The 71,080-nt window shown below is 45.5% G+C and overlaps 2 protein-coding genes across 6 annotated transcripts; one reads left to right on the top strand and one right to left on the bottom strand.

Annotated features, from left to right (window-relative positions):
* Positions 1–24,166: 24,166 nt before the first annotated feature.
* Positions 24,167–38,168, top strand: MTIF3 (mitochondrial translational initiation factor 3). 5 transcript variants are annotated; one of them, XM_055317242.1, is made up of 6 exons: positions 24,913–25,045; positions 28,511–28,592; positions 29,836–29,910; positions 33,936–34,402; positions 36,842–36,999; positions 37,917–38,168. In XM_055317242.1, exons 4-6 carry the CDS (start codon positions 33,937–33,939, stop codon positions 38,130–38,132), a joined length of 840 nt encoding a protein of 279 aa, XP_055173217.1. In that variant the 5' UTR covers positions 24,913–25,045; positions 28,511–28,592; positions 29,836–29,910; position 33,936; the 3' UTR covers positions 38,133–38,168. The 5 variants fall into 5 exon arrangements, with proteins under 5 accessions (XP_055173214.1, XP_055173218.1, XP_055173217.1 ...); XM_055317239.1 differs by lacking the exons at positions 24,913–25,045; positions 28,511–28,592 and adding an exon at positions 24,167–24,296; XM_055317241.1 differs by lacking the exon at positions 28,511–28,592 and having other exon boundaries at positions 24,933–25,045.
* Positions 38,115–52,035, bottom strand: GTF3A (general transcription factor IIIA). Its single transcript, XM_055317227.1, has 10 exons — positions 51,798–52,035; positions 51,077–51,288; positions 48,320–48,420; positions 44,080–44,176; positions 43,610–43,698; positions 42,560–42,633; positions 40,868–40,951; positions 39,894–40,123; positions 38,612–38,665; positions 38,115–38,377 (listed from the first exon to the last, which is right to left on the bottom strand). Exons 1-10 carry the CDS (start codon positions 52,033–52,035, stop codon positions 38,213–38,215), a joined length of 1,344 nt encoding a protein of 447 aa, XP_055173202.1. The 3' UTR covers positions 38,115–38,212.
* Between the last annotated feature and the right edge of the window lie 19,045 nt (positions 52,036–71,080).

Genomic DNA, 71,080 nt, shown 5'->3' with positions numbered 1-71,080 from the left:
CCTGGTGGCAGTCTCTAGGAACCGCAGGGTGGGCGCGCTGGGTCTCCAGTTTTGTTGGCTGGATCTCAGGAGTCCTTCCTTGTCTTAGGGTGAGGAAGGATCAAGTGTTCTTGCAGAACATGGGTGGGAGGTGGGCAGGCAGGGAATATGGAGAGGGATGCAACGGACTTTCTGCTTCAAGGACCTATGGTGCTCTAGCAATTAATTTTAAAAAGAATATGGAAGAGACATGACCATATTTCTATTCTGCAGAGAATAAGTCTTAAAATCTATATCTACATTTCTGAACAACCATTAGATGGACTGCTGTAAACCTATTACTGTAATGTTTTAAAATACTTAAAGAAAAAAAATAAAAAATTAAAAAATTAAAATAAAATAAAATACTTAAAGATTAAATATTTTTGATATGTTAACTTTAAAAAGAAGAATATAAAACTGTCATGATCCCGGGGCCTGGGATCGAGTCCCACATCGGACTCCCTGCATGGAGCCTGCTTCTCCCTCTGTCTATGTCTCTGCCTCTCTGTGTGTGTCTCTCATGAATAAATAAATAAATCTTTAAAAAAAAAAAAAAAAGAGCAGAAAATATTTACCTGGCATGGCTCACATGCATCTTGCTAATAGCTGGGGAAGTTGGGGGGGGGGCGGATGGCAGCACAGTCCTTCTGGTCCAAGGACAATGTGCTCACCCTGCTCCCCCACCAGGGTCCCTGGGGCTGAAACCACCTGCCTCTGGTTTGGCTACTTCCAGTGGGGTTGGCTCAGGAAGTACAGGTAGGAGACTAGGAAAAGAAAGACAGAAAGACAGAAGAGAAGACTCTCTTCCCTTGCCCTCCAGGCCCCTCCAGGGCTCTGGGCCTAGCAAAAAGGCCCAGATCCCCCAGGCCCCCCCGCCCCCCCCCCCCCCCCCCCCCCCCCCCCCCGCCCTTGCACTTCCTTTGTCCCTGCTGATGGCTTCCTGCTAGTGCTAATCACTCAGGGCCTTCACAGTCCCCAGTTGGTCCCTCGCTGGTGAAACCAATCTCTTATATTTATTTCCTTCTGTTTTCAAGACTAGGAGATGTTTCCATTTTCCTGTTTGGAACCTTGACTGATAAGAAAGTTAAATTGTCACCTTAAAGCCCAAGAGGGGAGGTATTCCAGGGGCCCAGAACTCTCTGATCTGCCTCAGGGTGTGGCAGACAGCTGTGGCTGACAGACCCAGAAAAACATCAGAAGCAAAGATGTGACATGTCCTCCCTGTCACCACTGCCTCTCCCCCAACCTCAGATACGGGTGTCATGTTCTGTTTCTCTGAGTCCTTGCTCTGAGCTGGCTGTTCTTTGATTGCTCTGAAAATGTTGCCTGATGATTACTTAAAAATTAGCCAGTTTCCAGGGACTTTTATAGAGGAATTAAATGGTTTTTTTCCTGATGAGTAACAGAGTCTCCTATAGACCTTTCAAAAGAATGTAAAAAGGAAACTAAAAACCAATTATAATTTCAACTCTTCAGAGGTAACTTCTTTTACTACTATGGTGATAGCATGCAACCGTTTTTTTAAACCGCATCTGCATACAAGTGTGCACATGTATTTGTAGCCGTGATTACAGCTTGTATATGGTTCTGCGCCCTCGCTTTTATGACTTGAGAAACAAAGGCTCTTCAAAGCCAGAGAATCCCTACTTCCCACCCCAATGCATGAAATGCACTCAATTTAACACTGATTAAGTGCTCTCCTACATCTCCCTACTAAGTGCTGGGACTGTGTGGGTACAACGAAAGAATGGGTTTGGAGCCTGGCTGACAGGCACCACATGGAGAATCCAAAGGAATGGTCCATGTGTGCATGCAAATCAAGTGACAAGCTGCAACCATGGCATTTGGGGAAGTAAGTGGGCAGCAGCAGAATAGGGCTATGAAGGTGCCCACCGCCCCATCTGCCTCATTCTTAGCTGGCAGAGAAGTGCAACATGCTCTCCCAGAAGAGAAGGCACTGGTGGAAACCATGCCTCCAGCCTCTCCTACACAGAATAAGTTCTCCATCTGGAGGAGACACGTCCTCGGTACTAAGTGTCTTTTGCAATGAGCACACTGTCTGCACAATTTAGTTGTGTGTTCTATCTAGCGTCTGGCCCATCTCCTGGCTAGCAAGCGCAGCTTTGTGTAGAGTGCTCTACAGATAGAATTCAGAACTCCTTTGGGAGTCTGAGGCTTCTTAATCCAGGAGAGTTAATCTCAGCTTTATCTTGTTTTTTTTTTTTAATTGAAAAAACAAAGCCTCTTACATGTGGATATTGCATATAGTGATGTACAGCAGCTGGAGGAGACACGAATAAAAATTCCACCTCCTTTACAAAGATGCAGGGATTCCCCTCCCCCGTTGAGAGCTTTTCTTGCCTGGGAAATGTTTCAGAGAGAGGCCAGGGTGATGACCTGGGAGATATTATGTTAATGAAAAGCAGGATAAATGCTCAAAATGATTTGCATAGGAGGAACTCGACCTGCTGATATTTGAAGAGGATGTCCCAGGGGAGATGCCCCACATTAATGCGCCTTCCTTTGTCAGCCCTGAATTGGGGGGAAAAGTGTCGAAATCTAGAAAAACAACTTCACAGTTTCTCCCAGCCAGCCAATGCTCACAAGGCTCCACAGCAGCATTTGCGGTGGGAGCAAGTGGGCTGCGATCGTCTGTGTGTTTGTGCAAATGTTTGCTCTAGCGATGCCAGGGAGCCCCTCCAGGGCCCTGCTCCCCGTGGGGCACAGCCGGCAGCGCAGGGCATAACTGAGAAGGGTGTCGCCAATGGCTGGCTGGCTGGCTAGTCTACAGTCACGTGGAGCCTTCCTCGTGGTGGGAGTAGTTCAAAGCCAAGTTACCAAACTCCAGGGAGGCCTTCCAGCCGCCCTCCCACCCTCTACTTGCGCACTGCCATCCCTGCTGCCATCCTGGCTAAGAAGAGTGTCCAGCCATGGAATTGCTGGTGGAGACCAGGCAGGGGGGTGGGGACTCAAAAAAAGAGGATCTCTGGACCACAGCAGGTGCCCAGAGCCTCAGAACCTTCCCACCACCCTCTCTTTGCGGGAAACCCCATGTTTCATGGGAACCAGTATAACTTGGGATGCTTAAGAAGCAAATGCGTCCTGACCCTCAGACTGGGTTCATGCGTGGTAAGAGAAAAGAAGGGCAGTGCCGCTGTTGAGCACCTGCTGTGTGCTGGGCAGGTTGCTGGCGCTCGGTTTCCTTCATTCTTGCAACATACCTGCAGGTATGGGAGCTAAAAGTCAGGAGAGCTCAAGGTCAGTCAAGCTGCAATCCAGGTCTGCGTCAGCCTGCTCCCCCGGTGCCCCTTCCCACCAGCATTCCTTTGCGATGTTAACATCTGTTGAGCACCTCCCACCTGTCAGGCTTTCCCCCAAGCGCTAGGAATACAGAGGCGAGCAAATCCCTACCTCAAAGTCAGACAGTGGAAACCAGTCTCACACACAGAGCCAGACGTATGGTGACAGGTGTGAACGGTGCCAGGAGGGAACCCGAAGCTGCCCAGAGACAGGAGAGCTGCCCTCCCAGTTTGGATGGGACCCCGAAGGCAGTGCTGAGGCAGGCACTGCGGGATAAATGACCCAGGCCATGAGCGTGGGAACAGCCCCCCAGGCTGAGAACCAGCCAGCACCTGGAGGGACATGAGCTCAGTAGTGCACCCCAGGGGTGGTGTCTCTGGACGCAGGGTAGCAAGACAGTTCTGGAAAGGGAGCACAGCCTTGCCAGCTTGTGAAAGAGTTGGGGGCTTATCCCACCTGCAGAAATATAAGCAGATTAGCATTTTTTTAAAAAACCATCCTAACACAACCCAAATGCCCACTGATGGATAAATGGATAAGCAAAATGTGGTCTATCCATCCAATGGAATGCTTTTCAGCCTGACAAAGGAAGGCAAATCTGCCACATGCCACGTGAGTGAATTTTGAGGATATGATGCTATAAACCCATTACAGACGGAGAAATAATGGTATGAGGTACCTAGAGAGGAACATCCAGAGACAGAAAGTAGAGTAGTGGCTGGCGGGGGGGGGGGGGGGGGGCACTGGGGAGAAAAGAGAGCCCTCATTTAATGCGGACAGGGTTTCAGATGAACAAACTCTGGAGATGGGTGGTGGCCTTGGTCACACAGCAGTGTGAATGCGTCTTTGCACTTAATGGGGTTAAAATGGTAGGTTTTAGTTATGTTTATTTTAACACACACACACACACACACACACACACACAGAAGAACATACCGGCTGCCCGGTGGAGAGCAGATCAGAAGGACAAGACAGGCAATAGAAGAGATATGAAGCTTTTCAGTAGTGCAGGCAGGAGGTGCTACGTCATTAATCTCCCTAGATGGAAACATCTCCACCTAAATAACTCACCAGGGGAGTATTCTTCGTTTTCTGGAATGTCTGGCTGGTGTTTGTCTTGATGAGGACAGTGGTGGGTTCCTATACAGATCCACCAGGGGGCTGCCTGTGGTGTGAAGCCCACAGACATGGAATTTGACTTGTAGACCGTTGAGGATGAATGCAGGACTGTGGCCACCATCCCCAGTGGATCACCTGGGCCAGGTCCTTTCTACAGTTTTCAAGCTTTGGCGAGGTAGATATAAAAATGGCCAAATGATGCTACTTGTGGGCAGGACCCAGCACAGAGTGGGCATGTGGGAGACTTGGCTCGCCACCCACCCCCTTCACCCAGTCTTCCTTGGTTTCCTTCCAGGATCAAGATGCCTCAGGGCAACATGTCTTTTCCTTCCCCCTGAGTTCAGTAGAGGAAGGCATGAGGTGTGTCTTGAAGCTTGCCTTCTCCCGCAACGTTTTCACTGAGGAGCGTCCAAGGCTGGCCCCCTGACAGTGAGGCAGTTATGTAAGGGGGATGAATACATCTAGGAGGTCTGTTCTTATAGAAGAATAATGTTCTGACTCACACAAGTGCGCTTCTGGGTCTTGCTAATTCCCTTCGGAACTGCGCCCCTTCCCATCCAAATAAAACCACAAGGCTCTCTTTGTTTCAGAGATGGATGAACCAGCAGAAAAGCTCAGATTGAGTCTGTGCCTGCCTCTCCATTTCAGAAACCAGAGCATTTGTATATCAAAGGCCAAGGTCATGAAGAATGCAGGGCTTAATCACCAGATTTTGCTGAAAAGTGAGCCATCAGAGGCAGTTTCCTGGGCTCCCATGGGGGTTAGTGATTGATGTTGCTGAGGAGAGACAGGAGTCTGAGGGCTTGAGTCCCTCACCAACTAGTTCTGTGACCATGGGTAAGTCAAGTCACATTGGGGGACTTGGTTTTTCATCTCTGTCCAGGGATCCTGTACCACCCATTCCAAGCCAGCCAGTTGTCCATAGACCCTGACATTGGAAAACCCTCAACTGAATCATTTCTCCCAGCAGTGACATCCTGAGTCCATCTCCAAAAGGACTTCACTTCCATGTGCCAGACGAATTTGTGTTTCCACATGGATGCTGACTTTGCCAGGAGAGTGTTGGGGTGGTGGGAAAGACCTGGCTGGGAATTGGACAGAGGTGGGCTTAGAATTCTGAGCCAGCCACTTTTAGCTTTGTGACATCTGAGCCCCAGTTCCTCACCTGGAAAATGGAGATAAAAGAATATGTCTTGGGCAGCCCCAGTGGCTCAGCGGTTTAGCGCCGCCTTTGGCCCAAGGTGTGATACTGGAGATCTGGGATAGTCCCACATTGGGCTCCCTTGCATGGAGCCTGCTTCTCCTTCGGCCTGTGTCTCTGTCTCTCTCTCTCTGTGCGTCTCTCATGAATAAATAAATAAATAAAATATCTAAAAAAAGGAATATGTCTCAGGCCCTCATAAGGATGAGAAAGAACATGGAAAGCACCCAGCGCAGTGCAGACATACACACACAGTAGCCTCAGAGCATAATGGCTAAGAACTCAACCCACAGGGTCAGTCAGACTTGGATTTAAATCCCCTTCCATCACTTCCGGCTGGAGATCATTAGCAAGCACTAAATAAGAATTATTATTATTATTGGCAATTGTTGGGGGAGGGATTTTAGCAATATGGTACATGTTAAGAAGGGCTTCTTGTTTTCAACTGGGTTTTGAGGACTATAGTCATAAATCACAATGCACTACAGAGCTCTGAGTTGCAAAAATAGGGTGCAGGAAACAATCTAAGGGAGCAAATATCACCAGTAGTAGCGATTTTACATAGATAATCCTTCTCTTGTAAGAAGATTGTTTCATTTCCTGGGTTCTATGCCCACAAAGCCAGGCTTCCCATGTAAGCCCAAGAGCGGCCACTTCAGAAGGAGTGTATTGTTTCCAATAAACAAGGCAGGGTCCATTCACATCTGGGGCCTCTCCACCCCATGGTGTGGCTGTTCCTAGGGACTGGAGTTCCTACAGGGACACCCATATGGTCATCCAGCCCCACAGAGACAGCCACTCTGGAAGGTCAGGTGACTACCATGGAAGGATGTTACTGCCACCTATACCCAAAGGGCTGTGCTTTGCTCCCCAGGAAATCAGGGGGCAGGCCTGGACCTTCCTCCCAGGACCTCCTAGGTGAGTCCTCAGCAGACTTTCTCACTTCGATGCAGATTCTGATTCTGCAGATCGGGGGCAGAGCCTGAGGCCTCCATTTCCAACAAGCTCCTGGGGCGTGTCAATGCTTCTGGACCCAGAGACCTCATGTGGGGAGACCAGCTCTTCCTCGAGAATCCCAGGCAAGTCTGGATAATCCAGACAGAGCAAAGGACCCTGGAGCTACCTCCACTGTCTTGCAGAGACCATGGCAAGAGGCAGCTGGTTTGTCCCCATACCTGTCCTTGCCAGTCATACCTGATATTATAATCACACAATCAAATTAGAGATCACATAAACCATTGAACTATGACTGCAAGAAAGGCAACAAAAAACCAAATTGAAATTCTCAGTAAGAGTGAGTCACTAAGGGATCCCTGGGTGGCGCAGCGGTTTGGCGCCTGCCTTTGGCCCAGGGCGCGATCCTGGAGACCCGGGATCGAATCCCACATCGGGCTCCCGGTGCATGGAGCCTGCTTCTCCCTCTGCCTGTGTCTCTGCCTCTCTCTCTCTCTCTGTGACTATCGTAAATAAATAAATAAAAAACCTTTAAAAAAAAAAAAAAGAGTGAGTCACTAAAAATAAAGACTCTTGAAATCAATATAGGGAGATTACTATAAAAACCTGGGGCGGAGGGGATCTAGATGATTCTGTATTCCTATTGCTCCCTCAGATGTCTTTAATTCCTGACAGCACAGTGTAGAATGGGTGTGATTTGCACAAGACTACACAGCATTCGAGGCAGTGGACTCACATTCAGAAGACTTAGCTCCACAGAAAAAGGTTGGAAAAGAAATGTAACTGTGTATTTTTAAGGTAAAAATAAATACTGTATTTGAAATATGTGCTTTTTCAAAATCACTGGTTCCAACTGAGTTGCACAGGAGGGATCCCCTTGTATCACTTCCAAAAGCAAGTTATATCATAATTTAGGACATCGTTGATTTTTGCTGTTATTAATGCTCCACTTTATTATTTGTAATTTTTCCAAATCATTCAACAATGAATACTTTTCAGGCATACCATTTTTTGCTTATGGAACAATTTTTTAATGATACTATTAGAAGAATAGGATTTCTGCTTCAAAATGCCTTTCCAGATTTTGGTTAAGTATTACCTTTCTGCTTTCCAAAGGAGGAATGTTTCCACTTCCTTGATATGACTCTAACCCCCATGACTTAGTGGCTTAAAATGACCAGCATTTCAATATTTCTTGTGCTTTTGAGGGTTGACCAGGGCTCAGTTGGACGGTTCTTCTGCTGCTCTCACTTGGGGTCTCTCCTTCAGTCACACAATCGGTGAGCCCCGGGCATGTCCTGATATTTTGGTGTGAAATCTCCAGGTTTCTGGCAAATCACCTGCTGAGCTAGGCATGGGGAGGAAGGCTGGGAATTAAGTGTGAGAAGGAAAGATTGCTTTTTTTTTTTTTTTGGAAAGATTGCTTTAAGATCAAACATTTCAACCTGCATCTTCTCCTTCACCCCCTACCCCAGTCATGTGTGAGGGATGAGGGATAAAGCATGACAGCGCAAGCCGGAGAGGGGACCCAAACCCCAAGATGTGGATGAACTTCAGGGGCACAGAAGTCCGTATTGAATCTATTCTAATAACCTTGCTTCAGCTAGAAACAAAGAGGATTCCAGCTTCGCCCTGAAGCAGTGGGAGTAGAAGACTATGTGAAAGCTTTTGTTCTGAAGTCATTCTGATCCCCACTTCTGGGTGTGCAGCTAATAATTACTACTTTCTTTTTTAAACACCACTTGGGCAGAGCTGGAGTGTCACCAATATAGGAGGCATGGAGACCAAAATGTATAAATAGTCCCTCTGAAAGCACCACAAAGGCTGGGCTGTGACTTCCAGGGAGGAATCAATATTTCGAATGAGTCTCGGTGCTTCTGGAACCAATTCTGTCTTATTGGCCAGGCCCCATCCCCACCCTCCACTGCTCTGGTCCCTCCACATTCCACACCTCCTCTTCACCAGCGTCCTCCCACTTCCCACCTCCAAACAAAGAAGCAGTACTAGGAAAAGCTCAAATATAATTGCAGAAGGTCTCCAGTGGCACGCCATGTCATGGCTCTCAGATGAGAACTTCTGGAAGGAATGTGGGACTTAGCAGAGGGCTCTGGCATTAGCCCTACATTTAGGAAGTCAGCAGTGGTTTAAGAATGCCATGGGAAGAGTTCCCATGATTAACCAATTAAAAAAATCATTTCACCCCCATGCTGACCTGAAATTCTCCCTACGGGGTAGAAGGGCAGAGAGAAGGTGGAAAAAAATTATGGGTGAGAAGACAGCAGTAAGATTGGGTGAGGATCCATGGTCCATGTGGCAAGGCCACGTCAGGGACTATCACACCACACGGGGCTGCGCCCCCGCCCCCAAACCTCAGCCTCAGTCACCTTGGCTGCCATCCTGCTGAAGGCTTTCTTCTTGGTGGGACCCAATGTGAATGGTTCTGTCATAGTGGTTCCAACATCACCAGCATGTGACACCCTGGACCTGCCCATCCTCCAGCACTTCATGTAGTATTCTATCATAAAACCGTAATATCAATAAAACTGTTGTATCAAATATATATGTGACATTCTAGCTACATATTAAAATTATTTATCCCCATTTGGCAGAGGAGTAAGCAAAGACACAGAAGTTCAACACTGCCAGATATAACAGCGCCCTATCTCCCAGGGTCTAAGCCCAGTTTAACCCACCAGCAACACCCAGGCTCTTTTTCACTTTGCCAAGTGGCCTCTGTTTGGGAAACGTGCCAATCCAGGAGAATGGCTTGGGGTTCCCCCTTCTAAGAAAGCCCTGATCGTATCCCACCATTTGAGTTTGTCCATGTTCCCAGGGGACAGTAGCAGACATTAGTAGTCAATGCAAAGTAAGTGTCACACAAGCCCACTGTCAAAACTGAACTCTCTCTCTCTCTCTTTTTTTTAAGATTTTATTTATTTATTAATGAGACACAGACAGTGGCAGAGACGTAGGCAGAGGGAGAAGCAGGCTCCCTGCAGGGATCCTGATGCGGGCCTCGATCCCAGGACCCCAGGATCACGACCTGAGCCAAAGGCAGATGCTCAGCCACTGAGCCACCCAGGTGCCCCAAAACTGAGCTCTCTTGGAGCAGTATTTTAGAAAGAATATTGTTTATCTCATTTTTTTTGACTCTGTGCCCTAGATTCTGGCAGCAATCACCAGAGTCAGATCATCAGTTTTAGGTCCAGACTCTTATCAGCATTCAATAAGGGTCCCTAGACCTTGCCCTTCCCAGGATCAGGAAGGGTTGGTGAGCATGATTCAGTCTGCACTACGGATTGAGATGTTCTACCCATTACCATGTGGTCTGCTCAAGCAGAACTGTATACAGGAAATGCCCATCGAGGGGCGCTTCGCCATTTACTTGTGTTTCTCTTCACAGGAGGGCTGGGTGGTAACAGCCCCTATTTGGCACCCCTATTGGGCCCCTGAAGAGGCATTGAATAGAATCTTGAAGAATGAAAAGGAGTTCATTGAGAAAAATATTCTTTAAAAATAGTAATTGTGTCTTATCCTCCCAACACAGTGACTGGCTCTTTCTAGAGATATTCCCTAAGTATTGAATGAACAAACGAATAAGCCAGTGAATGAATGGATGGATGAATGATAAAACTGTCTGTATTGGTGCTTCTCAAACTTTATTACACATCAAAATCACCTGGAGAACTTGTTTTGTCAAAACCAGGTTGTCAGTCCCCAGGCCCACGGTTTCTGAATCAGTAGATCTGAGAAAGGGCCCTGAAATCCCATTGCTCACAACCTTCCAGATACTGCTCTGCTGCTGGTCCATGGGTCATACCCAGACCAGTAGCACTGGTCTACATAGTAGACCTCTCCAGTTTATGCCCAGAAGTCAGAAAATACACAGAGATAGTATTTCAAAGGAACTTGGATCAGGAGATGAATAATATCATACATTTGTACATTGCTTGATGCTTTCAAAATATTTTAATGTGTCTTATTTGATCCTTGTAAGGCTGTGACACTGTTACCCCATTCTACAGAAGAAGAAGCAAGCGTCCCGAGAATCAAAATTAATTGCTCTAGGAACCACAGCAGGTAAAACAGTGAGTTAGGAAATATCTACAGGTCCCCTGATTCTTGCTATGAAGCTCTCTTCTCCACACTGAACACAGAGAATTTTTAGCATAAAGTAAATAGTAATATAAAGATTATCTCATGGTTTAAGTGATTTCCAGTGTAGCGTTCCTAGCTACACTGTTTTTGAAAAGGAAAGAAAGTTTTGAGATTATTATTCACTTTAAGAAAGACCTAGTCATATACTCAGTTTAATAATAATAATAATAATAATATTATTATTATTATTATTATTACTGGGGCACCTGGGTGGCTCAGTGGTTGAGCATCTATCTGCCTTCGGCTCAGATTGTGATCCTGGGGTCCGAGGATGGAGTCCCGCATCAGGCTCCCTGCCTATGTCTCTGCCTCTCTGTGTGTCTCTCATGAATAAATAAATAAAATCTTTTAAGAAATTACTATTAAATTATTATTACATAAATAACATATTGCAATATTATTATTTTAGCCATAATTTATGGAACAGTAGCTAAGAGTATGAATTCTGGAGACAGACCTCCTATGTTCTAATCTCAGCTCTACCATCCACTGCTGTGTGACCTTGGATAGGTTAGTTGACTTCTCTTGCCTCAGTTTCCCATATATGAAAGGTATATAAGAAGAACAATAGCAGTTCTTAACCATAGGACTTTTTATGAGAGCTAAATGAGTCAATATATGTCGAGTGCTTGGTGCACATGGTAAGTTATATATATGTGCACATGTGTGTGCATGTTATCACATGTCATTATCACTGACGTGCACTGAGGGCATTTAGCCTATGGGCCGGGGCCAAGTGGGGGCTGCGGAGTCATCATTCAGGTTAGGACTCCCAGTGACAAGGCTCAGTTTTCTGACTCAGAATTCTCTTTCTCCAAAACGAGATAGAATCCCTCCATCCACAAGACCAGAGACAGGCATTCCTGAAAAGCAATGTTAAGGAAGAATTTGTAGAGCACCTGGGACCCAGGCGTCTGTCTGGGAGGCAGGAAGAGCCCCAAGGCCCCAGCAATGGGGAGGAAGCAGTCCGGGACAGCCAGAGGAGCAGGATGGGAAATGCCCAGCAGTCTTGCTGGCTGAGCGCCCCATCTCCTCATCCTCACCCCCTGCCTCAATGTGTACCCTAGGCTGGGTCATCCGGGTTTGTGGCTCTTACGGGTCATTTCCAAGAAGTTAGCAAGGTGCAGTGCTGCCACTGTAGGCCTGCCGCTGGTCTACGGGACAGGTGGGAGACAGGTGGGAGCCAGGTGCTGGCTCAGAGACGTGCTTCCCAGGGTCCCTTCAAGCCCTCCTGGACTCACGTAGCCCCAGGGCCTTTCCCTCACTATTAGTGCTGCGCCTGCAAATTCTTCCTGGTCCTTGTCCACGCAGCTCCCGCATGCATTTCTCCTTTGCAGCTTTTCCAGCAGTTGTGTGTGCTGCCCCCCTCAGGAAACCCAGGGGCCATTGGTCGTGGAATTAAGGACAGAATTCACCGCACCATTGGGGTCCTTTCCTCAGGAGCCCGACTCCTGTATTTCTGCCCAGTATTTTCAGGGCAGAAAAATTATTCCATAGCAACATTATTTTGTAAACAAGGCAAGACTTTCTTGAGAGCGTCTGATGACAGGATTGAAATTCTGGAATCTCTAGGACTGTGTTCCAGATACAGCTTCTACGGAACACCTTAGACACTCAGGCACTTTGACTATAAAGAGTCAGCTCTAACCTGGCCTCCTCTCATGAGAATATTTTAGGCAGTTGGTAAAATAAAAAAAAAAGTAAGAAATCTCTATTCTTATTGGAATAATGGAATAATCACCTTTACTGGGATAATAAGCTTTACTGTTCGTATAAGTTAATTAATAAAAGAAATTCCATTTGTACACAGGCTGAATTTATATCATATCTGTCACTGAAAGTGATTTGTATACACTCTAATGCAAAATGTAGCTGTGTTTTGGTTTTCCTTTTACATAATATTCTATCAGCAGTAACCAAAATCATACTTTAAAGTTATGACAACTTTTAATCATAAGCTTCATAAAAATCCTGTTGTAATTGTATTTTTAAAAAATGTTTTAAGGATTTTATTTACTTATTCATGAGAGACACAGAGAGAGAGGCCGAGACATAGGCAGAGAGAAGCAGACTCCCCGCAGGGATCTCGATGGAGGACTTGATCCCAGGACCTCGGGATCACTCCCTGACCAAAGGCAGACATGAACCACTGAGCCACCCAGGTGCCCCTGTATTTTTTAATTACTAAGGCAAAGTATGAAATCTGAGTGCCCTCAATCTCATGAGATACTGACACACTGGGAAAAATACATTTCTACCTACTACCACATAATTGAGATAAATACAAATGGCATTTTGCACAATAATAATTTTAGAAAGTAGAAATGCTGTTCATATTTAATATCCCAATAACTATTCACTGAGACAAAATAAATGCAATACTGAGAATAGAAATTTGGTAAGGTGACAATCTTATTATATAAGATTTTCCTAAAAGTTTTTTATTACTTTATTATTAAAATAGTGTGTATATATATATATATATATTTTTTTTTTCATTTTAAGTAGCTCCACACCCAGTGTAGAGCCCAATGCAGGGCTTAAATTCCTGGCCCTGAAACCAAGACCTGAGCTGGGATCAAGAGTCAAACATTTAGGGATGCCTGGATGGCTTAGCGGTTTAGCGCCTGCCTTCAGCCCAGGGTGTGATCCTGGAGTCCCAAAATCGAGTCCTGTATCAGGCTCCCTGCATGGAGCCTGCTTCTCTCTCTGCCTCTCTTCTCTCTGTATGTCTCTCATGAATAAATAAATAAAATCTTAAAAAAAGAAAAGAGTCAGACATTTAATCAACTGAGCCACCCAGGCACCCTTCTTTGTTTTTATTTTTTTTTAAATAACCTTATTGATACATACTATTGATGCATGCCATAATACTTACATACCACAAAATCAGTCTATTTTAAGTGTATAATTCAATGAGTTTTAGTAAAAAGACAGAGTTGTGTGACCATCACCACAATTTAATTTTAGACCATTTCTATTACCCTAAAAAAAAAAAACAAAAAAAACTTTTCTATTGATAATTATTCTCCATTCTCATCCCCTGCCCTAAGCAACCATTAATTGACTTTTGGTCTCTATATTTGCTCTTTTAGGATAATTCATGTAAGTGGACAAATGTTAACAGTTCTGTGTCTGGCTTCTTGCACTGACTGTAATGTTTTTGAGGTTCACCCGTGTTGTAGTATGGATCAGTACTCTCTTCCTTTGAATGGTCCAATGGTATTCCACATATGGTATGCCACACTCTGTTTAACCATTCTGTAATTGATGGGTATTTGGATTGTTCCCACACTTGGGCTATTTTGAATAATGCTGCTATGAACATTCACGTACAAGTCTTTGTGTGGACATGTGTTTTAATTTGCTTAGATATCTAACTAATGAAATTTTGGGATGTAATGGTAAGTCTATGTTTAACTTTTTAAAAAACTCCTAAACTCTTTTCCAAAATAGTCGCACCACCAGCAATTTATAACGGTACCAATTTCTCCATATCCTTGTCGATACTTGGTATTATTTTCTTTTTAATTCTAGCCATTCCAGTGGGTGAGAAGTGGGATCTCCTTGTGGTTTTGATTTGTATTTCTCTTTTGATTTTTAAAATCTTTAAATTCATCCATTGTCAACAGTGAAAACTTTTTATTAATGCTTTTTTTGTGATCACACTTCCATTTTGAAGTCAATGACTCTGTCACCTTGAAATGGTGATAACTAAAAACTGTAAAAAGCCTGAGGCTACTTGTAATCAAGATTCAGTCAATCAGAGAAGGCTAGGAAAGCAAAGCCATGCTACAACAGGCTCAAGGTATTAAGAAAAATGGATTCAAATGAAAGAAAGTGAGGAAGATTACTTTTATAACCCAGTTTTTTTTAAATTTTTTTTTTAAATTTATTTATGATAGTCACAGAGAGAGAAAGAGAGAGAGGCAGAGAGAGAGAAGCAGGCTCCATGCACTGGGAGCCCGATGTGGGATTCTATCCCGGGTCTCCAGGATCGCGCCCTGGGCCAAAGGCAGGCGCCAAACCGCTGCGCCACCCAGAGATCCCTATAACCCAGTTTTAAATCATATTATAGGATTAAAAAAATAAAAAGGTGATAGAGAAAGATTGGTTTGTGGTGAAGGAAAAATTCAGCCAATGCAATCTAATCTACTGCTATTCCCAGAAGACTTGTCCGTGTCTTTTTTGTGAATGACACATTTATTTTTCATAGGTCTGTATCCTATAAGTTACTTTAATGGCTACTATTCATCAGGCACTTCTAAGTGCCAGGAATTGAACGTGTTTTCACACTTGTGTGTATTTTTAAAATGTTAATAAGCCCACATGGAAAATACTTTTTCTATCCCCACGTAACAGACGATAAAACAGCTTTATAAGGTAAATAACCTGAGCAGAGACACACAGTGGCCAAACCAGCGGGACCTACGTCACTGGCTCCAGTTTGCGCTCCTGCTGCTGAGCCTTATGGGCAACCAGCACTTGGCCAGTGGCTCTCCAGAAGTCCTTACACACATAGAATTAATTCTCTGTTGCTATTTCCTTCTCTGGCTTTGTTGCATGAACAGCATGAATGTATTTCTCAATCCGTTTTATCCTTTCATCCTTGTCATCACTTTTGCCCAAAGCTCGTGTACAAGCCCTCTGGCCACATTCAGGTGTCCAGGAAGCCTGGGGAGCCTGGCTTACCCAGGCTTGGGCTAAGATGAAGCTGCCACTATACCAACTATCACTCGGCAGCTCTTTCCCCCATTCAAGAAAGCAAATGAACTAGGGGCCAGTTATAAAAAGAATGATTTCAAATCTATTCTAATTGGTAAAAAATAATATTAAATGAGTGAAATCAGTGCCGACTTCTCTGACTTATGCTATTATTAATATAAACTTACGTATACTGGTGTGTCATGACATGATGGTTGAATGTGAAAGGGGTATTATGAACATCAAAGGCTATCAATTATAGTCTATAAGTGATGCATCATAAATGTGAGGCACAAATACCTTTTTCTTCATTATCCTACATTATTCTGTTGCATGTCTCACATTTATGATGCATCCTTCCAGACTATATAAAATTGCAGTTATAATTACCACGGATCCATTTTATGATGTCAGGTTTTTTTACTGTGAGTGTTAATACCAAAACCTTTGACCAAATCAGTCATAAAATCCAACAATTATGCATGGAAAATTAAAGAAATGTTTAGACTGGAGTTTTTTACTGTGCTGTGAACTTTCTGCCTTAGAGGTAGCAAGCTCAACCCAATGTTACACATGCATGATCATCTGATAATCTTTTTGAAAATGATGATGATGATGATAATATGGGATGTAGGTTACAATTGTAGAGTCCATAATGTAGTAACTAATACAAGGAAATCCAAAGACCACATTGTTACTCCTTTATGAGACAGACTTTCTCTGTGATAGTTTTCATAAATTGTTTAGACTTTCTGTGCTTCTAATTCAGAATGTAAATCTCTAGAGTAGTAAGCATACTACTGTCCTTAGCCAAGGACATTTATTTCAATAAAAGATGCTGACCTCAGCAGAGCCTCCCGTAGTAATTTAGAAATATTCCTCCTAAAACCATAATAAAATTCCTAATGGTCTCTTATTAAATGCTCTCAACTCAAAGCCAGGAAAAAAAAATGGGAAGGGAAGCCTCTACAAGACACAAAGTCCTACACCAAAGCTTATACACTTTATCCAAGAGAGTCTGCTTTCTCTTATATCAGAGACCATTAGAAAAGGTTTAGTTGTGTGTTTTACAGCCCACAACATTTCAGCAAATACTTAATATACACTAAATGTATGTAGGTGTTAGGCTGGTGCTCGAGCCAACTTGGCAAGGGTGCAGTCCCTGCCTCTAAGGAACTCGCTATGTTGAAGGCAGGAAATGCCAAATATTGAAGCAACTATATTGGGAGGTGGAGAAAAATAAATACCACAGAATAAGCATACATAAAATGACAGGGGTCCAAAGAAGGAAAAATCCACCCAGTTAGGTTAAGGGAAGCCTTCATGGAAGAGGTGGCATTTGGGCTAGGGCTGAAAAGATGGCTCTGTGTTCCAAGCAGAAGGCAGGGCACAAAGAGGTACAAAGGCAGAACAGCACCAACTGTGGTTACAGAACAGTCAATTAGCTGCTCGGTAGTGGTGGGTGAAGAGAGAGTTAAAGATATAATGATGTCTAGTTGCACTGAACACAAAGTTATTGTGAGAAAATCCACCTGAGAGATATCTACAGGTTGGAAAGGCCAACCAGTGGACTCCGTGGAGACTGGAATTAGAAAGTTAGACATGAAGGCTTCTATCCCCTTCTCACAGTGCCCCATGATCTCCTATTTTTCTGCAAGGTCCCTTCCTCATGTCTGTTCTATTCTCCTGCTCCTCTCTGCAGACCAACTCATCTGCATGAGGAACTCCAGCTGGCACATGGCGTTAGCCCAACTCGTGAAATAAAATTTATCAGACTTTTTGTCTGAGTGACATGTTGTCAGGGGTAGGTTCAGCTGCAATATAAAGACTTGTTTCTCTCGCAGAGACAATAAATCCAGCAGCACAGTGTGCTGGTGTGTCAGGGCCCAGATTCCTCCTATCTCATCACTCTGCCATGCACGGTTTCCATTCCATGAGCCCCTCATGCTCCAGGATGCCATCCAAGCTCCAGCCATCATGGCCACGTTTAGCCGGCAGAAAAGAGGAAGGGGACAAGAGTATACAGTCCTTCTAAGAGAACTTTCTGGAAATTGCACATACCACAGCTGCGTACTTAGTGTGACCATGTGATATACCATGTAAGAGTGAATGAGGATGCTATTAGTAATTACACTGGGATAATAGGTGTAAATGAGGACTCCCCAGGACCTAGAAGATAAGTCACATGGGAGTAGGTATATTCCATATACCTACTATATCTCCATATATTCCACCAGCCAGAACTCTATCAGGCCGTGACCTGTCACAGAGGCTGCACATACCATCCTTACTCTGTGCAGCTACGTGCCCAGCTAAAACCTGGGAAAGAGCAGGATAAATATCCAATTAATAGCTCTGCCACAAGTGCCATCTGACATCCAGCAAATCTCCCAGTTGGAATGTGCAGTTTGTCACAGTCTGTGGACTGGATTCCTGTAGGACAGGCTTCTCCTCTGGTCCAACAGCTGTGAGCAGGATGAAGGAATGAGGACAGGACTTTTGCTCTGTAAGGCTCCCCTGTAGGGGGCTGAGGAAGGGGCTGGGCCGAGCAGGCAAACTAATTGTCAACGCCAACAGGTTATGGATCCATTGCAGAGGGTGGTTAAGTGCTAAAGCAGCAGCTCAGGATCCAACTCTGCAAGTGGGACAAGGAAAACCGCCAGAAGGAAATCATGCAGGTGGAGTTTTACTAAAATAAGGTTAGTCTGGGGATCCCTGGGTGGCTCAGCGGTTTGGTGCCTGCCTTCGGCCCAGGGTATGATCCTGGAGTCTCGGGATCGAGTCCCATGTGGGGCTCCCTGCATGGAGCCTGGTTCTGCCTGTCTCTCTCTCTCATAAATGAATGGAATCTTTAAAGAAAAAAAAAAAAGAAATAAAAAAAGGTTAGTCTGACTGCGGTGTGAGGGCTGATTTGGAGTAAGGACAGATGGAGGGCAGAAGTTCCCTGAGCAACATTAGGCCAGGTGAGACTGAACTTTGGGCAGAATGTTATAAAGTGGGGGAGAACTGTAAAGCCAGGTAAGCAATTATAGCAGCAAGAAGAGGGAGTTGGCAGTATAATGGCAAGAGAAGAGTAAGAAAACCTATGACAGGTAGAAATTGCAAATTCAAAAACAACTGCCGTTCAGAACGTGGAGTGGCATTTGATACAGGTGCGACTGTATCATATAGCACCATATAATAACGTGTAGTCATAACAATACCCTTGTTCTTAAAAAGATCCATTATACCATGTTTCAGAATGCAACACTTTGTAATACATTATATAAGATACTTTTATTCAAAATGGTAAGAAGTTTTGTGTTCATTTGAGAGGTATCCTTAGGTATCTGGAAGAGACTCTTATACAAAACATTTTATTTCCCAAATAATAATTAAATGAGTCCTCACTGTATCTGAGGCAACCGTGTTGTAAAATGCACGCTATCGCACAGCTCTTAGATGTGTAGATTACACTTACCCTTCCGACCGGAAGATAGAAACCATGGCTCTGGAGACCCAAGTTCAGCATTCTACAGCCTCAACCACATGAATGTATGAAACTCATTCAAAAAGTCAAGCCTCTTATTCATCATAGAAATGCAGCTCATTAATACCTGAGGCCTTCATGTGATCAGCAAGACACTTAACATCAGTTCTAGGTAATTCATACCTACTGAAAGGTTTGAGTTTCCAACTGAAAGGCTAGAGTTCACATGACCCTCTTCACATGGCCCTCTTTCCAAACACCAAGAGTTGGGTCCTTGAACAGAAAATGTGGATACTAGAATGGTAAGAGGGTGAAGGACATAGGCAGAAACCTATAGCCATGTTTCTTTGCTTGCACAGAGAAACACTACACAACTAGTTATGGTCTGTATAAGGCTCTAAATTTAAAGAAACGTGTGTATGGAAACTTAAAAGGGGGCCTCTGGTAATTTTGAAAAACAACTGAGAAAGCTATGGTTAAAAGTAAAATACAAAGAAGCTTCTAGAAATTTGAGCCCTTGCATCTGACTGCTGAAGCATTCCTCCATTTCTATTGGGGATTTTTTTTTCAACATCCCTCACAGATTATTTTTGACTTAGCCAAGCAGGGAGCCTATTTTAAAGCTCCCAATTTGAAAATCATGGAAGCTTTATAAAGTCCTCCACCTGCATCTCTTTTTAGGAACACAATCCCTTATTCTCTAAAGGATGAAAACCTCCAGCATGTAAAAACTTTGTTAAGCTGTCACTATCAATAGGACCAAAAAGAGAAAAATAACAGTTGACAAAGAAGAAACAAATTGCATCTTCGAATAAGTTTTCTTGAAGCTCTTGTTAAAAGCTATAACCTCTGATGTTAACTAAATTTAACCCATCCTGACCCTCGTGGTGGCCCTTAACCTCTTCTTTCTTCTGCTTCCTGTGGCTGCTGGAGAAAATGGGCCCGGTCCTTGGAAAAGCGTTCTCTGTAGCACACAAAAGGCCCAGCCTTCCTGCTATCCTGCCAGGAGGCCCCAGATCGACCGAGGGGTCAGCACCTGTGCAGAGAAGCAGGTGACAGTGGACGGCCCGCCACCCTTCCCAAGCAAGTTGTAAGAGTGTCTACCCTTCAGCCACCACACTGCAGTTTCAAGCATTCAAGCCACTGCAGTTCAGTTCAGTCTTTGTGAACACAAGACTTTAAACAAATTAATCTATTGCTGTTCAACTGACTGTAAAATTAATAGATTTACTGTTGCAAAAAAAAAAAAAGGAAAACTAAAAGAAAAAGAAAGTGAGAAAGAAGTAAAACTGAGAGCTTTTGCTTACACTTTGGTAAGGTCATGGATGTGTCCTAAGCTGCCAACAAAACAGCCTTGAAAATCTTTGCAGCAGAACCGAGCAACTTTCGGGGAGGGGGCGGAAGAAGCCAAACAATGACAGAGCCATACAGTGGAAAGTCTTCCTGATACAGTAAACATGTACAACTCCACACTTGAGCAGCTTCTCAATGCTGAGAGCACACATTTGTTTTATGGCTAACATTCTATTTATTCAGTCCTGCCTTCCACAAAGGGTCTTATAACTAGAAGATCTCACATGGTTAAAAATGTCATTGGGTTTTATGTACAATGTGAAATGCTAATAACTTAATCCTGTTTTGCTCTAATTTACACAGTACACATTGTACATATTTTAAGGTTTCCTTTACTAGCTCTTTGTATTTCTGCAGGGCGTCCGGCGACGGTGATGGAAATTATTTTCATCAAGTGTTTCAAAATGACCAAAGTTAACTGAATCACCCCCAAATTTAATACCCTTTAAAATGGAAACACATGGCTCTGTTGTTTTTCCAATGGAGACTTAGGACCTACTTTCTGCTTTGTTCCGTTGCACGAGACTTTTTACAGAAGATAAATGGACCTTCCATATGTAACTACTCTTTTATTTAGCACACATGAAAGCTTTCCAAAAAATGTATTACAATATGTCATTAATTTTAGATGAATTTATTTTGCTCATTCACAACCGTCATGTTCTAATAATTGGTGCCATCATTTTTTGCTAAGAGGAATGATTAGTCTGGAGTCCAATATTAGGGAAATTCTGTACATGGCAAATTATCCTGAATCTAATAATAGTATGAGAGGACATGGAGGGTTTTAACACAGATGTGGTCACCAGATGTCTTCCAGCTCTTCTTGGGAATTGGTGCAAGCAGCCACATGATGGATTTAGGTTAATGAAAGAGATTCCCTCAGTCTTTCAAAACATCGAAATAGGCTATTCAGGGAATGCTAAATCTCCCTGCCTAGAGTTTTTTCTTTCTTAAGTGTGTGGATGTTTATGTTTGCAATAGATTAATCACACTTCTGCCTGAGGGCAAACAGAAGAGATTCCACAAGAAGGCTTCCAGCTTTCCCCTGTCATAATGGACACTCGGTATTCGGCTGAGGGTATCTTCAGGATGTTTTGGACGAGTTATCTCACACTCTGCCTAGCCCCTCACACACCTTGCTTTCCTGTCCCTGACAAGCTTGTAAACATAGACTAAGGAGAGCGTGGACCCTCTCAGCCGTTAAGGCACTGAAATGAGCAAGTTGCTGCCATTTAAGACAACTGCTGTCGGCTAGATTTAGTTGGTACCACATAGGATCTCACATATAACAGATTTCAATTCCCCTATTTTAGCAAAACTGTCCTGATAAGAGCTTACAATCTCATGTTGGAGAGCATATATAAACTAGCTATAAGCCGTTAACAACTAGTTGTTGAAGAATATGTTGAATATGTGAAGCCACAAAGGCTTTGACTCATCTATGTAACCTCAAAATGAACACAGGGTTTGATGAGTTTAAGATTAGCCTCTTAAAGTAATTGTTGTAGTGACTGTGGCATCATGAAGACACAGCCTAGTGTTAATAACTGTATCAAGAAAGCACCCATGGAACACTTACTTTGTGTAACAGATACATTGCACCTCGCTGACCTCAGGCTGAAACACAGTCTTAGGGCCCTCCCTGTTGCAAAGGTTTCCTCCATGCTGTGGGGAGAGGGGACTTCGGAAGCGAACAGGCAAGGCAGAGGACAGAATATTTCCTTTAATCCTTCAGCAGAGCAAAACACCAGTATATGCATTATGTGAGGAACCACGTGACTCGGGGGGGGGGCAAACCACAGAAATTAACGTGGAATTTCCTCTGTGGAGGAAAATGTAGAGGTTTTAGAGTCACCTGGATTTGAGTCTTATTGAATCACACTTTTGTATTTTGGGTTTTTGTAAATTATGAATAGAAATAACAACAGTTGGGAAAGATGTGTAAATTTCCAAGAGTCCTACTCTATACCCATATTCAATCAGTTTACAGAGGATTTGTGGCATAGTATTTCCCCAAAACTAAGAAGTAGGCCATATATACAGGAAGAGAACCTGAAAGAGACAGTTGCCTGCTTTACTATCTTTATTCAAGAGTATTCAAAGTCCATCACAAAGGAGCTGAATCTAAGACTCTCAATGACTCTTTTAAAAACGGCCATGTCCCATTTCAGGTGGAGGTCAGAGCAGAGTTCAAGATAAGAGATTCAAAAAAAAAAAAAAGGCTTCTCTCTGAGGGCACATCTGCAACGTGCATGTTTCTCTGCTCATCTCCTTCCTGAGACACCTGATGATGGCAATCTAGAAAACTTCCCAAATCACCTAGCCGGGACACATATGCCCCAAGAGGGGCCACCAAAGGGGTGCTGACAGTAGCTCCAGTTACCAACAATCACTTGGAAGTTAATTCATTCAAATTACAATCTTAGCAAATTTCAGGTCTTTAGTTTGGGTATTAAACCCCTTTGGGACACCTGGGTGGCTCAGTGGTTGGCAGCTGCCTTTAGCTCAGGTCGTGATCCGGGGGTCCTAGGATTGAGTCCTGCAGGGAGCCTGCTTCTCCCTCTGCCTGTCTCTGCCTCTCTTTCATGGATAGATAAAATCTTTAAAAATAAATAAACTTCTTCAAGTTCACAGGTTTCACTGAATATCCTCACAGACTTGAAACTCTACTGCTTCCCTAGTTACTTTATTTAGTCTAGCAGCCTAAGGAAGGTTTAGCATCAAGGACACCCACTCTGGCTCCATGCTGCCTGCATTTCTTTATTCTGGATTCTGCTGTTAGTTGCCTGACCTTGGGCAAATTACTGAACTTTAGGCTTCAGTTCCCTCCTCTGTGAAACAGGGTAAGAAGCCTGTCCTGAGGATTAAATGACTAGATAAAAATAAAGTACTTAGAAGGGTGCACGGCAGGCCCATAGGAAAACACTGAAAATTCGAGTATTTTTAATTGCCGAGCACCTACCATCCCCAAGGCATCCTAGTCACTCTATTCCTGCATCTCAACAAACTTACATCTTGGTATCAGGGAAGAATTTTGCTGGCCTAATTCTTGTATAACGGGAAATGGCCAACACGCATGCCCACCCTGGACTTTGGGCCGCACACACACACAACCCAGAGTTGTTTCTGGGTTTACCAGTTCACTATTTCAACAACGTAATGACCCCCCCCCCCCATGCGCCAGACGCTGGGATGTGACAAAGAAATAGAACCTTGGGCCTTTGCTCTCAAGGAGCTCCGAAGGCTGATCCAGGGATTGCATCTGTAATAAAGCAAGGAGGATTTAAGGAGAATGAAGCAATGTGTTGGGCAGGACTCCGCCGCACGTGCTGTTCCCTCTGGTCTGGTGAACTCTCTCATTAGCCGACTTCGCTGCGTCACGACAGCAGATTCCCACCGGGTCTTGAGGAATTTCCCGTGGAGCCGGGGTGAGAGGTCAGGTGACTGAGGCGGCACGGGGGGCTCGCGGCAGGGGGGGTGGGGGCGGGGCACCCGAGCTCGGCAGCTGCCCTGCGGACTCCTGACAAGCCACTGAGCCGCCACAGGTCGGTTTCGCCTTGGTGACACCGACGGCCTGCTGGAGGCTCTCCCAGGGACGACACTGCTGGGACCGTGGTCGCCGGAGCCCATCTCCGGATCGGCCTCCGGGGACCCCACGCTCGGGAACCCAGGGCGGCCTTTCACTTCCCGGGTCTGTTTGCTCACCTGCAAACCGGAGCAGTTTGGCTCCTTAAACCTCCGTGAACTATAAGAACGGGTATGAACTACTTTACTCAACAGTACACTAAAAGCGAGAGCCCACAGGAACCAGCCCCCGCACACACACCCCGGGCCCTCCGCACTTTCTGTCGGAGGACTTCCGCCTTCCAGCGGCACGGCGCCCCGCCCTGCGTCACCTTTCCTTTAAAGGACGCGGGCCGAAGCCCCGCCCACTACGGAGAGCGAAGGGGGCTCCGGCGGGGGCCGGTCCGTGGCCTCTTCCGCCAGACCTTACCAGTCGCCGGGCCGGCACAGGTAAAGCTAAAGGCGAGGGGTGGCCAGGGAAGGAGGGGGCCTGCGGCGGGAAGACGTGGGCTTGGGCACCGGCCTGCGAGACAGCGGCTTCGCGCTCGGCTCAGTCCCTGGAAGGGCAGTGCCGCCCCTGGCGCCGGCCGGAGCGCGGAGGGGTGCCGCAGACCCTGCCGCGGGGTCGGGGCTTCGGCCGGGCTCTCGAGCCGTCCGTGAGTCCGGGATGCTGCCGGCGCCTCCGGGAACCGCGGGCCCTAGCGCGGGCGCCGGTCCCCCGTGACCCTGCGCGCCCCGCCCCGCCCCGCCGTCGCGGCGTACGCAGGGGCACGCACGCACGCCGGCCGTCCACGCCCCCTCTGGCCGAGGCGCGCGGGGGCGGGGCGCCGCTTCCGGCTTCCCGGGGTGGGCGTGGCCGCGGCTCCCCGCGCACCGGGTTCCCGAGGAAGCTTCGCGGGGCGGGGGGTGTGCAGCGGGCAAGGTTGCTCGATGATGGCGGGGTTTGCTTTTTCCCTGCGTAGGCTCCTGTGGCGTAAGACCCTCGAAAGGAGTAAATAATCTTTGCCACCGAAAAGCCGCAGTTCCACGTCCGTGTAATGGAAGGCTTCGGCCTCCGGGAGGGCAGAGTGCAGGGGCGTCCGACCGGGCGACGCTGTGCTGTGCGGGCCGGCGCCGTGAGGGGCACTTCAGATGCGTTCCCAGCCCCAGACAGCTCGCGGCCGGCGGAGGGACAGCGCGAGAACCGCAGACCTGTAGTTGTAGGTGCCAGTGGGAAAGCGAGCCTGCGTGCGCACGGGGTGTTCGAGCATGAAGGCCGAGCTCAGCACCCTGGGCAGCGGGCCGGGGAAGGAGGCGCTGCTCGGCTCAGCTTGCAACCAGAATGCCGGGAGAGAGGGAGCCCGAGGCCGCCGCCTGGCGCGTCCCCCGCCCGAGGGAGGAGCGTTCGAGTCCGGAGCCTGCAGAGGTGGCGCGAGCCTCTGGGCTTCGTGGAAGATGCCGGCGTGTACCCGAGGGCAGTTTTAGGGAGGGGAGAGGCGGGGAGCGTGGTGACACGCCGCGGGGACGGCCGAGCGCCGTGGGCGCGGTGCGCGGGTCCTGGCGCGAAACCGGCGCGGGGCCACAGCGGAGGTCTTCAGCCGGCGTGGCGGCGTGGCGGCGTGGCGGCGGCCCTGGGGATGGGGCGGCCTGTTTGGATTTGAGACGAGTTAGAAAGTAAAATTCACGAGACGTGGTGTTGGATTAGCGAGGAGGGTGACGGAGAGCAGAAACGCAAGGGCGTTTCTCTGCACCGGCTGTGGTGCGAGGCACCGAGATAGCAAATGCTAGAAGAGCAGATGACGGCGTGGAGGGTTGACGTGCAGGAATGACTCCAACGTTAAGATTCAGTCTGTAGCTCTGGATTTTTTGTTTTGTTTTTATTTATTCATGTTGGTCACACACACACAGAGAGAGAGAGAGACAGAGGCAGAGACACAGGCAGAGGGAGAAGCAGGCTCCATGCACCGGGAGCCCGACGTGGGATTCGATCCCGGGTCTCCAGGATCGCGCCCTGGGCCAAAGGCAGGCGCCAAACTGCTGCGCCACCCAGGGATCCCTGTAGCTCTGGATTTAAAAGCTTTTTTTTTTTTTTTTTTTTTTTTAAATATTTCCTGGACAGTCATTAAGCTATTTCAGTAAAATAGCTAAATATAAAATAAGTTAGAATTTTTATAGATAAAGAAATACGGTTAAGTAATTGGCCACAGATACATGTTGGCTCTTTCCAGCGTTGTCAATCGGTTCACGGCTCTTAAAAGGCCAACCTGAGTATGGAGAGTGTCTGTACCCCTTGTGGGGGGAAGAGCAAAACCAGAGCCCAGCGCGAGCAAGCACACGAAGGCTCAGCGCCCGCGGTTCGGTTCGGTGCGCTGCTGTCGAGGCTGCGGAGCACACTGCAGCGAGCGGGCAGATGAGCCCTTGGCGAATTGTGGGCAGAAGCAAGGACCTTGTGAAACTGCTTTGAAAGGTGTAAGAGAGGTTTCCTAAGTCCTAGGAACTGGCAGAATTAGTTTCACAAATATTTAGTCCGCTAGAATCTATGTAACTTTGATCCAACCCCCTTGGGAACCACAAATAGCAGTAAGTAGGAGCTTGTGAACATGAGCGATAAAGGAAAGAAGAGTGGTGAGCGTGCAAGCAATTTAATTTCTTATAGGATAGGACTCCCTCATAACCACATATTTAAATCATATTCCAAGAAGTTTCTTTTTTTTTTTTCCAAGAAGTTTCATTACAAATACACTATCAGTACCTCCTGAAGAGGTACTATAAAAGGTAATGCAAAATAATGTATCATAAGGGGATTGCAGCTGTCCTTCGGAGCAGTAATCATTTGATCACTTTTTTTTTCTTGTTACAAGAATGTTCATAGCAACTTTATTCATAATTGCCAAAAACTAGGAACATTCTAAACTGTTCATCACCACCAGAAAACTGGATTTAAACTTTGTAGTATATTCGTATACTGGGACAGTTCTCAGAAATAGAAAGGAACAAACTAACGATCCATGCAACAAAAACACGCTAAGATTCCTTACAACAAAGAATACATACTGCTTGATTCCATTTATATGAAATCTGAGAACAGACTGTGATGGAAAAATATCAGAACAGCAGTTGCCTCTGGATGGGGATGGGGATGGAGACTGACTTGGAAGAGGCATGAGAGAACTTTCTGGAGTGATGGTAGTATCCTACATATTGACAGGAGTTTTGGTTACAGAGGTGTTTGTCCCTGTCAAAACTAATGAAAGGGCATGTTTAAGATTTGTACATTTCATTGTATGTAAATTTTGCCTCGAAATGGAAAGATTCATAAACAAATATTGAACACGAGTTAATTGAACGCATGCTGAAGTATTGGAGGATGAAATGTACCAATGTCTGCAGCTACTTTGAAATGCATCAAAACAAATGAAATGTATAGAAGAATAAATAGATGGATAAATAAAGCAAAGATAGAAACATGTAGAATCTAGATGAGTGGGTATCATTCACTCTACAGTCTTTCAACTTTTCTGTATGTTTAAACATTTCCATAATAAAAGTCTGGGAACTAGTTCTCAAAGATTATTGTTCATTTTAAACAACTGCAGAGGGTTCCCTGGGTGGCTCAGTTGGTTAAGCATCTGCCTTTGGCTCAGGTCAATCCCAGAGACCCAAGATCGACCCCCTGGGCTCCCTGCTCAGCAGGGAATCTGCTTCTCTCTCTGACCCTCCCCCTTCTCATACTCTCACTCTCTCAAATAAATAAAAATAAAAGCTTTTTAAAAAATAATATAAAAATCAACTGCAGACTTAATGTGAAAGTATAAAGAATACAGCCGTAAGCTCTCATGAAATACACTGTAAGGACAAAGCCATATATTTATTTCGTAATTTCCCGCTCTGTGGCTTACCATTTAAAATTCTTTCAATTTCTTAGGAAATATGTGGATCAAACATTAAAATTACTCTGTGTTGTATACATTTGGAATGATGCATTTTTCTTACATAGTCCCAGGCAAGGTAGTGATGGTGTTGAGGAGGTCCAAGCAGAGGAGTGAGGACTGAAATTAGGAATTTCTAAGACAAAAGAATGAAAGGGCCTTGAGGGCACTTGTCAGTTTACCCCCCAGCGCTTGCAGGATACAGATTTTTTTCAGTGATCCAGTCTCAGATAAACAAAGAACAACAAGGAAATTACATGTTTTTTTCCCTACAATGTGGAATCAGCTACGGAATTTAAAACTCCCACCAGGTATACAGATTCCTGCAGCACAGGATGATCTCGATAAGGTCTGAATTACGGTGAAACCAAACATGGATATCTCGTACTATACAATTTGTGCACTTTAAGTAAATGACTTTAAGATTATTAACTTTTCAGATAGTTCTGGATGTCTCAGAAGGGATAGCTGTGGAAGTAAGTGACTAAAGCCACCCAAGTTGTCCTAAGAACATAAGCATTTTTGTTTCTATTTAGACTGCTGTTTCATTCAGCCCACTACTTGTTTGATGGAGGTATCAAGACGTTAAATCAGAATTTCATGAGAGAGCAAGGCCTCCTATTTTGCATCCACCCTGAAAGCTTTCGTAACCTTTCCTTAACCTTTGCTCTTGTAATCCCAGGTAACCTAAACTACTTGAACCCACTTACCTTATAATGTTTTGTCATTTATTTTCTTGTGTCTTCTTTTCTGAAGTGGGTCCTGACCCAGTGGTACTTAACAAGAGAGGAACAAGGAAACATGTTGTGTTTTGAAAAAGCATCCCCAGATGATGCTGGTAGGCCTCTAGTTTCTGGGAACCGCTACTCCAAAACATGTTAACTTTGAACTATTAGCCGAACATTGCACAAGTTCTACTTCAAATTGAAACCATATTTGTTTATGATGGTGAGACACTTTTAGACCGCTTTGATGAAAACTAGTTGAAGAAAAAGGCAACTTGCATTCCCAAACAATTCAGACTTTGAAATCTGTAAATTTCCCTGGACATAGGCTTCATTTAGGTATAGCCTTGAAACTAATGAAGAGAACATTTTTTAAAGATACATAAAGTTAGAATACCAATTTATTAAATTATAGTGGCATACATAGTTTATTCAGATTGGAACACTCATATTGGCATGACTAATGAACTTTTTCCTTCCTGTGGGCTCTTGTTTTTCTTTTAATTATGAACAAAATTAAACATACAGAACAGTCGTAAGGCTAATAACTGAACATCCGTGTAACCATAACGTAGATTGAGCAAATACTGCCATGCCTGCACACATATTTTCTGCCAAATCCTGTCAGAGTAAGTGGCAGATGTCATGGTCTTCTAGAACCTTGAATACTTCAGAGGCCCAAGAATGGCATTTTCCCGCCTGAGACAGTTCAGTTCACAGTACTTTGGTCCAGCAGCAATTTCGTCCATATTCCCCTTGTTCCCTGTATCTCAACATCACTTTTTTGTTGCTTTTTTTCAGACACATTGCATTTTATGGTTATGTCTCCTCTGCCTTTTTCTTCAAGAATCGCCCTACTCCCTTTCCGTTTCCCATAAATTGACTTTTTTTTTTACACCAAGCCAGAGGTCCCACAGTCTGTATTTGTCAGATTGTTTCCTTGTGGTGATGTCTGACCTGGTCCTGAATCTGGCCCTTGTATTCCTTGGAAAATGGAAGCCAGGTCTGGAGGCTGGACCAAGTTCAGGTTAAACCTTTTTTGGCAGGACTGTTTCACAGAAGGCACCGTACACCTGGCGTGTCACAAGGAGGTGTGCACTAGGATGTCAGCTTGTCCCATCGCTGGAATGCTGAGTCTGACCTTAGGTTAAGGAGGGTGACGGCCAAAGTGTGTTTTTCCCATTTCAATTTGCAAGTAATCTTTGAGTCACCCTTTGGCACCATATGAATATCTTATTTCCTCATTAGCTTTTTCCCTAATAATTTTTACATCCACCCTTGCCTGAATCTGTGATTTGATTGCAGGTAGCAAAATAGTGATTTCTAAATTACTTTTCTTCTCCACTTATTTTTTAGCTGACATTCTCTTCTAACGAAGAGCTTTTCTTCACCAACTGGAGATGATTGCTGATTGCAGTTCTTTCTAAAAAGGTAGGATGAGCACTTAGTCCTTTTTCTTTACCAATTTTCACAGTAGGGAGTTGAGGTAGTAGTCACGTATGGTTCTGGCAAATGATCTTTTTTATAGGTTTTTGCATATTCCATGTGTTGAAACAACTTTCAGCCACAGTTCTTTAATGTTGAAATTGCTGTGCATTTGGCCAATGGGCCTCTATCTATGCTACCGACATGTGAATGAAACGTAAACAAATGGAATTGTAATACTGTGGGGGAAATCCGGAAACTGGATATACTATAATATAAAGGAATGTTTATTAGTTGGAGTAATGTTATTCTTATTAAAAAGACAAGAATCCTCACCTCTCAGAGATGACATACAGAAGAATTTGCTGGCGCGATAGGATTTACCTTGAAATAGTCCATGGGAGGCTGAGGATGCAGGAGAGTAGTTGAGGCAGAGAGGAAGCGGGTTTGGCTACATGCTATTAAGAAGCTGTGTGATGGGTGCTTAGGGCTTTATTATACTATTCTTCCTGTACATGTTTGAAACTTTTCCTAATAAAAAGCTTTTTAGGGGTGCCTGGGTGGCTCAGTGGGATGCTGAAGACATCTGCCTTCAGCCCAGGTCAAATCTCAGAGTCGCTGCTCAGCAGTGAGTCTGCTGCTCCCTCTCCCTCTGCCCATTCCCCCCCCCCCACTTGTGCACACCTGCATTTGCTTTCAAATAAATAAAATCTTTTTTTAAAAAAAGCTTTTTAATTATTTGAATTTAAGTAGGTATTTGTGATTCAAATTTAGTAATGTCACAGCTTTGTTTCTTAACATTGTATTTATACTTTTATCCGTGAAGCACGTATTTTGAAGAAATAAGTATATGTTCAGCTTTGCTGACACAAAGCCAAAATTTAGCTAGTATTGGAGCTTATTTGCTCTGTAAGTCAAGGAAATTTAAAATGTTTTAAAATTTAAATAATGGTATAGAATTTAAAGAACAATACAGTATTTTTCTACTCTTTAAATTTTTTCCTTCCTGGAAAGTGTTTTTAAAGCTTTAAAATAATCTCTATGTCATTCTCCTGAAATAGTCTTCATTTTGTAAGTAAATATAATTTATTTGCTAGTATAAAAAATATTTCTTCCATGTAAAAGATTGAGGAAAAAATGATAATTAGGAAGGATAGGAGGGAAAAATCACTTGTGTCCTTAACCACAAACAACCAAGGTTTTCATAAATCTCTTTTCATCTTTTTCCTATGCCTCCGCTGTTTATATGCTTACTTGCTTTTAAAAATCCTACATTTTGGGGGCACCTGGGTGGCTCAGTGGTTGAGCATCTGCCTTCAGCTCGGGTCATGATCCCAGGGTCCTGGGATGGAGTTCCGCACTGGGCTCCCTGCATGGAGCCTGCTTCTCTCTCTGCCTATGTCTCTGCCTCTCTCTCTCTGTCTGTCTCTCATAAATAAGTAAATAAAATCTTTCAAAAATAAATAAATACAAATCCTACATTTTGAAATAATATTATCTGATTTAATGTGTTGAGAATTTGTTACCCAGGACACAGTAGCTTTCATCCATTGCTAGTGCCATCCTAACTCACAGTGAAATTTGGCACTGCTGCTATCTTTCTGATGATAAATGGAAAAAAGTCTTCTCTGGTCTCTTCAGGCTTTCCTGCTTTTTTTGGTTTAGGGGCTTCCTCTACCAACAAATACCTGGTTTTTTTGGTTAAGCAGTAGTATCTCAGCTATTTAAAATCCAGTTTGCTCCTATTTTAGAGCTTTTACCACATGTACAGCTGGAGTCCCCAACCAGGTAAGGACTGTAAGTGAATTCATCTCATTCACTGGGGGTGGAACATTTGGCCATAGATCTCACTAGGGTCAGTGGACATTTGAAATGGTAACCAGAATGGGAAGAGTGTGGGTTACCAGCATTTGTGTATATTGCTAGGGAATGACGCATCTGAGGACCTAGGGGTCAGGTGCCAGCAGACACTGACTTTGGTCCTGGCTATTGCCTTTGGCTCAGACATTCACTAGCATGTCACTCAGCTGGGCCGGGCTCTGGGCTCTGGTGTTAGAACATAGCAGTGAACAAAATGGATAATTACATCATCTCGGGAAGCTTGCATTCTAGTGAGAGATTATGAATATGTGTGCAAATAAATATATGTCAGGCAGTGGATTTTTTTCCAAAGGCAAGGTAATGGATTCGAAAGTGATGGGGTGCATGGTATTCTCGAGTGGATGGGGAGGCCTCGCTGAGCAGTAACACTTGAGCCGAGGTCTGAGGTAAATGAACCACTCAGCTGAGGGAAGGGAACTACTGGGTAGAAGGACCCAGAGGAAGACTGTGTTCAGTATTCTCAGGGAACAGCCCAGAAACCAGTGAGGTTGAACAGAGCTAGGAGAGTGGGGTAGGTGCTGTCGGGGAGGGGGGCACTGTGGGCCACTTCATAGGCTTGGCTTTTACCTCAAGTGCGATGAAGGCCAGTGGAGGGTTCTGAGCACAGGAGGGATGTCATCTGCCATGTACATGTTTAAAGGGTCAATGTGTGTGCCATGTGGGTGATAAATTATAGGGGGTCGGGGCAGAAGCAGGAGGGCACTCAGGAGGCAGTGACTGTAAACCAGGTGAGAGAGGATGGTATTTTTGGAGTGGGGTGTTAGCAATGGAGAAGGTGAGGAGTGGTTGGATCGTGGATGTCTTTAGAGGTTGGACAGCCAGATGCACTGCTAAGTTGCTAAGAGAAAAAGGAGAATGAAGGATAACTTTGCTGTTTGGGGCCTGAGCAGCTGGAAGGGTTGTGGTCTTTATATGAGAGAGGAGTGAGCAGAGGGTCGAAGATTGAGAGCTCGGTGGTGGTTCACTGTGGGTGGCACTGGATATCTAAGTGGACAAGTTGTTCAGCAGTCAACTCTACAAGTTTGGGATTCAGGGGAGAGGCTGGAGCCAGAATGATAAATATGGGTGTTATCTAGCTAGGTGAGGACAGAAGTGAGAATATGTGCCTCCCATCACTTCCCATTCAATTTACTGTGTCCTGTGTTTTGTTTTCCATAGCAGTCGTCACTAGAGGCATAAAGGAGGAGTGGTGATGGGGGTAGGATCAGTGGTTGTACAGCCTGGTGGGATCAAAGCCGGGGACCAGAGGGCATTTCCAGTTTTAGCAAACACTCCAGGTGACTCTCCTGCAGGTGACCCAGGGACCATTCTTTGAGAAGCACTGCTGAAGGCCCCTCATCCCTTCCTCTTTAGTCGTGGACAGGCCCAGCTCCTTGAGTTCTTGTGTTGCTAAGCAGACCCCAGATTACACACTTGGGTCCTCTCATTGCTCCTCCAGCCTGCACCCCTCACGTGTGAATGTAAGGAGAAGGCCACTGGGGAGAGAAGCAAGTACAAAAGCAAAATGCCAGATATAAGAGGCACAGTTATCACCATGTGTGCCTCATGCTTAGTTAACATTTGGTCGTCATGCCTTGCCTGTGAGTCATCTGTACAGTTTCTGAGGTCCACACTGATTCACGCCAGGGCATTTCTTGAAAGTCTCAGTGATGTTCCCATGGGTCAGATTCCTCATGGGGAGTCCTCTTTCCCAGAAGATTGCTCTTGTCTTCTGTATACCATCGGATGTATTGATAAATTGTTAGCAGTTGATTGTACTCAAAGTTTATGAATTGGCATTTATGAATCACCAAGGATTTTATATGCTGCATTCTCCTAAACCTTTAGGATGATAGTTGCTTATGGAGTTGGCGCTATAAGATCCTTGGGAAATAGGGTCAGATGAGATAGTATTGGGGGAAGAAATACTGGGAAACAAAAGCACTGGGCATATATGGTTTATTCTGACAATAACTTGCACTGGGGAGGGTTAGTGTGACCATAGTCACCTGACAGTCTGCGTCATGGGTGTCACTTCCCTAGGCCCGGACCTGTAACATTCCTGCAGATGACATACCTGCAGTCTCACTCACAGCCTTCATGTACCACAGCACCACAGCCTGGGGATGAACTAACTGAACTGTAACAGCTCTTTCTCCCTGCTTTTTTAGGATGGCTGCCCTTTTTCTAAAGAGGCTAACGTTACAAACCTTAAAGAAGATGGCAGGAAATTGCACTAGAAGATGTTTTGGTACCTACATCCTGCCCCCGACCATCCCGGCGCAGCTGCCCCTCGTTGCTCCTGTCCCAAGACTATTCTCCCTGACGCATGCCAGAGCCTCTGGTACCGTGGCAGACACCCAGGACAGCAGGAAGAAGAAAACAAAGAATGACCCAGCTTTTAGCAACATCGGAAGAAAAATTCACGAGCGAGTCATACACGTGCTGGACGAGGCAGGCAATGATTTGGGGAGCATGCACCGTGCCGAGGTGATCCGGCTCATGGCTGAGCGGGACCTGAGGCTCGTGAAGAGGGACAGCGGCTCGGAGCCTCCACAGTACCAGCTCCTCTCGGGGCTGCAGATTCACGAGGAGCGGCTGCGACTTCGGGAGATGGAGAAGGCCCACCCGAAGCCTGGTAGGTGTCATGCCTCCTGCTCCCCAACGCCTTGGGACCCCACTTCTGCGGCCAACTGTGGCCTGGGCCAAAGAGCCTTGGGCCTACGGGGATGGGAGAAGCGGGGGACGTTCCCTCTCAGCACTTTAGCCCAGCTTTCTCCAACCCTCTTACTTGTGTCTGTTCCTCGTCTTTCTCCCCCGATACCTTGTGGTCAGCATCTCTTCCTTTCAGCCTGTGTAAAATAAAGGGAAGATAAGGTAAACACCCCAGAGTGATGGGTCATTGGCTCTGTCTCTGGCCCCAGGTGGCAGTCATTGGGGACCCCAGGAAGGAAATGACACTCAGAAGAGGCGGATTGGAGTCCCTGTTCCTGGGCTGGGCCACCCTTAGCCCCTTTCTTCCTCATCTCTAAAGTACAAGGGCTCAGTTCATTGCTTAGTGAATCTCCAAGGTGATTCACAGAGCTTTCACAGCCCCGTGTTTTGTTCCAATATTGGTAAATAATGCTCACTTATACACTTCGCCAGTCACCTTATGGTGCCCTGGTCATTCATACATTCATGGAACTATGAAGTGGATAGTAAAGATTTTTTACGATTCCTACTAAGTACTGATTGTTCTGGAAGATCATTTTCTGGACAACACCCTAAACCAGGGCCCAGGAACTTGGTCCTGCGGCTGCTGCAGCGAGATTACAAGTCTTAAGAAAATCACACACTCTCTGTGGCTCAGTCTGTAACAGCACACTCCACAACAAGGATGTTGACTGGAAAACAAAGTATTCAGGGAGCCCAGCTAGGATGATAAAGACACCAAACTATTACAGAAATATAGTTGAACTGCCCAGAGAAGCTTAGAGAAGACGAGTCACTGTTGTCCGAGATAGTTGAAGGGCTAGGATGTTAAAGGCATTATTTTATTCTGGATGAGACCTAGGACCAGCTGCAGGGGCTAGAAGGAAGCAAGGGGGTGTTAATAAAAGGACTTTTTTTTTTTTTGAAAACTTTTGGGAATTAGAAAACATACAGAAAAATATAAACACCTGTTACCCACCATCCAGATGAGCAAGCATTAACATTGTTGTGCTTCAGATTTTTAAACAAAACCTTACAGAGAAGTTGAAGTGCCTGTGCTCCCTCCCCCTCCACCCCCACTACGGACTCGGGGTGTAGTCTGTGTGTGGTTAAACTTGTTATATATAAACAGTATATGGCATGATTTTATATACATAAAATTATGTCACACAGTTTGCAAGAGCCATGTTTATAGAACAGCCCTAGCTAATTTATTATAATTACTAATTGGAATCCTAAGGATATACCGTATACCGTGGCTTTGTTGGTGCCTTTCCATGGACATTGGGCTCGTTTCCAGTCTTTCACTGTGAGGAACAATGAGCGTATCTGTCAGTGTCTCCAGAATCTGTGGGGCAGATTATCAGCAGTGTATGAGATTTCTTTCTCCACATCTCACCCACACTTGGTACTCTTACCTCATTTTTGTCCTCCTGATGGGTGAGAAAGCCTATCTTTATTATTTATATTTCCTTTCACCATGTGAGTTGCCTCCTCTCTGAATCGCCTATTCATATTCCTTGTTTTTCTATTTGCAGTTCCCCCACCCCCACCCCAATTTATAGGGTTCTCTGTTCTGTGTGATGCCAAAAAACCTTGTCCCAGTTAGATTCCCTTTTTTGACCTTTTTAAGTTTCCCAGTAATGTTTTGATATAGGAAGTTATCAGGCTTTTTCTTAACAAAATCCTTCTCCTATCCTGAGGTCACAAACATGCACTTTTTTTCTTCTGCTTTAAAGTTGTATCTTTTCACATTTAATCAGTCCTCGTGGGGAGATTGCCACATGGGTTGAGATGTAATTTCTCCCCCCATATGAAAACTCTGAATTGTCTCGATGCTTTCAGTAGTCTGTTCCTTCCATGTAAGATAATTTTCGGATAGTCAGGATTTCCATTTCTGAGTAAAGGACCTAGGAGCTCTCTCTTGTCTGATGTAGTCTAGATGACCCCACTGTTACTAGGAGGGCATCAGAAAAGGAGTCAGATGAGATGAATACTTCCCAGATGCTGCTCCAATCAGAAGGAAAAATAAGGACAGTCAAGTTTATCCTAAAGCTAGACTCGTTCCTTTTAAAGGACCATTCTTTTGTTGTTTCATCAAATGTGGGTGATGGTAACTGGAAGCGTTTCATATATTACAGAAATCTATTCTGCTTTTAAAAGTCCAAGACATAAATACTCTTACTTGGCAGGTAAAAAAAAAATTGGTAGTTTTATGTCAGTCCATCTCCCTTGTGTAAAAAAGTGTTTACTGGCCTGTGAAACTAAGAGTGGAGCCTTCGGGGCCCTGTGGCAAGCTGACCTCACGAAGCATGTGTGATACAGCTCAGGTTTCATGAAGAGACCAGTAAACAGTCCTAGAACCCAGTCTGTTTCAAACTAGGACCTGTCCTGACTAAGGAACTCACTCTTTCTTCAAATATTGGACAACATGATCTGGACACAAAGAGTAAACAGATTCAGCAGTGGATTGAGAAAAAATACAAAGTTCAAATTACTATAAAGAAAGGGAAAAATGTAGAGGAGCCCGAACACAAGATGGTAAGTAAAAGCAGGTATGAGTAACCGCTCGTGCGTGGTTCGTTTTCTGAGCTAAAGGTATAATTGTAGAAAATCTAGAAAACGTAAAGGCAAAGGAAAGCAACTGGTAATTCCACCCAGTGATGGCAGTGGCTTTCCAATTCATTTTTCAAAATGCAAGTATACTCTGTATCCATCCCTTTTTCCATTGAAGCGTGTTTTATCACAAGAACACTGCACTTCAGAATTTCACGGCTATGTACTATTCTGTTTAACAAATTGTGCAGTATCTGTCACTTAAAAACAGAGATTCATTTTTTAAAGTCTATCTCCTGTTTATAAATGCCCCTGAGAAGCACTGCCAGTATCAGTTTACACTCAGCATAAGTTTGTAGAATATCTGTTTTCCTTTTAGAGTCTGAGGCCTTAGCAGCTCAAAGGCAGCATTAGTCTGGTGGTTTCTACCCTCATTCCAGGTTAGAACCACTTAGGCCTAGGTTTCAGCCCAGCTGATCCAGAATCTCTACAACTAGGTGTATTTTCCTAATCACTCCAGTGACTGTTAGCGGCTGTTCCGAACTGCAGTAGACTTGGGGTGGGGGGGCGGATAAGAGAGTCCTCTGCTAATGCCTAAGCCCACTGCTTTTTTCTGAGAGGGTATCTGGAGTCAAACATAGCCCCTCAATGTCATGACGGAAGTGGGGGATTTAAAGCTGTCAACCTTTAGTGCATTCGTTTAGTTCCATAGAGTTCATAAAACTGCCTGTTTTCATCGGTTTCAGTCAGCTTAACCAGAGAGGCATAATTTGATTTAGCTGCTCACTTAAGAACAGCAAACAGCAATCCAGGAATGCTGATTTTTATGTGTATTACTGCATTAACACGAGAAGGAGTCAACATTGGTTTTAAATTAATTTTTGGCTGTTTTCCCTTTCTAGGAGGATATCTGTAATAAAATACTCCAGACTATGCCGGGGATAGCTACCTTCTTATCCCGGCCACAACCTGTTAGAGGAGGAAAAGCTGTAACATGTGTTCTTCGTCATTTGAGCAAAAAGGAAGAGAATGCATATAGAGAAACTCAAGAAACCCAGAAAAGAGATTCTTTGGACAAAGAAAACAGAGACAATAGAGAATCAGATGTGCATCAGTGATTTTAATAAAGAAAAACGTGGTTCTGAGAGGAAATAGCTCACTCTTCGTGTGTAGTTGTTTAAACAAAGCAATGTGAGGTTTAGCTGAGGGTAAGGATTGCAACTGTCGAGAGCACCTTGTCTTCGGTACAGTTCAGGGTCTCTCCATTCTTAGGCACAGATAAGCCTTGTTCTTGCTTCTTTTTAGGAGGAATATAGCCACTGAGACGAGAGGCCAAACTCCGCTTTTCACGAGATCGTTTTACCTTTGAAAATAAGAAAACAAGACAATGAGAATTCATAATCAAACTTTGTAAACTGGTCTTCTAATAGCTGTACCCCCCAACAAGCCTACCACACTCTGTAAGAAAATGAAGGCCATGCCATCCCTTCCATAGCAGTGCAGGCTCACACAGTAATAAGGAGCCAAAAACATTCTAGATTGCATCTGGCTGAGGTAACTGATGTTTAAAATCAACAGCCTGCCTGATTCAACTTACTTTGAGCTTCTTCTTGTCAGGGTCATGCACAACAGCATGCCTAGTGAGACTTTGCTACAATGAAGGAAAAAAAAAAAGTTATATTTTAAAAACCCTGCCATTTTGGTGTCTATTAATATGAAAACTCTATGAGTTATTTAAATTAACTGTCAACAGGCAGCCCGGGTGGCTCAGCGGTTTAGCGCCGCCTTCAGCCCAGGGCATGATCCTGGGGACTCGGGCCCATGTCAGGCTCCCTGCATGGAGCCTGCTTCTCCCTCTGCCTGCCTGTGCCTCTCTCTCTCTGTGTGTTTCTCATGAATAAATAAATAAAAATCTTTAGTAAATAAATAAACTATCAACCTTTCTATTATATACCATTGAGAGTGTGGCCTCTACCCAGAATAGAATTTTTCCTCAAATCCTAGGCCTTTCCCAAAGACCCAGGTGAGGAATTTATAGTCTCAACCTACTTATTTTGTAAGTAAGAGGAGGGGAGACCAGTTTTGAGTGAGATATTCCAAGCTGAAGAAGATTCTTTTAACTGAAGTGATGTCGGCAGCATTTCCAAACACCAGTGGGATATCTGACCAAGGTCTTGCTGTCCTTGATAATGCTGAGCACCATCAGCCCCAGGTTGTTTTCTGATGGTCGGGATGCATGCTGAGGCTGCCTCACTGGTCTCTTCAGTCATAGTTACAACTCCTGGTACATACTTGGAAGAGCATCTGCCAGACTGAGAGTCTGCAGGACTGCACAGGCCCTCCGTTTAGTGTCACAGTCTTAGTCAAATCACACCAAGACCCAGATTAGAGTCTCAGGTGCTGTGGTCCCCCATGTCCTTGTTGCCCACGTCTCTCAATCCCTAGATGACAACAGTCTAGAAGAACACCCAAGTATCAGCATACTCTTACAATTAATGAGCATGTAGTACCACAGGCCATGGTTCTCAAAGTTAGACAACATCGCTTGGATGGTTTGTTAGAGCCCAAGTTACCAGGCCCCATCCCCAGAGTTTCTCATTCAGTGGTGGGCCTATGGCTATGCATCTCTAGCAAGTTCTCAGGTAATGCTGATGCTCCTGATGCAGGGCCATGCTTTGAGAACTATAGGCAAAGGCAAATCTGGCTGTTTTGCGAACCTGAGTTAAGAACCACTCTAAGTGAAGCAAGAGTGAACGGTCCAGAGCACCCGCGCTCCCCATCTCTCGGCCCTGGGGCAGCATCTGGAAACCTAGGGCTCCCAGGAACCTGGCTGGGAAGCCACAGACCCAAAGGACTGCATTTGGAGGCTGAGTACTTACTTTCATTGCAAATGTTTTGCCACAGCCTTCCTGTTCACAAGTGAATGGGCGCCTCTCCTCGTGGAAAGAGAGGATGTGGCTCTGGAGATTGAACACGGTCGTGTAGGTTCTGCTACAGCCTTCTCTTGGACACCGGCACACGTCCCTTTCTGGGGCGTGGGTTTTCATGTGCTGCTTAAGATAATCCTTGCGCTTAAATGTCTTCTGGCATACTTCACATTTTATGTCCTCTGGTGGAGTACACAGACAACTTCCTCAGGCATCACCATACACAAGAAGTTAATTTGAATATGTAAGGAATGTTGCCCAAAATATGATTATTGTAAATGAGAAAACTAACTCCAATCTTTATCACTTGGAAGTTTGTCTCTGTTTTCCCACGTTCTTGTATCACGTAGAGGCACACTCTCTTCCCTTACCGGGGGAACAGGGGTTCTCAGCACGGTGGCTGTGGGCAAGGGAAGATTAAGACCAGCTTCCTTCCCTGTCGTCCAAGGCACTGGTTCTCCACGCTGCCCCACAGAACACCAGGGCCTCCCTAGGTTCTTTACTTGCCAGAGCCTTTAAAACTACCAACTGTGGGGCACCTGGATGCCTCAGTCATGAAGTGTACACCTGCGGCTCAGGTCATGATCCTGGGATCCTGAGAGTGAGCTCCCTGCTCAGCAGGGAGTCTGCTTCTCCCTCTCTCTCCACCCTCCGCCTCTCTGTGCACGTTCTCTCAAATACATAACACCTTAAAAAAAACAACAACAACAACAACAACAACAACTGCACAGCAGCTCCTGGCATAGCCTCTCCCGAACCTGGGACCACAGCTCGCTCTGCTCATTTGTCAAACAGCTGAGGGACCCAGCACGTCATAAAACATCACACAGAAAGGTTATTATTTTAGGGCTCATATGTAACATTTCATTCTTTAAAAGCAGTTCTATAGCAACAAAGATTTACACTGTGCCACACGTCTTCCTTACCTTTATGGGTTTCTCTCACATGTTTTAGAAGCTCTGTCCATGTTTTGGCCACAAAGGAACATTTGTCTTTTTGACACATATAGCCTATTTAGAAAAAAATACATTGGTGCATTGCTTCTCATGAATATTCTGTGTAAACACCAATCGTAATTAGAAAGAAAACAAACCTATATAATTTTTCTCCTACCTCCCAATAATCTGTTAGTCTGCCCGAGGCAGCGGCATTATTCAAAAGCAAGGACACTGCGTACCAATCCAAGTGTGGAGCTCGCCTCCAACACTCGCCTGAGCCCGCACCGCCTGCTGGTGCAGCCGCCTGGCCGCTGCCCCTCTGGCCGCCGCAGTCCCCACCACACCCTTTCGCCTCTACTGCCCCCGCTGCGCTGACGCAGCGCTACTGCCCCCGCGGCAGGACGGCCTTTCTCTGGTTTCTGCTTCCCCAAGGAAGCCAGAGTTCTCCTGCCCGGGGAGCCAGCTGTCCCACCTCTGCCCCACCCCAAGAGAACCTGCCCCCCCATCTTGTCAGGAGACAGATCTTCACGTCCGAGAACAAACGTGCACTCTGAGCACCCAAGAGGCCCCAGGGGCTTGGAAAGCCTCCGTCCTCAGCTTGGCACACCGAATGCATCAACGTGCGTAACACTTTGTTCTTGTGTCCTGCTGGGCTGTCCAGCCTGTCTTGGCTCTTCATACGTCTGAAATTTAATTTAGAAAAACCAAAGCGCTACAGAACTATTTAAATAAAAGCACGTATCTTCCATTTGCAAAAAAAAAAAATAATTTTTTTTTATATATATAAAATTTTCCTATATAATTTTTCTCCTACCTCCCAATAATCTGTTAGTCTTTAGAGTTGGGAATAGAAACTAAGTTTGTTGTACAGGGAAACCAAGTAGTTGCACAGCATGGTATTCCACATGGGGTCTTATGTCAGCAGACTTCCCAGAAGCACATAGTCCCCTCTCCCGCTGTGCCCAGTGAGCTACGTACACTGCACGTGGTCTCTTAGCTGCTGTCTCCCTGCCTCCATGGCTCACAGCCCCGTCCCCTCCCTGCATTATAGGGTCCTGTGCTAACTTGTGTTTCATCAACTAAATAGCAGAGAGAAACTAAAAGGAACAAGGCTACCTCTCATTCTTCGGCTACGAGTCTCTTGTTAAAACAAAAGCTCCATATATTCTACACTTAGGAAATTGGAATACAGATATTAAAAAAAAAAAAAACCCTCTTGGAAACAGAGTATGGATTCAAATATTTATTGAGTCTTTTTGAAAAAGTGGCAATCTGATTACCCCAAAACCTGAAAGTATTATCCAAACTATTCTCCGTGTCAATAAGGAGAAGAAAGACACAGGTAGTAAAGAGGTTTAAACAGTGGCGGAAAAGCCAACCTTGGCTGGAGCACTAACACTGAGAAGCATAAAGCACCAGCAGGCACTTGTGGCAGACAATAAAACATTTGCTTTGAACAGTGATGACAGAGGAGTGGAGAAACAGACAAGACTGTGCAGTGCCTCTGGCCAAGTATGAAACCTGAATGAGCAGCACAGGCTGCCCCTGCCTACACAGTGTCCGATTTCTTTGTGTGACCACGGAATAGAAGAGGAAGCACCTTACGGTCAAAGAATTAGACACACACACACCGTACTGGGGCCTACTCAAAGCAGCACCCCTGGGGATCACCAGACATACCCTCGTGGACCTTCCCGTGTCGCTTCAGCCTGCTGGGTGAGGTGAAGTGTTTCCCACAGCCTTCATGGGCACACCTAGGTTAACGACACGGGACGGATGAGTCAATCCATTCCTGTGGAGCATCTGCTTAGGGTGAATGTCACTCTCTCCCTTTCTGCTACCAAAGCCTCTGTCCCCACAACCAAACCAATCAGAAAAAGATTTAAAGTTGAGACTGAATCACAAGTGAAATTCAAGTTACTTGACCAGCCTTGAGACAAAACAGAAAAGAAGCAGGACTTTTTTTTTTTTTTTGCATGTATGATCAAATTAGACTTTTCTTTATACTTCTGAAAATGGACTGTTTCCCTGGCTACAAAAAAAATGGCCGAGGTAAACCCCTGAGGCACTTTGAATGTCTCTGCTGTATTGAGTGCTGCCGCCTGGGGACTGCAGCATGGAAAGCAAGTGGGAGCCACGCAGGGGCATGGGCCGCTTCCCTGCGACAGGCCCCAGCGGCACAGGAGGTGGTAGGCCAGCCAGCAAGGACAGGCCCCAGCCCTGCAGTGGCCCCAGGAAGGCACTCGGCAGGACGGCTGCATGCACAGCTGCCAGCTAGTGCCCTTCAAGATGTTCCTCAGAGCAAGCAGGTGGCCAGGGCTCTCTGACACCCTGGGCCAAGTCCACCTCTGGGTGTCCAGGCACCCTTCCTGCTCCTTGGGAAGGCCGCTCTAATGCACGCTAAGCCTGGCAACTTTTGCTCTGTGAGCAAAGAATACTTCGTTGTCTGTATAATGACATTTCACACAATTAAATGGGTTCTAGCAGAATACTAATTTCTTAGCTTTTCAAGTTTAGCCACAATTATACTGATCTCACACATCATTCAGAAACATATTAACTATTTCTGTTAGAAAAGCAAAGTTAAACTTCTGAAATGCCCCAGTATAAATGGGCATTCATGGTATAGAAAAATGCTGATGAAGTGGTTTCAGAACACTTGTATCCAATCTTTGCATTTCACTCTCACTCCCACCTGAAATGTGGGATCTCAGCCAGAGAAGCACCTACTTGAAGAGCGGCTCGCTGGTGTGCTGGCACTGATGGATTCTCAGCTGCTGGTGTTTCTTGAAAGCCTCCTTACAACCTTCAAAAGTGCACTGTTTAAGAAAAAGTTTCGTTAGTCTGGAGAAAAATCAAAGAACTATTCACAAGAGAATTCCCTCAAGATGAAAATATTGTGAAGACTTCATACTTGCTACCTGCTCCCACAGGGTTACCATCAAATTCTAGGCAGGAAGCTTTACAGATGAACACATTTGAAATAGGAAAAGTGTTTCGTTCTGGGGCAGTCTACCAATAATAAACTTCATAAGCACAAAAGTGTTTGCTTTCAAAATAAGCCGTTATTAGGATGGCTAGTAGTTGGGCTAAATTCAGGTTTTTGGCAGAAAAATCTGGTTGATGAGCATTTTAGAAATGTAGACAGTAAGCATAAAAATATTTAGAAAATTTAAGCCAAGAAAATCAGTCATACTTACTACATATTGTTTTTGTTGATTTTCGTGTTTGCGTTCAAAATGTTTGTTCAAGTTTGATTTTGTGTTGAATTTCTGATCGCAGCCACTAGCTGTACAACTGTAAGAAAGTGCATAGACCAAAATATTAACGAGACAAAGGAGAGAATTTCTAAGATACATATATCCTCCAACTCTGTAAAGCTACTTTCCAAAGTATAGTATAAAATAGTCTTTAACAAATTGTGAAGTGTTAAGTCAAAGTGCCAGCCTCTCAACTCTGAAATGATCGCCATGTAATGAGATGCATTTTCATGTCAGGCCTCTGAAATCGAGCACACTGCATCAGACATCCTTTATGAACTCGGCAGAGGGAAAGTGGAAAACACAAGTTCCAAAGCCCAAACCCTCCTTAGGCTTAAATTGTGTTCAAGTCAAATTGTTCTTGATTTAGAATCTCATAACCTTAATTTTGCTTGAAATGTCAAATAATAAACTGCATTTCCAAAAAAACCTCAAAAACACTAGTTTCAGCCTACCATCAGAGATAAAAATGTATTTAGGGCAAAACCACAAACCACTATGCCCTCTGTCATAACAGCAAGCCACTCCAGTCCCCCTTAATGAGCGTTTCTATATCTTGCCCTTGAATTATCTAAATTCTTTGTGGAGTTGCATTTTTTTAACGTCTACTCTTCTTGTGATGAGTTCTCCTAAACCTGATGGATGAAGCAGGACTTCCTTGACAGCCCTAATCTCAGCTATCATCCGCTGATAAACACTGGATAATACTCCTGTCAGGCACTGTGCTAGCTACAGGGACAGGCGGAGACAGACACACAAGCTGACAGTGTGCAGGGGCAGTGGGAGGTAGGCCACTGGAAGCACATGGGAGGGGCAATGGAGAAGAGCCCACTGCGAATTCCAACAGGTGTTGTTTCTGACCTCAGGAACAGAGTACAGAGTTTTAGCTAGGTACGAGGTCAACAGAAATAGAGCTTTTTCTAGCCTCCTCTGCAATTAGGGGATGGATACATGGATACATGGATATTTCTGGCCCATCCTGTTCAACAACTGCCAAGTTTCTAAAAAGGAAGCACACCTCTTTCTGTTCTTTCATCCACCCTGGTGGTTAGAATGCCTATGTGGCAGCTGGAGCTCCTCCAGCAGTCACCTTGGACCATGATGTCAAAGCCTCAAGATGAGGATGTCAGAGACAAGTTACAAGGGGCCCACATCCTACTGACTGTGGGAACACCCCTCAACTGTCCACCTCTGCACTTCTGCTTTTCAATTAAACAAGAAAAGCAGAGACTGTCTTATTTAAGCCTCTGGTGTGGCGGGTTTGCTGTCACTCTGGACTTCAGTCCTGACACAGGCGTCTAACCCAACACAAGGTTGGGGCAAGAGGACAAGGCCCAGAAAGGTCCTGACAGGAAGCGAATAGCAGGGGCCCAGACGATGTAGGGAAAGTTGCAGGGCAGTGCTGCTGGTCAGTTAAGCACAGCTGGACCACAATTTCATGTCTGAGAATCAAGCACGATCATAAAAAGGCCAGATCACAAAGGTCATTTAAACACCATAAGATCCTAGACTTTGTTATGAAAGTGACACTTCAAACCCATGCCCAGCTTTAAGAAAGGAAGCAGTCTGGAAGCAGAGAAAACACCATTCAAGTGGGAGTGAGAGCCTAGAATATGACCGTGGCAGCCAGAGGAGGGACAGGGGTTAAGGGATGAGTAACAGATGGGATGACCTGCCCTCTGTAGGGGCTGCCTGAGAGGTTGAGGCATCCAGGGGAGCTGCCCTGCCTTTGCTGCGGGTCATCAGGTGGACAGGGATGCCACCTGACAAGAACGAGAGAGATGACGAACGGAAGCAGAACTCAGACTAGACTGTAGCGGTGTAGGCCACAGGGAATTTAAGGAGCCAGAGAGAGAGCGAGTGACAGCGTCCGCTGGGGACCTAGAGTGGAGGACAGGTCCAGCTGAAGAGAGAGCCAGCAGGGACTGCCACAGAGCTGCCTTGTTCCCAAGGGAAGCTTTCCCATTTACCCTGTGCATCTGTATCCAGCCCCAGTTCTTCTTTTTTTTTTCTATTATTATTTTTTCTTTTTAAAAAATTTTTTTAAATTGGAGTTCAATTTGCCAACATATAGCATAACACCCAGTGCTCATCCCGCCAAGTGCCCTCCTCAGTGCCCGTCACCCAGTCACCCCATCCCCCCGCCCACCTCCCCTTCCACTATCCCTTGTTACCCAGAGTTAGGAGTCTCTCATGTTCTGTCCCCCTCTCTGATATTTCCCACTCATTTTCTCTCCTTCCCTTTATTTTTATATTAATAATTTTTATATTCCCCAAATGAATGAGACCATATAATGTTTGTCCTTTTCCAATTGACTTATTTCACTCAGCATATACCCTCCAGTTCCATCCACATCAAAACAAATGGTGGGTATTTGTCATTTCTAATTCCAGCCCCAGTTCTTCTGGAAGATTTTGTTTTAAAGAGTCTATAGTAACTGAGCTCAGAAAAAGCATAAAAGGGACACGGTTGCATGTTTCCTTCCTTCCTTGCCCCCTATCCACCCAGGGCTCCCCACCACTCCCAGGACAGGCAATGACTTTGGTTTTATAAAATAACTTTTAGAGTTTTAACCAGACAGAAGCAAATATAAATACAGTTTCTTCCTGTCCAGCTCTCCCTTCTCCTTTTTACACACAAAAAGGCAAGCCCTCCGTACATACTCTTCTGAACCTTGGTCTTTCAATAAATACGCCTTGGAGATTCTCTCCCAGTTTCACAGACAGCATCTGCACTCTTTTTTCCAGCTGTGGAGGACTCTACTGTGTGACATACTCTTCAGTCCCTCCTGACGACTGGGGCACAGGCAGTGATTCCATGACTCTGCTATTACTAACAGTGTAGCATGTAACCACGTATACCCACTTACTACAGGCACAAGTGTATCTGTGGAATAAATTCCTCAAAGCGAAACTTCCAGGGCAAAGGCTATATTCCAGCTCTATTTTCCAGACCAGGCTGACTCACTCTTTGCTGGGCTAGCTGAACTCCACTTTGAGATACATTAAGTTTCACTTAGGGTCATTATTTTGATGAAGTTCTGTGTGCTTGAACGGGGACTGAGATAAGGACATCTGCCCCCACAGTAGTTTGTCCCATTCCCGCTGGCTAGCACTCTGGTCATACAGAGAGGTGGCTGCTCCCCATGGAGAATGACGTGAAGAGGATCCTGTGTCAACAACTGACAACTGACCTCAGACTGGGCCATAGTGAAACATGAGACACTTCACAGTCATCTTTAAAACTAAAAGAAATCCACTCAGATCATTAGAAAACTTTGGTGCTCTAGGAACTGTCCCATAGAACACAGTTATGATATCAGATTCTAACATCTGCAAAACCTCCCATACAGCTAGTTCTCTACATGGTCCCCTACATGTAGCTCTGGATATCTAATAAATTATTATTATTTTCATTGAAAACTAAGTGTTTCCATGAACATTCCGTTCAGTGGTTCACGAAGTGTGGATGCCAGACTCACAGCATCAACATCACCTGGAAACTTGCCAGAAATGCAAATTCTCAGGCCCCACTTCCTGCCTACTGAATCAGAAGCTCTGGGGCGGGATCCAGCACTCTGTGTGTTAATAAGCTCTCCAGGTGATTCACATGCTCCCCAAATCTGAGCTCCACTGCTTTAAAGAAGTAGTTGATTTACCACACAAGCAGTATCTCTATCCTTTTAGAAATAATCAGTAACTCCACAAAGAATAAAATGAGCCTGGTATGGGAGAGGTGCAGGGGGTTAATTTGAGGAAATACAAGATAAACTATTAAAAGCTCTACTCCTTCATGCTTCTATCTCTTAACCCAGCAGCTTACTGGTTCACAAAGACCCTTACACATGGAGCCGAGACTCTGCCAGGGAACCAGTAACCCATCTAGTCTGAATGGAGTGGTTTTTGGGGGTGGATTTCCCAGTCAGTATATATGTTATGGAAAGAAGAGAGGATGCAAACTCAAGAAAACTTCAGATAAATGCATTCCTGAAGTTATCGCACACAAATGACCCACAAAACCCCCTCCTCTCTTCCACACATTCAAACCCCAGTTTGCACCAGGAGATACAAAGCACAGAAGCTGCATGCTCTTGGTCTCTGGAGTTAACAATCCATTTCTTACCAGGTCTACATGCCAAACGCAGCCACTTCAAAGGCCTAAAAACTGTACTTTACTTACACAAATGGCTTTTCCCCAGTGTGAATCAGAATGTGGCGGCTCAGATGGTAGTCCCTGACAAAGGATTTGCCACAGCCTTCATGGTCACAAACAAATGGTCTCTAGCAGGAAGGAGAGAAGAAAACATGTCAATCCTCCCCTAGTTAGTAACTCTGGTATTATTTAAAGACCTAAAATGTGTAGTAGGCAAAGCCATGGACTCCGCCTTCCGGGATGGCTTCCACTCAGTATTGGGCATCGAGGCTAGATAATGGAGTTTTACAAATGCCAAACTTTCTCACAAAGGCAGTACAGCAGATTTTGTTCTATGAATAGCATAGGAAATAAATAGGTAGCTTTCACAGTAATGGCACTGTTAACCTGCACCTAACCTAACGACAGGCTTCAGCAGCAACCCCCTTAAAGATTACTTGTCTGCTATTAGCGTGGCCTATGTACACAGGCTGCCACCACAGTATATTTTATCCATTCGAAGCCCAGGGCAGAGGAACGTGCAGGTTCCGTCTCATCCTGGACAAGCCCAAGGTCTGTGCTAAGAGAATGCCTGGTACACCTCCGGGAAGATGTTCACAGGTGCCAGAGTAAAGCAGATAGCTCCCAGCCTAACTTCAACCACCACTGGGACCCAGGGGTCGGGAGGAGTCGTCTCCATTCTGAACCTACAGGAAAAGTCAAAAACATCCCCCAAATAAGCAGTTTTGTTTATTGAACTATGAAGAACATAACCCCAGGGCAGTCCAGGAGGAAGAAACCAAGACCTCAAATGTCAGTATTAGTAGCAAAGCAAACAGGAAGACAGAAGAGTTGTTTTACTGGGGGAAGATCACAGAACTTTGCACAGTACCTGTAATTCTGTTTTGTCGTCATTTTAAAGAGAGGGCAGTTTATTGTCTCAGAGAGCAAAGCTGAGGGAGGGGATTGCAGAGCTACTTCCCTCAGGCCTACAGACACAGACAATCTATCCTTCCCCTGGGCCATGGCTCTGGGGGTGGCCCACAGAAGGAGGAGGGGGCTCTGCTGCCCCAGTCGTTCTCAAGCAGGGATACAAAAATGACCACATGCTTCCCTACTTGGACATATAGGTTTCAGAACCCACAATTTGAGGGACAGAGTGGGCAAGAGCAAATACAGGGAGGCAGAACATAATGGATTTTTTGAGCGAAGCCAGTCACTGGGTAAGACTGCCAAGACAGCTGGGTGGCATGGGTAAAGTCAAGGGCAGAAAGGAGCAAAGAAAAAAGTCAGTGAGGAAGAGGACAGAGCTGGAGGAAATGGCTAACCTTCCAAAGCTGGAGAGGCTAAGGAGGATGGGGGCCATGAGGACACATGAAGGAATGGCCCATAAGTTAGGCAGGTGCTAGGAGCAAAGGCAGGAGCTACAGGTCCCTGGTTTAAGAAATTAAGGGCCTTCAGGGGCACCTGGGTGCCTCAGTCGGTTGAGTATCTGCCTCTTGATTTCAGCCCAGGTCATGATCTCAAGCTCATGAGATCAGGCTCCTCTCTCATCACAGACAGAGTCTGCTTGAGATTCTCTCTCCCTCTCCCCACCCACCACACTCTCTCTTGAAAATAAATAAATAAATACGTCTAAGAAAGAAGGAAAGAAGATAGATAGTTTAAACCCCTTCAGATGAGGCAGTGTGAAGCCAGGCTTTGCCAACTGTTGGGAAATTGGGCAGATTCCTTGGCTTCTCTGAGCTCCCCTTTCCCCAGGGGTCATTTTCCAAAGGCTTCCCTTTGCCTTCAAAATAAAACCCAAACTCCAAACCCTATTTGTACCCTGGCCTACAAATGAGTCCACCAGACTGCTCTGCTTCTGCTTCTCAGACTTGGTCCCATACTGTCCCCAACTCGATCACACTCAATCACACTCAATCACAGCTTCCTTTTGCACTTATTTTTCTGCCCAGACTGTTTTTCCCTCCTGTCTGCATGACTGGATCCTTCCCTTCTCATTCAGGTCAAGGGAGACCTTTCCTGACCATCCTCCAGGAGCTCTCCATTTACTACACTTCATTCCTACTTATTCCTTTGCCCCGATTAAAGGATAAGGTCGGTGTCAGCAGAAGCCTGGTCTGTTTTGCTCACTACCTTCTCTTCCTGGCTAGAAAGGTCTTGAATTACGGAGGAATGAACACGCGCTACTTGCCACATCTCCAGTACTTAGAAGTTACCCTCCATTCCAGTTTCAGGAAGCCAGGACTTAAGGCAGGTGTCTGTTGGGGGTGAGTGTGAGAGCAAATGAATCCTTCCTCTGTACCTATTTAGGTAGAGATTCAGATTATCCAGGGGTAGTGACTGGCTAAGACTCAAGATCAAAGGGGAAGGGGCGCCTGGGTGGCTCAGGGGTTGAGCCTCTGCCTTTGGCTCAGGGCGTGACCCCAGGGTCCTGGGATCGAGTCCACACATCAGGTTCCCCGCAGGGCGCCTGCTTCTCCCTCTGCCTGTGTCTCTGCCTCTCTCTGTGTCTCTCATGAAGAAGTAAAAAAAATCTTAAAAAAGAAAAAAAAGATCAAAGGGGAAGCGGCGGCTTAGTAAGTCTGGAGCCCAAGACAAGGATGGCTCAATCTTGTAACCTGTCTACCTCTCCCTAACCTAAGGCAGAGCTGGTTGGCCTCTGGCTCAGGGCGCCAAAGCGGACCCGGACCTGCAAAGGCATGTGCGCCCAGTGCCGCCCGCCCGGGGCCTCGGACGGTGCCCACTGGGCCGGCCTGCGCGTCCCGCGTCCCGAGGCTCGAGGCTCGGCCGCCCGGTTACCTCCCCCGTGTGCTTGCACAGGTGCGCGTCCAGCTTCCAGGCCTTGTTGTAATTGGCGCTGCAGTCGGGGAACGAGCAGATGAACCTCCTACTGAGCGCGGAGGGCGGCGGGGCGGGGCTCTCGCCCGCCGCGGTGAAGGCGTCGGCGATGGTCAGGGAAGACACGGCCTCCGCGACAGAGGCCCGCGGCTCCAGGGCGCCCGGGGCCGCCGCTCAGCCACGTGCCGAGACACGTGCGGCGAACGGCTGCGCGCGGCCGACGCTCGGCCCCGCGCCCCCCGGCCCCGGAGGACCCGACGCGCGACCCCGCCGCACTTCCGGGAGCGCGACCCCGGGGGGGCGGGGCTGGGGCGCCGGCGCGCGCGCGGATCGCAGGCCCCGCCCCACGCCGCAGACGCGCATGCTCCGTGAGGCCGCTCGCGGGCCCGCGCCCCTCCGCGGGCCAGCGCCCTCCCGCGGGCGGGCCTGGCGGCCGGGGTACCTCCGCCCGAGGGAGAGGCTCTGGTCTAACCCGCGCGGCCGAGCAGGAGGCGCCGCTGACGCGCAACCTCTCTCGCACCCGCCACCCTCTGCGAAGCACTAACCGTGCATCATACCACCTAAACTAGCTTGTCCTTACGTTACTGGTTTGTCTTCTTTAGGGGTCTATTTGGCCGTGTGCTTCCTCCGTGCTTCCTAAACGTAGCTGCACCTCGGAGTCACGTGGCGATCTTTCACTGACTCCAAGCCCAGAGCAGATCCCCGACCAATGAAACCACAGTTTCTGGAGGTAGGAAATAGGAGCCCGAAGTTTTGGGAACGCTCCGGGGATTGCGAGGTGCAGGGGAGTCTGGGAACCACCGCCCTCGCCGCTCCAAGCGTGGGTTGCGGACCCGCAGCACCACACACCTCGAAGCGGAGCCATCTCCGGGGCTGTGGTTCTCGGTAAAATTTGAGAAGCGCTGTTCAGAGGCTTGCATGAATACAGGTGTCTCGGTTTAGGAGGAGCACAGGTTTCAAGGATGTTCTTGGGTGAGGGTAACAAAGACAGGATGGATTGTCCGGTGTTTCGCCAGGTGTGTGCTTTTCGCACCCCGCCTCCTGCCAAGTCATTAAGCAGGTCTTTGTCAGGGTGATGAACCGGCCCCTGCAGAGAAGTACAAGTTCAAATCCAAGCCAGGGTTTACTGGCCAGCCCTCATCTGGGATCCTCCCAGGACTCACCCCTGAGCTCAGCCCCCTCACCTTTACAGTGAGGATGATGACGATAACGCCTGTCTCAGGGTGTCAGGGGGACTGCAGAGGGTGTCTGGGACTTGGGTCCAGCTGTTCCTTTTCTTGTTGCTGCTCTAGCCCCGCCCCGTGGGACAAATCCACACACCCTTTGTGACCAAAGTCACAAAGCCCCCCACCCACAACTCCAAGGGTCTTAAATGGTTTCCTTTGTGTTGGCTCTGGCTTTCTCTTCCTCACCCCTACTGCACCCTGGACATGGCAAGGGTACATCATGAATCTCTTTGAGATGTTCAAAGAGCCTCCTGACCCCATGCAGTGCACCGTGGTCCTCCTCCTGCCTTCTTCACTTTTCCCTGTCTCTTTAGCCAATTGCTCTTCCCACCTTCTTAGCTCGGTACCCATGTTTTTGGGCTCAGCCCTCTGCTATGATGTATTGTGGTGGGAGAGCCTTACACTACACCTAACTTTGTCACCTAACTTTGGATTTCAAGTTTATTAATTGTAGGAGTTTGGGTAAGGTTCTTTGAATCTCTTTTCTCACCTTTCAAGTGGACTGTTAATACCCAGGGTGATAGCCCTTTTTGAAATGAATGAGATTATATGAGTGAATGAGATTATATGAACCAGAAGTTCCATTTATTATATGCCACTCTGCTAGGCCCATTTACCACCAACTTTATCTTCCCAGCAACTCTGAAAAAGTAGCTAATAGGATGCAAGCCATGCCTTTTTCCTTCTCTTTCTTTCCTGTGAACACATCCATTGCTTCACCTGTTTCTCCCTGCAGTTTACACCCCAGTGTGTTTTTCTAATGCCCACATTTCCAAATGACAAGTAGATTTTTTTAAAGCTGTACACCAAGCAATCAATCTTACTGCCTCCATGGAGCTATCCCTCTTTCCTTCTCTTGCCCTGTCAACAGTGGTAGAATTCTGTCTCCCACTTGTGAAATTTTAGCACTGTGGTTCTCAACCATGGCTGCACATAAGAGTCACTTTTGAAAATGATGACACCTGGGGCCTACAGTGACATCAGAATCCCTGATCCTCCTCCTTCCTCTGCCCCCATCACTGGCCTGGCTGACTTTTATGCCTGTCCCGTCCATTCCCCTTCTCATGCTCTGTCTAGATTTTCTGTGCTCAGGACCTACACACCTGAAACAGACTCTTATGCGGCTGCCAGCGTCACCTCCCTTAAAACATCTGAGCCTTTATAGATTTAAATGTGCTAGACTGCTAATTGCCAAGCATTTTCAGTTCTCTTGGCTCTTACGCCTGCAAACTAGGTAACAGCATTTGGGTGGGAAATGGGAGCCCTGAGCTCAGCCCCGCCCACTGTCCCACCGAGCTGGTTCCTACTATAGACAGGACACTCAGCCCAGAACAAGTCCTAGTTCCTCTAGATAAGCCTTACCTGATTACTGCAGCCCCCACCCATCTCTTCTGCCTTTGAACTTCTGTAGCCCTTTCCTTCTGTAGCACTGAGTGGTAAGTTTTAGAATGTGTTAGGTTATCTTTAACTATTGAGACATCTAATTTCCTGTTTCCCCATCTTGATTTAATCTCCATAAGGGCAGAGACTGGATCATACTTTGAATCCAGTAGCAAGGTGGCTTACACACATTATTTGTTAGATAAATGAGCACAGCTACGAACCACTGTGTGAAGCCTTAAAGGTTTTACATGAATGTCTTCATCAAGGAATCTTTCTGTGCAAGGAACATAATCTCACTCTAATCTATGTGAAAAGAGATTTAGGGTAAGCACTCAAGGGAATCTCTCTGCGTTTGATTGCCTTAAGGCCTCATAGGATCACTGTCATCAGCAGATAGCTTCTCAGTCTGACTGTTGTTACTCAGGTCTGCTGTCCTTGTTTCCTGTGTACATCTGTGCCTGCATGTGTGCACGTATTATGTGTGTAGTCATATGTGTGTGCATGTGTACCTGCATGTGCATGTGTTTTTCCTCCCCCCCCCCTTCTTTCCCAGGCTTCATGCCCTCACAGTCCTAGGTCTCGGATCATCCTTGTCTCTTTCTCCACTCTTCTCTGCAGATCGGCTCCTCGTAAGAGACTCAAAGTTTCTGGCCCTGTGACGGTGGTTTTCCAAGGGCTTTGGCTCAACCCAGTCAGCCCTGACTTTACATAACCTGGCCCCTTAAGTCCCCAAGGCTAATGACTCCTGAAAGAGAATATTGGGCCTGCCTGAGGCTCAAGCTGTTTTCCTTGAGCCCAAACAACTACAGCCTGGAAGAGATAAGACTATGCATTTTATAGGTCAACCAAAAAGACTGAGAGTATTCTAATAATGCCTCTTCTTCTTTTTTAAAAAAGATTTTATTTATTTATTCATGAGAGACAGAGAGAGAGAAAGAGGCAGAGACACAGGCAGAAGGAGAAGCAGGCTCCATGCAGGGAGCCGGACATGGGACTCAATCCCAGGTCTCCAGGATCAGGCCCTGGGCTGAAGGCGGCACTAAACCACTGAGCCACCTGGGCTGCCCTTCTAGCATCCTAATATGCCCTAATATGCCTCTTCTAGCTATAAAATTGCATTTACTAGTCTCAGCTTTTTATCCACTCTTTGCCATGGGACTTCGTTCCTCCTATGAAGGGAACTGGAGATATTTTCTCTCTCCCTGATGCTAAGCTCAGCTGTGTGATTTGCATTGGCCTTGTAAGTTGAAAGTGATGGTGTGCTTGTTCCAAGCCTAGGCCTCAAGAGAATTTGTATGTTGCACTCTTAGGCTTTTGTCATTGCCGCCAGGAGGACATTTCTGCTCTAGCTATGCTGGGGAGAAGAGAGATGTGAGGAACAAAGCTGAGTCATTCTAGCTGAGCCCAGCATCAATCAGCCTACTATCAGCTGGCCCTCCGCTTATCTACACATCTTGACCATAAAGGGTCGGGAGCCATTATGTTGTCGGATGGCTGATTATGCAGTACTTTTGGGGCAATGGCTTAGTTGTACATTCTCTTCACTAGTGCTCTCCCTTAGCCAATAAGCATGCTCCAGTATCTCATCTTTAAAACAAAAACCAAACCAGGGATCCCTGGGTGGCGCAGCGGTTTGGCGCCTGCCTTTGGCCCAGGGCGCGATCCTGGAGACCTGGGATCGAATCCCACATCGGGCTCCCGGTGCATGGAGCCTGCTTCTCCCTCTGCCTGTGTCTCTGCCTCTCTCTCTCTCTCTCTCTCTCTTTCTGTGACTATCATAAATAAATAAAAAATTAAAAAAAAAAAAACAAAAAAACAAAAACCAAACCAAACAAAAAATCCTACAAAACTCTTTATGTCCCTGTGCTTCTCCTCTCCATTGCATGTGTTTCTTTTCGTCCCTTCCCAGCCAAGTTACTGAAAGGAATAGTCTATGCTCTCCTTCCTCTTTGCCTATTCTTGTTCTTGTCATCATTGTCATCATCATCATCATCTTCTTCTTCTTCTTCTTCATCCTCAAAATTTTGAGCCTACATAAAAATAGAGTGAATAGTACAGAGAAACCCCATGGATCCATCACCCACCTGCAACAACCATCAATTTGTTGTCATTCTAACTGCCTCCATCCCCAGCCTTCCACGTGCTTTTTTTTTTTTTTGTGTGTGTGTGTGTAGGGTATTTTTAAGCAGTATCCTACATCATCTCATTTTGAGAATTAGCTCTAACTGCTAATTCTAATCATATAATCATATCTTCATTTTATTATAAGACTCAGCAAAATAAACAGTAGATCCTTAAAATCACCTAACACCCACAGGCCCTCAAACGCAGCATATTCAGGGCAGCCAGGGTGGCTCAGCGGTTTAGCGCCACCTTCAGCCCAGGGTGTGATCCTGGAGACCCTGGATCGAGTCCCATGTTGTGGGTCTCCCTGCGTGGAGCCTGCTTCTCCCTCTGCCTGTGTCTCTGCCTCTCTCTCTCTATCTATCTCTCATGAATAAATAAATAAAATCTTTAAAGCAAAACAAAACACAGCATATTCAAAACTTCTCCCAGTTGCACCCAAGGAAGGCCCTGATCCTTCTAGTTGCTATAGGGGCTGTGGTCCTATCAGAAAAGCAATGTTCAAGGATCAAATTAGGCCACTTCCTAATCATGTGGAGAGAATACTGCTCAGGTCTATCCTCCTCAAAACTCCTCTAGATTTCCCCAGTTCTGCTCCTGTTATTCCAGTAAGACTTAGACCTTCTAACACTAACAAATATGGTACTAAAGGAAAAGAGTGTAGATAGTAGGATTAGAAGGGAGAGTCCTCGAGTCAGAAATGCACACTAAGGAACAGTATTGTCAACAGTATTGCCTGGGAGGTCCAGGATCAAGGGGGTGACTGTGGGGCCAGAGAGGAAGAGGCCAGCCAGTAGGAGACATTTAAACGCACAGTTAAAAAGGCAACTCGGTGATGGATGGGCTTTGTAGTTTGGCAAATCTAACGTTGAACCTGGCTCTACTATTTACTATTTGACCTTGAGATAATTACTTAATCCCCCTGAACTTTGTGTTATGTGTACAATGGGAATAATATACATATATGCCACAGGGCTGTTGTGAGAATTATATGAGACAATTCTTGTGTGGTGCTCAGCGCAAGGCTCAGCACATATAAGTAATCAAAATAGTAGCCTTTATTTTTTCCCCATTTGCTGCTGACTTACGCCTTTTATTCTCAAGCTAGTTGTGGTTGACAGGCACCTGTGATTGCCCCCAACCATCACTACTTCCTGGTATTCATGTCCTTGTGTAATTATCCCTCTCCTCGGGTGTGGACTGGACCTTGTGAGGTGCTTCTAACTCATAGAATAAGACAAAGGGGATGGGACATGATTAGGTTACAAAATATTGGGACTTCCTCATCTTCCTAGCAGACTCCCCTCCTCTTCTTGGCTTGCACGCTTTGATGAAACAAGCTTCTGCTGTGGAGAAGCCCACAGCAAACAGTTGAGGGTGGCCTCTGGCCAACAGCCAAGTAGCAGCTGAGGCCCTCAGTCCAACAGAACTGAATAAGAACTGAATCCTGCCAACAACCACGTGGGCTTAGAAGTGCATCCTTCATCAGCTGAATCTTCAGAAGAGGTCCCAACCCTGGCTGACTCCTTTATTGCAGCTGAAGCAGGCAACCTAGTAAAGCTATGCCTAGATTTCTGACCCACAGAAATTTTAGGATAATAAATGTGTGTTGGTTTAATCCATTAGGTTTGGGGGTAATTTGTTATGCAGTATAACCAATACATAGAGTCAGAATCTTTCAAAGATTTTAATTATTTATTTGAAAGAGACAGAGAGGGCAGTCCCGGTGGCACAGCGGTTTAGCGCCACCTGTAGCTCAGGGTGTGATCCTGGAGACCCTGGATCGAGTCCCACGTCAGGCTCTCTGTATGATGCCTGCTTCTTTCTTTGCCTCTCTCTCTCTCTGTCTCTATGAATAAATAAATAAAATCTTAAAAAAAAAAGAAAGAGAAGAGAGAGAAGCATAAGTAGAGGGTAGGAGCAGAAAGAGAGGAGGAAGACTCCCCACTGAGCAAGGAGCCTAAGATGGGGCTCCATCCCAGGACCCTGAGATCATGATCTGAGCCAAATGCAGACACTTAACCAACTGAGCCACCCAGGCACCCAGAGTCAGAATCTTTCATTACACAAAGTAACTCTAGACCTGGTGGTCCTGAACTCACACTAAGGGGAGAGCATCTGAACAAAGAGGGTTCTGACAGGAGAGGGGACCCTGACACAGCATCCAGCCATTATACAAGTCTCTCCCTAACCAAGTAAGACAGACAGCCTGACAAGAATCAGTGTGACTGTGGTGATAACTGGACAAAATAGCTCAAATGTGTTCTGCTCTGGAGAACCTTCAACATGTGGTTCCTTTCATCCCAATTTTACTCTTATCTCCAATGTTTACTTCTCTTGGATTAGTCCAGCACAACCAAGGTGGTTAGCTAGAGCCATTGCCCTTTGAATCAGGTGAGGAACCAGGACATCATCCTGGAAACACGCTTTTAACCTAAAAAAGCAGAACCATGTGCTCTTTCTTCTTTATAGAAGAACTTAAGTATGACTTTGGGCAACTCTTCCCAAACTGCTTTGCCTCATCTATAAAACAGAGGAGACCTTTCCCTACCACCCTCACAGAGTTGTGGGCATCACGTAGAAACTTGGTAATCAATTAACCTCTCTGTACCTCAGTTTCTTTATCAACCTTATAGGTTGTGAGGATTAAATGAGAAGACTCACATAAAACACATAGCAAAACACATGGTTCAGAGGAATTACTCGGTGACTGTTAGCTCTTGCCACCATTATTACTGTGATCTGTGTGAACACCATGAAGTGCTATATATCTGTAAACTGTTACTGACACTAGGTTCTCAAATGTTGGCTTAAACAAAAAAATGAATGAATGGCTGAGCACTATTACACTGGCCAAGGTCAGCCCAAAGTGAGGTGGAAGACAATGGTTAGGCCAAATTTCCACTTTGCCTTCAGATTGAGCAAGAGAGATTCCACCCTTTGGTCACATTCTCCCTCTATGGCCCATCTCTCAAAGAGCCTTGAGGAGTCACTGATTATCTAATTGCCCAGTTTAAAGAGGTCCCCCAGGCTGTCACCTATATCTTTGCCCTTGCTCCCAGCTGTGCCGTGTCAGCAGCTATCTTGCCCTCTCTCAGCACCTGTTCTTTGAATGCTTCCCCAAGACTTCCCCTGGAATCATCCAGGGCACAGTGCTGAGACCCAGTACCTTCCCCTTCTTAGTCATCTACTCACCAGGCAGTTCCAACCCAGCTTTCAAGTTAGCCTTCCTCTAGCTTCGGTCTGACCACCACATTTTCTTGCAGCTGTAACTACGCCACCAGGGTACCACCACAGGCCTGGACTTGGTTATTCCTTCCCATTTCAAATCCATTTTAGTCTGGCGTGGCCAGATTCTATCTAGAGATCAAGGCCTAATTGCCTTCTAATTACCCAACAAGGGCAGGTGCTAGCATGTACACAGTATCCAGCCATAGCCCATTCAAGATTTTTGTGTTTGATCATTTCCTTCACCAGCTTTTTCCACTGAGCCACCAGACACGCCCCTGGAAAAGATGAGCAGCCACCTGTTTCTGGATGGAGTTTTGGTTTCCATTAGGGCTACAATCCATCCCTTCCCCTTCACCTCCACTGCCAGCATTGAGGTCCAGCCCACCATCATCTCACTTGATCACAGAGTGCATCCTGCATCCCAGCTCACTCTCTCCGATCTTTTCTCTGCATGACTGCCCAGGAGTCCTTCCCAAATGCCAGGGATTACAGTGGTGTCCCATAGCCTTTAGGACAAATCCCAACTCCTTAGTAATATCCTTGCAAGGCCTCAGAGAAGTCGGCATTATCTCCAGCCTTATTCCTTGCCACTTTCAGTCTAGTCACTCTATCCACTCTACCACTCTGTGCTTCCTTCATTCCTCACACCTACCCATCTCATATGTCAGACCTCCCCATAAACTCTTTCCTTGCTTTGTACCATTCTCTCCTTGTTCCCTGCTGTCCCTCAAAACTAGCAAATGTCGGGCAGCCTGGGTGGCTCAGTGGTTTAGCACCGCCTTCAGCCCAGGGCATGATCCTGGAGACCCGGGATCGAGTACTGTGTCGGGCTCCCTGCATGGAGCCTGCTTCTCCCTCTGCCTGTGTCTCTGCCTCTGTCTTTCTGTGTCTCTCATGAATAAATAAATACAATCTTTAAAAAATATATAAAAAACTACCAAATGTCAACTCATCCATCAGGTGGCACCTTAGGGTCAATGCCTCCAAAGAGCCTGCCAGACCCCCTCCAGTTGGCCAAGCAGCCTTGCTCCATACCTCACAGAACATGGCATGTCCCCACTCTCAGCACTGGATGCACTTCACCAAAAATTTTTAATTCATCTTCCTTGGCAGTGTGCCAGTTCTGTTGGGCAGGCTTGGTGGATCTTGTTCACCACTGTAACCCCAGGATCTAGCACAAGGCCTGGCACCTGGTAGGTGCCAACAAATATTTCTTGGTCAAATCAATACATTTCCTACCACCACCAAGCAGCAGCAGAAATAACAATGGAAGTTTTTATGACATTTCACTTGCTCAAACATTTATTGGTCCAAAAAGAATTTCACCTAAGACATGAATTTTTGCCTTGAACAAAAGGTATAACTATCGCTTTCTAGCATGCTGATGATGTTTTAACTTTCTTTCTCTCACATGCTTCATGGAGTCCCTGTATCCCAAGAATTGACTTCAAAATACCGTTCCCCCCTTTTCTTCTCAATCACCGAGGTCAGTTTTCGGCCCGTTTCTATAAAACTCTAAATGTACCATCTCATTCACGCTACCCCTATATTTGTGGGCAGACATTGTAATTCCCACTCACCAATAAGGAAGCCCCATGTCCTCAGGGCTCTGCATCAGTGGACAGTCTAATGGCCACAGGCCTGCTCATTCATTGCTGCGGCCCCCACACCATATGATCTCTTCTTGTCCCCATACCTGTGGGTTCTGCGCAGTCCTGTCAAATAGTCCCTTTACTAACAGTGGAGGTGTGTATTTACCACCTACATTTTAGAGTGATGCATGCACCCTTTCCAAGGTTAGAGAATCATTTATACTTCTTACCCCAGCACAGAGCAGGTGCATGGCAACTTTTAAAATATTCCTCGTGATGTTTATTTACTCAAAAAAGATTTATTAAATCTCCTTGGAAAGTAAGGTACCAGGGGCTAGAGCGGCCCCATTACAGACATGGGGAACAACTGAGATAGATGAGCACAGCGTGGGTACTATGCTCTGTGTAGGGCAAGCGCTCCAGGCTCTTTCATGTGTTGTTGTTTTTTTTTTAAGATTTTATTTATTTATTCATAAGAGACACACAAAGAGAGGCAGAGACATAGGCAGAGGAATAAGCAGGCTCCTTGCAGGGAGCCCGATGCAGGACTCGATCCCCGGACTCCAGGATCATCCCGAGTGAAGGCAGATACTCAACCATTGGGCCACCCAGGGGTCCCTCTCTCTTGTGTTTCTGAACTCAGGATTTTGTGCTTTTATTTTCCCCGCTGTGTGGTCATAATTGTCACTTTCCTCGGACTCATTAGGGTATATGAACAGTGACCTCCAGCCCATCTGACCTTCCACAAATGCCACTGCTTCTTCACCCTGGCCACATGAGTCACATGCAACTCTGATGGCCTCCTTTCTCTTTACATCACTAAGTCTTTCTTCTTGGTCGGAAATTGGCAAAGGGAGGTGTGCCCGGGTGGCTCAGTTGGGAAAGCGTCTGACTTTGCCTTAGGTCATGATCTCAGGGTCCTAGGATTGAGCCCCATGGTGAGCCCCACATTGGGCTCTGTGTTCAGCAGGGAGTCTGCTTCTCTTGCTCCCTCTGCCCCTCCCCCTGCTCACAAACGCACTCTCTCTCATATAAATCATAAAATCTTAAAAAAAAAAAAAAGAAAGAAAATGAAAGAAAAGAAAGAAAGAAATTGGCAAAGGGAAATTCTAGAATCCAGTTGCTAAAAATGTCAAGCAGGGCCTGTTACACAGCCCTTTCTGAATAGCTGCTACATGATTGGGCTAATTAATGAAAGAAGCGGAATGGAGGACAGATGAATAAATGAAGTTGGCCAACTGGATGCATGTGCTTTACCTGGAAATGCCCTAAATCATAAAACCCCAAATTCAGCAGACAAAGGGTTCCCTCAGGAATAGAAAGATGATATGACAAGGTGTTTTTTTCCCAAAGCAGCCCTCCTAGTGATGATGAGGAAGCCCGGGCTCTCCAGCCAAAACTACTGAGAGGCTGGTAGTCTCCAGCCTCTGAGAAGTAGGGCTTTAAAGTGGAAGCAGGTTCTTTCTCTCTTGGAGCTTTCAAACTAAATATTTGGCTTCCAAAATTCATGTTCAGGTATTCCCAACCACTATGTTGAGCCAACCAGTAGTACAAGACAAAAGTCAATGATAAAAGCATGGGGCTGACCTCATTTGATCCCTTCTCACTGGTCTCTGGGCCAGCTTTGGAGATGGGAACCATCCCTCTTGAGGTGGAGGGTTGTGCACGTCGGGGTGGGAAGAGGGAGAGTCTGTACTCTTTGGGACATCTGGGGCTGTGTTTGAGAATGTGTAGGATGCATCCTGGAAAACTAATATTCTAATGTCTATGATGACACAAACTTGGCCTAGAATCTCAAAGGGATCTCCATTAATGTTCATTTGCCTAGGAAGAAGAGAAAATAGCTAGCTGCTCTTACATGTTAATCTTCCAAAAATAGGAATTTGAGCAGATGTAAGAGCAGCTGCTGCCCCTCTATCTAAGTCCTTGCCCCTATACAAAGAGAGAAATGCCTTCATCTGTTTGCAGCTAAAGCGGATGAAACAGTTCTGCTTGGCTTTTCTGTTTCCCCAACCCTTTGTCATTGTTTCCCTCAATGGAGATATTTCCTCTACCAAATGTGCAAACAATATTCCACTGCACACCAACAGCTCTCCCTTTGTCACCCTTCCTGCCTACTGCTACAACTGAAGGTGTATGTGTGTGTGGGGTCATCTCCAGGGTCTTGTCCCCAGAAAATACATATCTGAGCAAAAAAATTGTCCAGCAATCTCATGGGGTTGGACCCCACATTAAGAATTCCTGCTCCAGGGCTGCCTGGGTAGCTGAGTCAATTAAGCATCAGACTCTCGGTTTTGGCTCAGGTCATGGTCTCAGGTTTGTGAGATGGAGCCCTGAGATGGGCTCTGTGCTGGGTGGGAAGCCTGCTTGAGATACTTTCTCCCACTCTCTCTGCCTCACCTACCCACTGTTCACATGTGTATGCAGAGACTCTCTCTCTCAAAAAAAAAAAAAAATCCTGCTCCAGAGAGTAAGTAGAAAAATATTTTTTATAAGTAATGCTTAGGGCATCTGAAACAAAATGGAGACAGCAACTTGGTTTGGACTTTTAGATCTTCTTTCGGTTGATTTGTTGTTGTTGTTGACATCATTTAAATCCTAGAGTTAGGGACATCTGGGTGGCTCAGTGGTTAAGCATCTGCCTTCAGCTCAGGATGTGATCCCAGGGTCCTGGGATCAAGTCCCAGATTGGGCTCCCCACAGGGAGCCTGCCTCTCCCTCTGCCTGTGTCTCTGCCTCTCTATCATGAATATATAAAATCTTTTTATTATTATTTAAAGATTTTATTTATCCATTCATGAGAGACACAGAGAGAGAGAGAGAGGCAGAGACATGGGCAGAGGGAGAAGCAGGCTCCATGCAGGGATCCCAACGTGGGACTCAATCCCAGGTCTCCAGGATCACGCCCTGGACTGAAGGTGGCCCTAAACTGCTGAGCCACCCGGGCTGCCCTATAAAATCTTTTTAAAACAGATCCTAGAGTTAGCAACTATTTTGAATGGGTTGTCTAGTTAAGAGGTGTCCTCCAACATCCCAAAGGGTGGGCAGCCCAGGAGGGGAAACATTGTCAACTTAGAAGGGAGCATGTTCTCGTGTGTGATAGTTTGAGACAATAAATAAACAAGTGGCTTGCTTATTCACTTCCCACAGAGATTTATCATTTATTATGGTATGGTTGCCACAGAGCGACAAGCGTTTACGGTATCTGTGATAATGGGAGTGAGCCTGTACGGAATGGCTTCAGGTTGGTTGTTTCAGGTATTTATTGGGGATCTCTGTGTGAGAAGCTATGCCAGCTCCACCTGACGCTTTGGCGTGTGTCCCACAGAGCCTTCCAGCTGACAACTCTTCCGCCTGGGCCAGTGCCATTTTGGTGGTTAAAAAATATTAAAATACTAGTGTGAGATCACTCCTTGTTTACAGCAGGATTGCTGAAAAAAAGACCTGTGAATTTCAATCATGTCATCACATATGAACTTTTTATTGAGCTTCTATTTAGCAATCAATGAAAGTATGTAAATCTGGAAGAAAGGTAGAGCAGTGTCCTCGAGAGAAAATTGAAGGACTGGTGTTTTGCCTTTTTTTTCTTTTTTCTTTTAACACTATTTTGAGCAATTAAGAATCTTTTGTTGCTGGTTGTATTTGCCAGAAAATGCTGTTTCAATGTTATAATTATACTAAAATTTTACTTAAATACTGTTGTTTCCATCTAAATTGCTTTGAGGATGACAAAAAATAGTAAGGTTACATTTCTTGAGCAGCAGTCCACTCAGCATTGAGACTGACAAGGAAAGTGTGGTCTACGTGGAGTGATTTCAGGCCTTCAAGGAAGAACTCTACCTCATGCTTAAACATACACGTTGAGGTATTTAGGGACCTGAAAAAAAAATTCCCTGGAAGGTTATCTCAACATCCTCTAGCTGGAGGATGGTCTCAACTTCTAAGACCCCCTGTCATTGAACAAGTTGGGTTTATTGCCCATCCCAGTGAAGTCTGGAAGAGTCTGGCTGGAGATATAAACTGGAGTATTTTGAACTATATTTTTAGGATCTTTAGCTATCTAAAGGCCACCACCCAGGTCCTTTCACATATCTGAGGCCTGACACCAGCCTTCTGGGTGCCCGCACCCAGACCCTCTCCGGAGGCATGCCCTGAGGCTACAGGAGCCTCCTCCTCTGTGGGCCTGTGGGAGCTCCTGGCCCCCAGGCAGCCATATGGGAGCGGTGAGCCCAGCACCCTTGCCTGCGGCAGGGTCAGGCTGAGTGTGGCCCTCGCTTCCTCCTCCCCTACTATCTTCCCCCCGGAGGGTGCTCCCTTGCTAAATCCTGCACAGGAATCCTTGTTTCAGGGTCTGCTGCTAGGTAACCAAGAGTCAAATCATTTGACAAGGGTTATTATGCAAAACAGCATGCCTCTGCCTTTCCCACCTTCACCCCAGACTCCCTCCAATTTCATCTTCTCCAGAAGCAACTATTTTACGTCCATCTTAGCTTTGCTTTTTTTTTTTTTTTGGTATGTTCATTTACATCCCTGAATCACATTTTTATGGTGCTGTTTCATTTTCTATTGATTTTCCCAGATTATGGAGATGAATACATACAAGCCACATGCACACACACTTCTCCTTCCATTCTCCTAAATGGTTATAAAACAACACTAGGTTACTGTTGTATTTAACTTACTACATGCCAGGCATTGTTCTACCCATCTCAGATGTATAACTTATTTAATACTTCTCCAAGCCCTAGGTTCTGTTATGATCCTCATTTCGTAGATAAGGAAACTCAGTCAGAGTGGTTAAGCAAGTGGCCCAACCACACAACTAACAAATTGGGGCTACAGATTTGAAACGAGGCACTCTGGCTTCAGAGTTCAGGCTCCCAGCCACTTCATCATACTGCTGGGCTTGGACCAGTCTTTAGGATTTATCTAAAATGACTATATCAACGCTATTAATGGCTGACCGAGGTGGTAAACTGTGATTTCTCCTTCCTTGCAAAGCTTTTAATTTTATCCAGAGTTTAAAAACTATCATTTTTGTTTGTTTGCTTGCTTACATGGTCTTTTGTTTCTTATACATTTACCTCTAATTCCACTTAAACTCTCACCAAACAAAATGTCCTCTCAATGTGTTCAAGCACATCAGGTACTTGATCAGGTTTGCCTTTTCAGAGAAATTTCTCCCGGACTGCTTCTAGCCTGCTCCCATATGCACTGGCTGCTCCCAGGACCTGCGATTGGGTCCTGGGTCCCTTCTTCGTTATTCATGGGGCTCCCTTCACTCCAAGTCTTCTTCCTTCTGGGTTTGCTTGTCATCCTGGTGGACCTCTCTGTGACTCCCTGACAAAGAGTACATGAGAAGTACTTAAAGATATCTTTTGTCTACCCTTACCCTATACTGGTTGGCTGAGTATAGAATTCCAAGTTTGAAACTGTTTTCCCTCAGGATTTTGAAGACATGGCCTCATTGCTTTCTAGCCTCTAATACTGTGCTAGAAAGTCTGAAGACAGTTTGATTCCTGATCCTTTATATATTATATGTCATATATAACACATGTATATATACACAAAAATGTTTATATATAAATATAAAATATATAAATGTTTATATATATAAACGTTTATATATAAATGAAATGCATATATAAATGTATATATAAAATAAAATTCATGTATATAAAATAAAATGTATATGTAAATCATATATATATGTAATGAAATGTACATATAAAATTTAAATGTATATTAAAATACATATTTTAGGGCAGCCCAGGTGGCTCAACGGTTTAGTGCCGCCTTCAGCCCAGGGCCTGATCCTGGAGACCGGGGATCGAGTCCCACATCGGGCTCCCTGCTTCTCCCTCTGCCTATGTCTCTGCCTCTTTCTCTTTCTGTGTGTCTCTCATGGGTAAATAAATAAAATCTTAAAAAATATATATATATTTAAATGTATATTAAAATATATAAAAACGTATATAAAATGTATATCAAAAATATATATAAATGTATATTAAAACTTCAGCATCCTCCCCTTCTCCTTGGTGTCCTGAGATCCCCCAGGGATATGCAGTGCTGCATCTTGGTGTGGCCTATTTGACTGCTCACCAGTGTGAGCTCACGTGTTCTGGAAATCCGCATCCTGTAGTAAGAAGATTCTCCTTAACTGCTTCTTAAATGATGCCCTCCAATGCCCTCATCTGCTCATCTTTTCATTTCTGTTTTTCATTTGTTTTGCTTTTTGCTCTATTTTCTGGAAGATTTCCCTACTTTAATTTCCTAAACTACCTATTGAGGATTTTTTTTTTTTAATGTTCTACATGATCTCTATGTTCTTATATTTTCTGCTTTCACATTTTTAAATTTTTTTAAAACTTGTCCTTTAGGTTTGTTTTTTAAAAATTGGCATCCTTCTTGTTTTGTGCATGTGGTGTCTTCTCTTATCTATTTGAGGTATTAATGATAGTAGTTTTGAAATCTTCACCTCCCTGCCTAGATTCCATTTCTCCACTTTGCTTTCTTCTCTTTGTGTCGAACATTGTCTCCCATTACATAGTTTCTTCAGCTGCGTAGCGATCCTTGGCTACCCTCTCATATTTAATTCAAAACCAGTTGAATCCCTGTGCGCATGGGTGATGCCTGAGAGCTGCACTGTGTTACTGGTTACTGGGGAACCCCAGTGTTTTTAGGGCTTTCCTCTCAGGCTGATCATATGGGCCAGGTTTCTGCTGATGGTATGCTGCTAGCAGCTAGAAGAAGCTCAGAAGCTTTGCAGAGGACGAGACTGGCAATCTCCCTGCTCATTAGATACATTTTCTCTCAGTTTCCCCTTTCCTCTACTGTGCTAGATCCCCATCAATGTTTTACCCTCTTCAGTGGGAGTAACTCCAGGCTTCTGATGGGAAGAGGCAAGGGGAGACTGCCCACAGCAAGGATTGTGTGTATGTATTGTAAGACCTAAAATTTCACATGCAGCATTGACATCTTAGAGCCTCACAGGGCCCCAAAGACCTACCTATAAGTTCCCCTACCCTGACCAGATATGTTCTCCACCAAGCCAGAAGGACACCCCATCCAACTAGATCCCTTGACAGCTAGCCCAGCTGTACCCCACCCAGCCCTCAACCTGACTTCACCTCCTTGCTAGCCCATGAATTAAACAAATCAATCATATCCTCCCATGGGAATCAGGGATCATCCTACCCTCTTGTTACTCTAAAGCTGGACCTCACAGTTTCACTGGTTCACTCTGCTCTGGATGCAGGCCCTATACAGCTCTTCATGACATACTGTGTCTTCCTCTTCCAAGCAGTGAATATATGTGACAAATAAACTGCTCTCACCCACTTGTCCAGTGTCAAGTGTCATGTGTTCAGCCATCACAACCTGCCTGGATCCCTCCCTCACCAATAGGGTGCACCCAGTGAAGTATTGTATGTGTATGTGTATGCACACACGCACACATGCCCATACATGCATTGTACACCCACAGTGTACCTGGAGTCTGGCTGCTTCTTTTTTTTTTAATATTTTATTTATTTATTTATGAGAGATACACAGAGAGACGCAGAGACACAGGCAGAGAGAGAAGCAGGCTCCATGCAGGGAGCCCGATCTGGGACTCGATCCCGGGACTCCAGGATCACACCCTGGGCCAAAGGCAGGCGCTAAACCACTGAGCCACCCAGGGATCCCATGACTGCTTCTTAAACACATCAGTCAGTACCTCTGTTTCTTCCAGAGGTAGACATAAATGACGAGGTCAGGCCATCTGTAATTGATTCCAGCTCCCTCTCTACTTCCTAGCTGTGTGGACTTGAACAAGTTGTTCAGCAATTCTGTGTCTCATTTTCCTCATCTGAAAAATGGAGATAGCAACAGTACCAGGGCATTGTGATAAGTACATAAGTACACGAGGGCCTACATGCAAAGAGCTCACTTTGGGCTTCTTAATAAATATGGTGGACTAAGTATGAGCATGTACTGCTTGCTTCTGAAACCCTACTAAAAAGCCTGAATGGACATTTTCCCAAAAAGAAGATTTTCTCAGAAGAACAAAAAGAACAAGAGATAAGACTTTGGCAAGAAAATTTTGGATACTGCAAAGCAGAAATTTGGCTGGTAACTGATTCAGCATGGTCAAGAAGACAAATGAGATAATACATGGTAGACACTCAAAACAGTTAAATGCAGGAAAACCATTTCGGAGGCTCTTAGGCTGAGAGAAAAAGGAAATTCTTTGGAAGCAATGAGATAAATGCACAGACTCCCTTCAAAGAGGACCAGCAGCAATTGATACCATCTAAGAACAGGAGATGAAGGAATTGGAACGCGGCTGACATTCCCAATGGAAAGCAAGTTTTGAATCAAATAAGTTTGGGGAAGTTGGGAAAAGGATCATCTTGATACACGTAGTCATAGGAAATGAGTTGTATATTTAAAATTATATAAAGTGCATGTGGGGGAGAATGTCAGGCAGCATGCTCTAGTTTGGAGGCTGATGCCACATGGAATCAACAGGGATTCAGCATGTGGAGGGAAGCCCAGGGTATCAGGGACTTGAGAGAGAAGGTGGGGGGATGAAGGGGCTTCACTTGCCCAGGAAGGGGGCTAAAGGTCACTGATTCAAGCTGCCTGTCCAGTTTGGAGATATGCCCCCCACCCAGGGCTTGCGCTGCTTGCCAAAGGCGGATTAGCTCTGCAGCCCATGTTGCTTCTGAGAAGAAACAGTGCAGAGCCATCTTGTGGTGGCAGAAAGACACACAGGCCTCAGGCGAGAAACTTTATGGGATTTTATATGACATCAGCTGGTGTAAATACATCTGCATACTATTGTACCCTTGGTTCCTCCCATACGGTCGGGCAGCATTCTAAAGTGGTCAGCAAATGTTTACAGCAATCTATACTTGTCCCGCTAACACATTTACCACAGGTAATTATCTTAACTACCTGATAAAAATGTAATGGACATGTTGTAACGCTGGCTATTGTCTGAGAAGGCTTTGACTGACAGTCACTCATGCTGGATCTTTGGTTTATCTTTATAGGCACATAATCAAATCCAAATTTGGTCGTTAGTTTGTGATTTGATCTAAGTAAGCAGCCAAATTGGGTAATCATGATCCTGAAAGATTTGTTATTTGCCTCAATGATGTGGTTGTGATTTTTTTTATGCTCTTGGAAAATAAGAAAGTAGCCCGATGGCTGCCAAATGCTGTGCAGCCACTTCTCTGTGCCAAGGATAAATCTAATTTGTCAGAGATGATGCCAGGCATGGGATATCGGCTTGTATGCGTCATGGATTCCTGTTGCCTCTCGTGGAAGCCTCTGTCATTTCGCGGGGGGCGGGGTGGGGTGTTTTTATCACACTGCAAACAGCAGGAACATGCCCTGCCTTCTGAGGCCACGTGGAGTGTGATACCGGGCATCAGGGACAGGCTTTCGGAGCGAAGACGGCAAAACAGCTGGTGCCCGCCCTGGCCACTGGCTGCTGCAAGTCTCCTCTGTGTCTCCAGGACTGTTATCAACAGCCTGGGCAGTGATGAAGAGTTTTGTCCGGCCGTCAGCTGTGATGCTGATGTACTTGTGCTTTTCTGCATTAAACCTCAGGCCCATGTAAGCAAGCGGCCTCTTGCCTAAGCTCAGAAGATGCTCCCATCTTGGATACTTATTATGAGAGACATTTAGTAATTTTATTTATTTAATTATTTATAAAGATTTTATTTATTTATTTGAGAAAGAGAGAGAGAGAGAGAGCAGGGAGAAGGGCAGAGGGAGAGAGAGAGAGAGAGAGAATCCCAAGCAGACTCTGTGCTGAGTGCAGAGCCCCCTGGGGGGCTCCACCTCAGGACCCTGAGATCATGACCTGAGCCAAAACCAAGAGTTGGACACTTAACCGACTAAGCCACCCAGGTGTTCCAAGAGATATATATATATTTTTTTAATGTGCTCACTGATAAGGATTTGTCTACCTTGCCTATGTGCTTCCACTGACGGGCAACTTCTCAGCCACCTTCCCAGTGTTGGGAAGAGGAGATCTTCAGGCCTGTGTTTAGGAAAGCCAAGTCTCTGGACCACAAACAATGGAACAGTAAGAGCCCCAGCATGGTATAGATGTTTCCAGGCACTAAGGAACAACCCTAAGCCAGACAAGGTATGATCAGCTAGAAATGACTTTGACCATGCTCTTGAAGTCAACTAAGACAGAATTCAGTTCTATTTTTAAAACTAGCAGTTTTCTCCATGTCCTTAGGGCAACCTAGAATGTGTTTTCTGCTCGCCCATGCTCACTCAGTCCCTACCCCCACCAACCTGATCTTTGCCCAGCAGACATAGAGGCGCCTGCCTGACCTCAGCCCTTCGCCCATGAGAGCCTCTGAGCCCGATGACTTCCTGCCAAGGCGTGCCAGCCT

The sequence above is a fragment of the Nyctereutes procyonoides genome, unplaced genomic scaffold, assembly GCF_905146905.1.
Source record: "Nyctereutes procyonoides isolate TBG_1078 unplaced genomic scaffold, NYPRO_anot_genome, whole genome shotgun sequence".
Classification (NCBI taxonomy): Eukaryota; Metazoa; Chordata; class Mammalia; order Carnivora; family Canidae; genus Nyctereutes; species Nyctereutes procyonoides.
Note: the sequence above shows the minus strand (reverse complement) of the source record. Positions and strands in the feature narration are given on the sequence as shown.

What these genes read in the sequence shown, in the direction of transcription:
- GTF3A (XM_055317227.1), bottom strand. Translation starts at nt 52,035, where the DNA reads ATGCAAGCCTCTGAACAGCGCTTCTCAAATTTTACCGAGAACCACAGC. An exon ending in ATCAACAAAAACAATATGTA is followed by an intron (nt 43,699 to 44,079) that starts GTAAGTATGACT and finishes TTTCTTAAACAG; the next exon opens with TGCACTTTTGAAGGTTGTAA. An exon ending in TGTGAGAGAAACCCATAAAG is followed by an intron (nt 40,124 to 40,867) that starts GTAAGGAAGACG and finishes GTACTCCACCAG; the next exon opens with AGGACATAAAATGTGAAGTA.
- MTIF3 (XM_055317243.1), top strand. Translation starts at nt 33,937, where the DNA reads ATGGCTGCCCTTTTTCTAAAGAGGCTAACGTTACAAACCTTAAAGAAG. An exon ending in GAAGGCCCACCCGAAGCCTG is followed by an intron (nt 34,403 to 36,841) that starts GTAGGTGTCATG and finishes GTTTCAAACTAG; the next exon opens with GACCTGTCCTGACTAAGGAA. An exon ending in AGGAGCCCGAACACAAGATG is followed by an intron (nt 37,000 to 37,916) that starts GTAAGTAAAAGC and finishes TTCCCTTTCTAG; the next exon opens with GAGGATATCTGTAATAAAAT.